This window comes from Sprattus sprattus (genome assembly GCF_963457725.1).
Source record: "Sprattus sprattus genome assembly, chromosome: 1".
NCBI lineage: Eukaryota > Metazoa > Chordata > Actinopteri > Clupeiformes > Clupeidae > Sprattus > Sprattus sprattus.
In genome coordinates, this window is record NC_137920.1 from 46,395,616 (window position 1) to 46,467,704 (window position 72,089).

Here is a 72,089-nt window from a genome sequence, read left to right on the forward strand (position 1 = left end):
CTTTATGACATTTAGTTTATAGTTTAGACAGCAACTTTGACATCTATATTCAACTGCATCCACTACATAATCTCAAACTTTATTTGTTGGTATATATCCAAAAAGGCTATACAACATTAAAACATTTCTTAATGAAAAGGAAACATGCATCACAATAATACTTCAGTGTAACCTGTACCTATGTGGAGTGCAAATATGTCTCGCTATTACACTACCCAACAGCTACTCCTACGTCTGCTAACACTACAGAATGCATAATTCCTACGGGCACTGCACTAGTAAATAAATAAAGGAAGAAAGAATAAATGACTGTTCCCTCTGTCTAACTTTGCTTACTGCTTACAGACTTTTAGTCAAAAAGATTGTCATATTGAATGCCAGAGCTTTTTAAACATAGTTATTCAATGTACCTGCTGGTCGGAAGAGCTGATTGTCTTTAGGTTATAAATGCAGACAAGATGACAAAAAATGTGGTAACCCTACCAGAAAAAAGATGCACTCACTATAAATGTGTGTGACCATTTATTGTCCTCTAAATATAATGTAAACTTTGCTCAGCCGTTACAGTTATTTGGTCTACAGAAGCTTTGTAAGCTGGTGTTGGGGCTTTCTGGGCCAGAGAATCAGAGTGTTGTGTCTACAACTTCATAATAGTCTAGCTTGCAGTACTTATGTTATCCTTAGATTTCCCTCCCAGTATAGGTCTTTAAGATGTGACATATGTAGGAGGAAGGAATGAGTTATCTGACACATAAATGGGCAAATCTCTGTTTCCAACAAAAAGAAACAAAACTTTGTCTACAGTCAGTCTATTTATTTTCTGACAAATAAATGTTACACATATTTACATGACACATCACACATATCTCTAACTTTTTACAAATAGTGTGTGCTTGTGCACATGAACAGTGTTTGTGTGTGTGTCTGTGTGCATACAAAAAACAAGTTTTGTGTGTGTATGTGCGCGTGAGTGTGTGTGTGTTCGTGTAGGCTTGTTGTTTGTATATGTGTGCATGGATGTGTGTACAAGAAATAAGTTGTTTTACAGAACAGTGTAACAACCACACAAAAAAACACACACACACTTTAACAATTAGATGGGGCAGTCGTAACAGCAACATGAACCCCCACCTCAAGTCATCAGAATAGTCTACCCATCTCTATTTAGTTTGAGAAAGGCACTTCTCTCTAAAATGAGCCTTGCTCTATTTCGCCGACCACGAGTTAGGTCTCCTGTTATGCTAAAAACCCGCTCTGCAAATGCTTGGGATGCTGGCATTGTCAGAAGGTCGAATGCAAATGGTTTTAGGGTCTGGTACATAGTAGAACCCTGTGCGGCCCAAAAGTCAATTGCGCTCTCTTCGTGTATTGGCTGAGAAAGTTGCTCCTTGAACTTTTGTATCTCTTGCCTGACAGAGGGCTTTTGTCTTAATGGCCGGCTTGTCCTTGCTTTTGAGAAGAACCGGAATCTTGGACGCTTTGAAGGTGGGGCTGACTCTGCTGCCTCCTTTATCTCTTCTTCCTCCTTATAAGCATCATCATCATCCTCCTCCTCCTGCTGCTGCTGCTGTATTATTGTTTGAGAAATGTAATCTTCGGCTCTTCTCAGAAGCTCTTGGATTTGCCTGTCCTCATTCTCAATGAGGGTTTCAGGTGAAACAGTTGGATCCAAGAAGCATGCAGCAGTGGCGAGGGGCGAGAACTTGGGATCCATTGGATCAAGGAAGCAGCTGAAGCGCTGCTCCATGTTCGCCTTCATGTTTTGAGCCAGGCCAGCTAGGTCCCTGTAGCCAGTGTCCTGGGGGAACTGGGACAGGTGAGCACTAAGGTCCAAGAGGGCAGGCACCACCAGGGATAGGGACATGGTGTCGCTCTGTAGCATCTTGGTGTGCTCTGCAAAGGGGAGGAGCAGGTCTTTGAGAGCTGCCAGCTTCTGCCACTCACTGGGCAGGAGACCGTCCCAGTCCATCCCGTCAGCAACCAGGACAATTGAATCCTTCACCTCAAGAAGACGGGAGACCATCTGGTAAGAGCTGGACCATCTAGTGACGCAGTCTTTCACCAGAGTCAGTCCACACAGCTGGAGCAGTCGCTCAGTTGCTACAGACGACTTGCGGAAGAGCCTGACAAGTCCTCTTACTTTGTCCAAGAGTCTTTTCACACCTTGTTCCTTCTGGGTCATGTTCACCACGAGTTGTAGGGTATGAACAACGCAGGGTGTCCTCTTTATGGCTCCGTACCTAGATAGATAAGACAGAGAGACATCGAGAGAAGAAAGGCAATTTATTAATCATCCAAGGGAAATTAAATTGCCACGAGCAACACTATAAAATCACTATATACTATGTATTAACACACATCATCATAACACCATAGAATTAATAACCAACCATAGCTCAATGACAGACATTTTCTAGCCTACTTCTAAAACAGCTACAAATATAATTTACCTTTGCTCTTCATCACCCTCCTCAGATTCTTCGTCACTGCTTTGGACTTCGTCATCCTCAGAGCTGGGCTCATCAGCATCTTCATTTTTGAACGCTGCAACCATGTTGCTCCCGTTATCAGTTATTACCGTCAGAATTTTTTCTTTTGGTATTCCCCAGTCCTCTGTGCATCTGTCAACACAAGTTTTTATACACTCTGCAGTGTGTGGGTGGGAGATCTGCTCCAGCCTCAGCAGTATGTGTCTTGACATGTTTTGCTGAGTGCAATAATAGCATGCACTAATGGCAAGGAATGATGCCGTGAGCCCCTTTTTTGTCCATATGTCCAGTCCAATTGTTAATTTGCGTGCTGTGGCGAGTCGATCTTGAAATTTCTGCCTTTCAGTATTGTAAAGTTTGTCAACTGAATTTGTTATTTTTGCTTTCTTGGGTAAGGTCAACCTCTTGTCAATTGTCAGCATCATTTTAACAAAATCTTCGTCCTCAACCGAACGGGCAGGTAGGCCAGTGCGGCCAATCCACTGGGCAATAGCCTCTTCTTTGCTTGTTTGTTCGGCTGAGTCGGCTTCGTACTTCAATGGTGAAGAGAAGAAGGATTGAATAGATGGCCCCATCTTCTCTGGATCAGGCTGCCGTTTTTCTGGTCTGGTTGTGTCTGGGATCTGGGTGAAAAATTGTGGACACAATTAGTCTCTAGGATGTATACAGATCTCCTAGTTGTTACAATATAGTTGTGGGACTCCAGGATGACAAAGGATGGCGACACCCCATTCAAAGTGAATGGGGATCCGTCGCCCTTAACGGCTCAACGCATTCCGATGCGACACACCGTTCACACGTTCGCGTTGGAATGCGTTGAGCCGTTAAGGGTGACGGATCCCCATTAACTTTGAATGGGGTGTCGTCATCCTTTGCAGAACTGAAGAGCGAGCACGAGGAGTTTGTATGTAAACTGTGTAAAACATGTCTCAAAGAGAAGCCTGCATTAAAGCTGCATCTGGCTCACTCAAGCTAGAGTTGTTGCATCTGATCATAAAACATTAGTATATGCCTACCGCTGAATTCCGATCAATTAAATGTAAATAATCAGTTTACGGCTATGCTTAATTAACAGTATTATCATTAAAATATAAGAGTCTAGATTTTGAAGATTTAAATTAGGTGTTAGCACAATACCACTTCTATGCGTTCCTGGCTTTACAGCTAAATCAAACACATATCCTCCATAAGAATTGCTGTGCAATCTGATAAACAACCAATTTAGCTAGACAGCTAGATTTGACATTGGGAAGTGGTGCTAATGATAATAACAATTGCCCAAATAGACAAGGATATGTAAACCAATGGCATATTATTGCATTTAAGCTTACTAGCTAGTTAATCGATAGCTAGTTTAAGTTAGCTAAGCTTCCTCATGGTTAGTTATGCTACCTCATTGTTGGCTCTCTATAAATATTTTGTCAATCATTTGCCAAAGGGAGGGGACAAATGATTGAGGGAGGCTTAAATCAATAATTATTAGAAGCTTGACCTTGTCCTTGAGCAATCATGCAATGTTGTCGTTAGGGCTTCACTTGCACGTCTGGGTATCTCAGTGTGTGTGCGTGGAGTATGGAGTGCGTGTATGGAGTATTTTTACAGGAACCGGAAACATTCAACCAATGATGTTAGGTGCATGCAAGTTTAGGAAAAAAAAAAGTATTGTGACTTCGTCAAACACCAACATTTTCGTTTAGTCTCGTCTCGTTAACAAAAGTTAAAATAGATTTAGTCTTAGTTTTTATTTTCAAAGATCCGTTTTCGTCACGTCTTAGTCTCGTTTTAGTCATGGGAAAAAGGTTGTTAACGAAAAAATTTCGCATAGTTTTCGTCGACGAAATTAACACTGCGACCAACCCAGCTACCAACTCACACGCAAAATCACTATATGTTCTTCAACAGTAGCCTCCTTGATCACAGAATAGTTAGATTGTCGAGTTCGCTTCATGATGCTAGCTAGCGTGTCAGAGTGTATCCAATGCTTGCAAGAACAAAATGGACACCAACAATGAGATATACACAAATAGTCCTTGACCGCAAGAATCAGTCGGCATTGAGGGTGGCCAACAGCAGCCTAGCACTCTGGTCGGTAACTCTGAGTTTACCCAGTCAATGTCTCACACCTGACCTTTAATTACAGATTAAACCAACCAACAGTTTGCCCAGTCAATGCCTCACACCTGACCTTTAATTACAGATTCAACCAACCAACAGTTTACTCAGTCAATGTCTCACACCTGACCTCTAATTACAGATTAAACCAACCAACAGCTTACCCAGTCAATGTCTCACACCTGACCTTTTACAGATTCAACCAACCAACAGCTTACTCAGTCAATGTCTTACACCTGACCTTTATTACAGATTCAACCAACCAACACTACAAGCCAAAGTACTTACCAAAGTATTTACAGATTACTATGTACTAAACCGCTACGTCAAATTACAGGCCAACAAAATGGCGCAAGCCGACTCCATGATGCTATCCCGTGTTCTACCTTAGGCAAGGCAGCTACTTCTGGAGGGGATCTGGTCCGGGTCGGCGTCGTGGATGGTGGAATGCGCGCAGTGCTGTGCATGCAGACAGTCGGTGTGGCGGGCAGGTGATCATCAGCAGTCGGGGTTGCAGTCAGCAGTGGTGGCATGTCTTGTTGGTCGTTTAGGAAGGATAAATCATCTGAGTCATCCGAGTCATCTGTCGGTGCTGTGGGCGGGTGTACCGGTTGATTGGTTCTGGGTGCGGGTACTGGTGGGCGTATGGGGACGGCTACTGTGGTGGACTCCTGGGTATGGAATGTTTGCGGGTCTTCGCCAACATGGCGAAGCATGGCGACAAGGATTGCCCTCATAGCCCCCAGCCAGTCTGTAAAATAAATTAGAAATTAATAAATGACTATCAGCACGGTCATAAGTCACGTGTTATTTAGCTGTCAACAGTATTTTTTTAAATACAAAAAATAAAGCATACGGCAGTACCTCCGTATCGCTTGGGCGGTTTGGACGGAGAGACCCACGGGATCCCCACTGGCCAGTAGACTGGCCTTGTCGCCTCGTCCCCGTACTTGGGCATTGCTGTGCCAGGGGTGAGGGCCCGGACCCAGGCCGCGACTGTGGTACGGGCTTCTGTCGAACTCATCTCCGCCACGGGGACTGACGGCTTACATAGTACGGCCTTCCTGACCACACACTCTTCATCTGTAATAGCAAAAACCAAAAATGAATGTTCCGAAATCAGCAAATTGTTACTTCAAAATGTGCAAAACCCTCACATGGAATGTTATAGAGGTCTTAATTATAAATACAAGTATCTTACCGAAGCCTCTTCCTGCATGCCGATCCTTTCCGGTTTTCGTCTGCCATGCGAGCATTACTGCCTCCAGCTGGTCCTTAACAGGTTCTAAAACTTCCAAGACCTCTTTGGGTCCATAAAACTCCCATTTTTTGTCCCAATCCATCTGCATCATGAATGCCGGCAGATCCTTCTTCAGGCTGCTTTTGATCGACGAACAGCAGTTAGCCCAGTGCGACCTGAACCACCTTCTGTCATTACCCATCATCGATTCGAATGTCAAAATGTACGCAAACTCACTGTGAAAATAATGCTCAATGGTACTTTGGCATCACCCTCCTTATATGTGCAAACGTAAGTTGTCTTAGCAAAATGTGTGAATAAACATTATCATATGACAAGACTATGTTGCGTCTTTAACTATTAGCTTATTGTTGTCTGGCCAAAGTGCGGCAAACTGTGTGAATAAACATTATCATATGACAAGAATATGAACAACTGTATCGCTGTAAAGTTATGGTTGCACCCCGACGTCTTTCAAAATGGCGCCAGCGTTCGCGCGATGCTTTGAGGTGCAGATATTCGAACGTATATAGTAGGCTCTAGTATAGATCTACCGTTACATCTCCATCGCCGTTCGTGCCCCTGCCTAAAAGTGATGAAATGCGTCTCGTTCGCATCTCCTCCCCTGGTGAACAGTTTCACCCATATACATGACTTTATACGTCTATGGTTTCACCCATTCGAATCTCTGCAATTCGCATACCGGATCTTAGCTCTCATGTCATGTGACATGAAGAAAATCACATGATCACCCTTTCTGAGCAGAAGCTCTTCCCTGAAGTCGATTCAAGATATCCAAACAATGAGTTTCAACCTTGATGTTAGACTTAAACGTGCGAACAAAGTTTATCATGAGGGGGTAAGACAGATTTTTCTTATTTAGAGTAGCATCTTTTTTTTTATTTTATTTTTTACGTTTTACTTCGTGCTTAGATATAGATCGATATTAACTAAAGGTAATATTAGAGGATGCTGGGTAACTTCCAAGGAAGCACATCTGTTAAGATTGGGGTTTTCAGTGTTAATCAAGTTGCGTTATGTTATGGGATTTGTTTTAAGATCACTGATAGTTATTCCATTATTCCTGATTTTAACAGACACCAACATCTAACTTACTTAGCTATTAAATATTAAGCAAACATGCAGCGTCTTGGTTTTGGACACTGTCATAAGATGCAAACGTGGCCGTTTAGGAACAAAAGACGTCTACAGGTCCCTTGGCAAAATGAATCAGAACCAAAGCTGATAACGCTGATAACTTGTCAAGCATCAACCCACAACATACAGTGGCATTAGCTGCTAGCTAGCTAAAAATGAAGCGTTCTGGAAATGCTGCATTGTAAAGACCAAATAACTAAACCACAATTCTTCAGTCAGAGATCACAGTAGGCTATGGATCACAAATCAAGGCGATGCATAACTACGAGAGTTTCTAAAACAAAGGGGTGCATTTAGACGATGTTTGCTAACTTGACAATATATAGGCCTAAGCAACAGTTTTACTCATTGATGGAGATGTTGAGCTCTAAATGTGAGCTTCTATTATCTTTCTTCTACCAGACAGCAGATGTTTCTGTCTTAAAGGCAAACAAAGTTAATAACATTAAATAACAATAAACATTTCTGTCAGTATAACACAAAGATGTTCTGCCCCTAAGGAAAGACAGACTTGGCAACAACAAAATAGTGTAACAAGCTGAAAAGCTCGAAACTGAACTCAACTGAACTTGAACCTCATCAATAGGTTATCAAGTATTGCCATCATGTTTTCCTGTTACTGTTGTGTAAACAGTTGTGAAACACACAATATCATTTATGTTTTACATGTATTATGATTTTGAAAAATGTTCACCTTTCTAAATTGTGCTGAAAGCATTGGTACTTGAACCGTATCATTAGTCATCACAACAACTGCTGTAATGATTTGACAGTGTCACGTTACCGTTATTGATCATTGTCATGGCAGCTTATGTCATATTGTAAAAAAGCAACAGAATGCTGTTGTCACTGATTATCTGACTATTTTAATACGACTATCATAACTACTTATGACATGACATATGCTATGGGTTAGAATTATGTGGTTATGTTACAACACAGGGTTTCAATGTTGCAAAAGCATGTAAGCTTTATTTATTTTGCTTTAACACAAACTGCAATTAAAAACCTCTTCTGTTCTCCAAACCAAACCCTGACTCAAACACTGTGGGAGGGAGAAACTAAACTGACCTGCCACCTCCCATATTTTGGATGTTTTGTAGGAGATACTGGCAGGAGTTGTGGTATTAGTCAGCAAGGAGGCCGTCCAGCATCAGGGCATATCTCTAACTATGGAGGGGGTTGTGAATCTGCAGCTCAGCTCAAAGAGTGTGGGTGTCTTTGAGGCATTCTACAATTCTGTAAAGGCAAGTATGAAAACCGTATTCTATGTATGGCACATATTATTACATTGAGTCTAAATCACAAGTCACAAATGCTTTCTCCATGTTTCTTTTTATAGCCTATTCAGCTTATCACCAGCAATATTGAGGTTGTCAAACCAGGAAAGGTTCCAAGTGGCAAAACCGAAATCCCCTTTGAGTTTCCTCTGCAGGCAAAAGGAAATAAATTGCTTTATGAAACCTATCATGGAGTGTTTGTCAACATCCAGGTAAAATTCATCACAACATAGAATATGTTTGTCCTTGCCAATAATACTTTGTCATTGATAATGCACTGACATCAGGAAGCATTACAATCCACATCCTCATACACTGTATTTCTACACATACACATATGATGTCCACTGTAGCCCTAATGATGATTCATCCTATCCTATTAATCTGCAACTGTAATTCTCCCTGGCCATGCCCCATGTACCAAACCTGTTATAACATAATGGCAGAAATATATATTTATATTTTGAATGTGTTGTCAGTTATGTTAACTGTAGTGAGTATGTGAAGTGCATAAGTCTACTGTAGCTAACTAACATGGGCTGCTGAGTTGCCCAGCATGCATTACACAGCTGACCACCTCAGAGCTGACAGACTATAAAACCACACGCACGCACGCATGCACGCACGCACAGCCTTTTTGAACATTTCAAACTCTTGGGTAGTATAGCCTATATGAGTACCAACCTAACCTTAGTCAAAGAATGAAGACAAGCTCATTATTTCAAGTGGGATGACGTTATGGTATATTGTTTGGTGTTGTTTTCAATAGTATACCATGTATTGTAATGGTCTATTTAGTACTTTTAATATTTTTTTTTGTGATGTACTACTTTTCCAGTATACGCTGCGCTGTGACATGAAGCGCTCCCTGTTGGCTAAAGACTTGAGCAAGACCTGTGAATTTATGATCCATGGTCAGGTCTGTACTTCATTTTTCACTAAGGTGGAACTATAATACAGGATTCTTTTTGATCATCCAATAATCATGTTTAATCTTATGTCCTCCAAGCCACAGAAAGCAAGAGTACAACCAACTCCACTAGATTTTACCATCGCCCCAGACACCCTGCAAAATGTTCGAGAGGTAATGGCTTTTAAAGACGTCTTTTAAAACGGGTCATATTTTCTTATTATGATGAGTTTAATAACTGAAGGTTGGTCTCAATGATTTCCATTTAAGCCAGCTGCTTTGATAGTCAACAAATACACCCCTTTACCTCGATTGTCTCAGTAAAACCGATCCCTCCTAGCATATGAACACCAGCTAGGAAACACAGTTGGCGTATGATATATGATATGATATGATATGATATGATATGATATGATATGATATGTGTATTTAATTGATTAGGAATAACACCCCTTCAAATACAGGCAAAGACAAAAGTCAGAGTTGTGTATCAGCGCTATTCTGCTATAGCTACCACATCCAACAAATCTGCACACTGAAACATTTTCTTCATTTTTCTTCTCTGGCAGAGAAGCTCACTCCCTAAGTTTTTAATACGAGGCCACCTGAACACCACCAACTGTGTGATCACCCAGCCTCTGGCAGGAGAGCTGGTGGTGGAGAGCTCCGCTGTGCCCATCAAGAGCATCGAGCTACAGCTAGTCCGAGTGGAGACATGTGGTCAGTCATTCCTACCTGTTTAAAAAAAAAAAAAGTCCAGCTCGTTTGGTAATATTTTGAGTTAAAATTGCCTTCTTACATGACCTATATTTACCATCGCAGACCATTGGAATGTACACATTAGAAAGCTTTCATTGGAAGCAGCAGATTGAAACAGATTAACCCCATATTAGTATTTCTCAGTATTACAACTAGCGAAAGCCATGTATAGTTTATAAAAACAATGCAGTCACGTTGGAGACATGTTCATATCCAAGATATAATAATTAAAATAATTTTATTTAGAAAATCTTACACTCATCTTGAATTCAAAATGTCTTCCCTGTGTTTACGGTAGGCTGCGCTGAGGGCTATGCAAGAGACGCTACTGAGATCCAGAACATTCAGATTGCAGAGGGCGATGTCTGCCATGGGCTCCCAATCCCCATCTACATGGTGTTCCCCAGGCTCTTTACATGCCCCACTCTTGAAACCACCAATTTTAAAGTCGGTAAGTTGGCCCTGTTCATTTGGAGTGGGATGGTCCAAGTTTCTATTACATTAGTAACCAACATGATCACAGTTCTTATGCACTGTCATCACAGGTAGAATCATTTCACTTGATTTGATATATACTCTGTTCAGCTGTTTCACTTGATTTGACATATACTCTGTTCAGCTGTTTCACTTGATTTATATATATTCTCTGTTAAGCTGTTAACATCATCATATACTCATAGAACTTCAGAAAGTCCAAAGCGTAACTGGAAATGACTGACGTTATCACTGACATTGTGAAAAGGTTCTATGGTTGGCTTTGAATATTTCGATCCACAAACTGTAAATGCATCTACAGTATGCTGGTAGGGTTAAATGGTATTAAATGTTTTATAATAATACCTTTTAAAAATAATCAACACTTAACCTTTTCTTTCCCACAGAATTTGAAGTGAATGTGGTGATCGTCCTCCATGATGATCATCTGATTACAGAGAACTTTCCTCTAAAACTGTGCCGAGTGTGACTGGACCAACAAGCCACCTGCTTTATCAAAAGGACTGTCAAGAACTAATATGTAACCAAGTGTCAAGACATGCATTACTACATAGCCCTCTTACAATAATATTACGGGTTTATGCATTATTCCATTCATGAGCCTGGCGTAGTCATGCGAAGAAAACTAAGTTCTGTTAATAGAATTGATGGAGAAGAACCTTTAGGGATAATTTGTCCTGTATGTTTTTCAAACATGTTTTGTAAAAAATCATTGTGAACTCTGCTCTTGTGTGTGGCGTCTGAAGATGCTCTACTAGCGCTATGATTTCACAAAGTGATTGACATGACAGGAGCGCAAAAGATTAAACTGGAAAATATCATTCTGCTTTCCTGTTGGAGCTGGTGCACTTCATCTGAGGTCCCACAAGGCACACATTGAGGAACATTCACAGTTATGCATAACTGTCAATGGTTTTAGGCTAGTGAGGCTGTTCCTACTCAACATTTACATTTCTTTTCAATTTGACCAAGGTGGTGGATTTTATTGGGAAACAATTACCATAGAAGTTGAATTGGCAAAAATATTCATGTGCACATCTAACCATTTTCTTCAATTCAACTTAACGTGTAAAAAAAAAAACATGCATCATGCTATCAAGGTGTTTTGATTGCCTAGTAATGCAATCACCCTACCTTCTCTGACAATGACTTAAAGGCACTGATTGTAAGGTAAGCCTTTGTTGGGTTATAAATGCATGATTCATGTAGGTCATTTGAAGCTGCAGTCATCAATTGTAATCTAGTACACTTTGTCAAATTCAGCAAATCTTGCATATTACCATCAAGCCCTTTGTCTGATTTGGTACCCTCACGAGTTGGGGCGTTGGTGCATAGAAAACTCCCTGACTAGTTAGTGGTTTACAGCTTTGGTGCTGCAAGCAACAATTTAAAGATCATTCAATATGGCAGGGCAGGTTGTGTACAGTATCTGTGTGAGTAGCTTAACTAAGCCATACATTAGACCATATACTTGCAGAGACATCAATGTTGAAATCTGATCTGAATATGGGTGTATAAAGACAAGCATGCTCAAGGCATTTCAATGTAACCGAATCCAAAATCTTGTGAGCGGTATCAGTATCAGTGTAGATTAAAACACACAACAGCAAAGTTGAGTGGTGGTTTTGAGTGGAAAGCTTGATCTTTGATAGCACTGGCTTTCCATACACTCAAGAGTCAATTCAATGAGAGTACACATCACATCCAGTGCTGTGAGGCTGATGTGTAGGGAACACGTTAAACCACCCAACCTTTCACTTCAAGGGAGGGTCTGAGACATGCATTCATCTCCCCTTTCTCTTCAAAAACAAGGGGAAACTGTCCCCTTCTCAGATCCTCCTCAAAGAATTAGTTGGTTAACTCTCTGGCTATCTTCATGATACCCAACGCACTTTACATACATCATAGGGGGGAGTCCTCTTACCACAATCAAATGTAGCCTACCGTCCTGATGATGCAGACATTCTGTACCAGTATTCTCACCACACAGACTGCCTGGTGAGCAGTCAAGGAACAAGCCAATTCATTGAGTTGTATTGGTGATTGAAAAAGAGGCCAACTGAGGCGCAGACATTTGTGAAAAGAAAAATATATTCACGGTCAAACTGATTTTTGTCTTCTGCAAAACCACTATTTGAATTAAGAAACACATAAACAGCTGAGCACAAAACAGTGCTGAACTTTCTTAAAGTGAATACCATTTGCATTAGTGTTAATATCTTGACCTTCCTGTTCTTAAGCTGATTTTGCTGTTTCATCCTCTTTTTTTCAGTAGCTGTTCAATGATTTGGTGTGAGATTTGGTCTGACAAGAGTCCACCACTTCTGTTGTAGGGTGGTAAACCAGGCCGCAGGTATGTTACATATGTGAATATTTCAGTAAATCAGTGCAACATACAATGTATATCTATAAACTACAAATAGGCATGATTGGAGTCAAAATAAAAAACAACAAATATAAGTCACTGTTAAAATATAATCTTTTCTGAGCTCCTTTTTTCATTTCTGGACTGAACTTTATTTTCAGAAATGTACCAATACAGGCTACCAATCCTGCTACACATGGGCTCCCCCTCAATGCCAGTTAACATTGATACACATCAAAGAACTAAAGCAAGTTACTATTAGCTGGGAATGAGTCATTTTACAGTCAAATCAGAAATGTGCCAGTGAAAAAAAGTAGAATTAATTAAAAACTTAATCTTGATACAATTAAAACATGATTGTAAGCAAATTAGTATGCAAAATGAACCACTGATTTGGAATGTGCATTGCATACAAGAAACAAAAAATAAAGAGAGAGCTTAAAAAAAAAAAAAAAAAAACATCCATCCCATACCAAAAAAAATAAAAACATAAAAATGTCAATGTAAAGCATATTTTAATGTCTGGCAACTATTTACTGTACGGGGAAGGGGAGTGGTCTGGCTAAGGATGCTCTGCTACACATTTGATTTGTCTGAACGGGCTGGCAGCACTGGAAAGTCCTCTGGCCGAAGAACGTGCTTTCTGCAGGTAGGACATGTGCTTTGTGTGTTCAGCCACGATTTGATGCACTAGAAGAGTGAAACACAGGTCATTTTGTACCAGTAACTTGTACCAATGTAGACATTTAAAGTGTGTCGCCTATATGCTGAATGTGTGTAGAACATATTTGAACTTGAACTGAGATTGCCATACCTCATGATGAAAGCCATGTCGACACTCCAGTACACACAGAGTCTCAGGAGCCACATCTTCATGGCAGATTATGCAAGGGTCCTCCATATTCAACTGTCAAATGATTTTGCATTGTACATTATACATTTAAAAAAGCACACAAAATGCTTGAGACTTCCCCTGACTTCAGCTTTAAGAGGAAACACAAAGGGATAAATACTTAGTTTTGTTAAAAAGCAAACGTACCATTCTTTGAGTGCCAATTGGTCTTTGCGCAGCTTCACTTTTCCAGACAGGAGGAGGTGTGTCAGCCGACTTGAGAGGTGAATATGTTCTTGATGCCATGTGACTCATCTCAGACTGGGCACTGAAGAGACCCGTCTGACTCTCAGTGGAATGCATTTGGTCCTGAACACAAACCATTTCTGAGTGACATTTCTGTAAATGTTCATGACATACACATCTAATAGAGACATCTGGACAAGTGTGTCTACGTTTATACTGGGGCTTGATGAATAGATCAGTCATTATCATATCATGGCAGATGCTAAATACTGTCATTTCGGATGATTAGGCATGGTCATGTCACCATTATTGTAAACAAAGCTATGCTCATGTTAGATACCATAGCCATAGAAGTTTCCATTACACATAAAATATGAGTATCATCATGTATCATCGTAATTGTGGTGATGGCAAGGACCTCATGAGTGCATTGCTTCTGCCGTGACATGTGTTTGAAATGGTAATGCTAGTGTTGTGGCAGAGGATTCAAGTGTTACCATGATGAGCCATTTAAAATGGAAGGTTATGTAAAGTGTGCTCTGTAATCATACTGTTGTAACATACCGTTCTGAAAGGGGTAGACCTGGAAACGGATAGACTGTTCCACACATGGGATGGAGTAGGCTGTCCTGTTGTCCTGAAGGGTGAATATGGCCTTGATGCTATCTGACCAATCTCAGACTGGACCTCCAGACCGCTGGCCTGATCTCTGGTGGAGCTCATTTGGCCCTGAACACAGTCAGTCACATGTCAGAGTGAGAACATGCAACAATAGACATATTCATTCAGACCCCAACACCCATCTCTGACTTCTTCTGTGTGTCCTCCTAGAATTGGCCTCAGAAGACACTGTAACACACATTACTAGACTCATCAAGCTCACCCTACTAGTGTTGCTCATCTTCTCTTACCTTGACATGTTCATCTTCTGATAAATCCAAAATGTGCTGGGATATTCTGTTTATTGTCTCCTCATAAGGCAGAGACAAAAGATGGCCTCCATTTGCAGAGACCAAATCATGAGTGAACTTGATGAGGGTTTCTCTGAAACAAGAGAAATTGACTATGAAAGAGATACTGAATTGGAGTGTGGGTCAGAAATGTTACAGACACTGTCCCTTTCTAAGAACTCACCTATCAAAACGAGGAAACATAGTGATCAAGTGGTCTATGATCTTCTCAAAAACACTTTTTGCCTTTGTTCCGTGGGCAGGCATGTCAGCAGACATGTCGAGCAGCTGGAGAAAGTTCTGATTTGGGAATGTAACTGGCATCTGGGCACTATGGTGGGAGTATATTGGTCTTGGCCCGTGATTTGTAGGAAGCTGTGGGTCCAAAACCTGTGAGCAGGACATACCAACAATAGTCATACAGAAACAAATGTGCTCAGAAGATTTTGGCACAGGTCAGCTTTTCTGTTCAATCCTACAGAATGCGTAAATATACACAGATTGGTGTGACTGAATGAACACATTTGAATGACAAGAAAAGGACCTAGTGTCAACGTTTACGTAAACATGTTAAAGGAAGGCAGTGTTTCCTGTAAGCTCGAAAGTAAAACTCTCCTCTCGTTTAGTTTTTTTCTCTCTCATTAAAACAAGCAATACAATGGACAATTGTAATAAAAATCACTACGAGTTCATCCCCCTTTGACTAACCGGCTGAGGAGGTGTTGGGGGACATGGAGGCACAGACACGTGTGGTAGTCTGCTCAGTGCAGTCCCATCCTTAACTAGGTCCATCTGCTGTCTGAACAGAGCCTGGAGCACATGGAGCAAAGAGTCAAACCGTTTATGAAAGAATGCCGTGGAGGCTGGAACCTTAACCTGAGGGAGATTTGGACTTTTTCCAGATGCCAGAAGTCATCGACATGGGTCCCTTTTCAGGCAGCATTAACAAATTCATCTCACACCAAAAAGTCTGATACGTCTTCAGATTTTAAGACCTTGAAAACCTAACCCGGCTTACTTATACAATTTTGTTGGCGTAAAGGCACATATTGTGCTTAATATACATTGGACAGTGCAATTCTTGCATGATGGGGCTTTAGGGGTATTCCAAAATATTTCTATTTAAGACCATAACCAGTTGAGAGGATATAAATTACAGTTGAATCAATATGACTAATGAAATGAGCAATGCTAGTATCGCCTGGAACACTTTCAGTTCAATCCATATGTAGTTGTTTCTACGTAAATAAAACATTAACTAATTGATATCTATCTATGGCCAAATTATCTATTCTAATTCTCAAACATCTACAATGAGTAAATTGAAATGTATAGAAACTGGCAGTGTATGGCCCATCTATGTGTAATTCAGTGGATGAGCCAAACTGAAATGAAATGTCACTTGCAAGCACACAAAGGGAGAAACCCACCTGGGTGTGGGAAATCTTTTGCTCTGCATCATGGACACAAGCCCGCCATGAATCAATAAGTCCTTCAAGACCTGAAGAAGGGTACCTTAGGACAAAACACAAGTGACATCAAATACAAATTCATGACATGTGATCAAAAAGTTCCGGGACTGTTTTTGTTGTGAATGCACCTCAAGGTGTAGCAGAGTGCAGAGTGCGAACATCACATTTTCTGTCAACCTCAGAAAATCGGCAACATAGACCTTTGAAATGCTTCAGAATGTCTAAACCAATGAAGCAATATAATACATTGAATGAGGCGTTCTGTCTGCCATTCGCATTCCAAGACTGAAGACGGCACATCAGGTCAGGAGCTCAACCAAGAGTATGCTTGTGGTTATGTTTGACATTTGTGTGTTGTGAGTTTTACTCGACAGTCTGAGGCGTCTGAGGGAGACGACCTGAACTGTGACTGCAGTGATGGCAGGTGTGAGCGCACAGCCGATCAGACGTTACCACACAGTTTCCGCTCACTTCCTGCAGCTTCCTCCTCCTCCCCAAAATTAACTTCAAACTGAAGGGTTGCCATTTAGACTCATTGGCGGAGATCCAGCATGAATTACTGATGCTTGACACTCTTACAGAATAGGACTTGAAAGGGGCATTCCAAGCTTGGCAGGAGTGCTTGGAATTGTGTATTACTGCAGAAGGCGACTCGTTTGAAGATGATGGCCGCCAAATTTCAATCAGGTAGGTTTTTGCTTTCTACAGGAGCAGTCCCAGTTTTTGATCGCACCTTGTACTTACATGGACGCTAACCTCCATGAACTTTCTGTAACCTTACCTGGAAGAGAGTTCAGTGATGCGCCTGAGAATGGCTTTACTACGGAATACACATCTTTTCAGTCCTCTGAGACCTTGGGCTTGGCGGCTCTCAAGTATCAAAATCCCAGCAAATTGAGACCTTTTGGTTTGTCTTGCAGACAAGTGCTTGTACCTGTCCATTTCACCCTTCAAATCTGCCTTCTCAGCAGCCAACTGGTTACTGTGAAAGGATTGCACAAGATTTAACTCTACTGAAATGGTAAGAATTAGTCTTCAATTTCTAAGCCATGTTTAATGTGCTTATAAAAATGTCCATATCAGGGAAAAGCACTTACCTTATTGTAGATAAACAAGTACACTTTGTCTCATAGTTCTTATTCTTCTCCATGATGTCCTTTGCAAAACTTAAACAGAAACAGTTATTACTTTACTAGGTGAAAATCTGTCAAGCACACTTCAAGGCACTTGCAGAACATTGAGCACAAGAAGTCGGTCACAGTCCTGTGATGTTCTCTTGTAGTTCCCACCATGAGTTCAACATTTTTAGTGATGTAGGTTACTGAGAGGATGGAAAAACTGACATGTGTTTCACAACTATATAGCTAGCTAAAGATCTGTTGCTAGATAGACCAATTAAGTGTATTTTACAATTTCAGATTTTCGGTTTTGCTCCAGACTCAGAATGTCATGTATTATATGTTAGATAGTTTGCATGTTATATATAGTTTTCTGTGTTGCAAAGATACAAGAGGACTTTTATCACAGAGCACAGGACAGGCAGAATACATTTCATATTACATTAAAAAGCCTAGTGACAAGATTAGCGTATAGATAAAGTAATAGTTATTAGAGTGGATATAAGCAAAAATGCAGATGAATGCAAAAGGAGTACTCATAAATGCCTCCACTGGGGACAATACTTTTTTAAAAATTATTTTTTACTCTGCACTACTACACGCAGTGTGCATGCTCTAAGCTGTTAGCATGCTCTAACCTGTTAACATGCTCTTAGCTGCTTACATGCTCTAAAATGAAAATCAACTGGTACTGCAGCCGCAAAGCACCTGCAACACCACCAGTGTGAAACAGGCTTCATTCTAAACACGTATGAGCTTGTTTCTCCACAATGACTTTTGCCTGCTTTGTAGTAATGGGAGAAGGCATGTGACAAACATAACATTTATAAAGGGCAAACCTGTCATTTGTTGCTAACGAACTGCAAATTTTTGCCTTTAGCATTTTCAGTGTTTCCTGGTTTTCCTTTTTCTCTGGCAGATACATTTTCATCTCTTTGTCAAACCTTTGCTGAAGTAAACTAAGTTCTTTATTGATGACCTAAAAGATAAAAACAGAGTTATGACAGGACAATAATGAGCACAAAGTGATAGGATCAAAATGATTATACAACTGATCAAGAATTACCTCAGTTTTCTCACTAATTTCATCATAAACATCTCCACGTTGAGCCAAATCAGCTTTTCTCTTCTGAACATCGGATTCAATGGCTTTTTTCAGTTCTGTCATTCTGTTTTTACCCTCCATATTGTTTTTTTCCTTTTTTGTCATTCCACCCTGACACAAATAAATAGTTCAAGATAAGAATTTCACATCATGGAGTTACACTCAAATGATAGGTAAAAGAAACAGTGTAAGTGTCTTTATACTCACTTTCTTATTTTCAAAGAGCTCATATTTCTCAGTATTAACTGCAACATCGTCTCCAATTGTAGAACATGCCTAAAAATCACAGGAGACTTTTAACAATTGCAATCATTTTGAGGAAACCTACAGCCATATTGAAAGTCCACCTACCTGTTCATTGCGAGCAGTAACTCCATGGCAGAAGCTCACAGTATTACTTCCATCACCCTTCTCATTAAAAGAAGCAAGCACTTCTGTTTTCCGGTCCTGTTCAGCATTTGGTGAAACACAAGCACCGGTCTGCTTATTAGAAGAGAAAGAAATAGCAGTAGCATATTTTTCAAAATGTCTTCCAGGGACAAAGGTTTCAACAGGTGGGTAAGAGGACTTGGATGTTTGAGAACATGGATCCTGAGGAAAAGGCACATGTGGGCATACGTGAATGGGTCTTTTGAGTGCACAGCTGGAATCTCTGTTGTGCTTCATGAGGTGGCTCGACACATTTTCAGAAGCTGCAATGTTGCTCATCCCAGAAATTGTTTTAGTATCCTCGATTCCTGAAGCTTCACAAGTTGGGTGAAATTCCTCCGCTAATGGGTTTAGACTGGTTTCAATGACATCAGAAAGAGCTGCAAAATGGCAGAGGCATGAGCGATCCGTTTGTTCTGGAGCCACATTCTGAAGCGCTCCAACATGCTTAATTAAGGCAATGACATCATCCTTCATGAGAAATCGTAAAGACTCCAAGAGGAAAGATTTTAGTCCTCCAGCCTCCTCAATTTTATCCTGTGCATCACGAGGGAAGTTTTCCAACTCTCCCACAAGTAACGGATGATCCGATTTCAAAGGTCCATGTTCCTCAAGAACCTGAGCGAAATAACTGAACAAATGGGAAAACAAACGGTTGAAACTCTTACTTCCCTTAGTCAACAAGATATTTAAACAACTAGTGTCGAAAAAAGTACATTCATACTACTTACTCATACAAATTGTCTCTTGTTGGGTCTAGAATATTGTTTACATTTCTCCTGATGATTAGCTTGATATGATTAGCGTCTACAGCACCAACACATTCCTCTTCAAATGCTGCAAGTTGGTCTCGTAGGTAATCAGGAATAGTGAATGAATCGATGGTGTCAAGAAGCATGCTGTAACAAGACAAAAGGTTAAAGCCTCTGCAATTAGACACGACTAAGGGGGCATTCCAATGAATATAAGGAAACTCACAATGAATCCTCTTCATAAAGAAAGTCGTCTTCCCTTTCTTCTCTTAAGTGTCCAGTGCTCATGCCAGACGAGACAAGAACAGACTGCAAAGCCAGGGGGAAATGTAGTTTAATATAATGCCAAGGGAAATGTAGTTCAATATAATGCCAAAAGAAACATACATGTTGGGCAGAATGGCACTGAAGGCACTGACCTTTGGCTCTTTGAGTTTCTTTCTTTTGCTCTTCTTAGGATGCTGATTCTAAAAGAAACGGTAGTTTGTACAATTTGTGATCTTGCTTTGTCACAGGTTTAGAATACAATAATGCACTGACATCTGGTCATTGAAGGTCAATGAAGGCAATACATACAGCTGGGTTTTCATGCTCTGTCTTCTTGATCACCAAATAACTACAATCTGACAAATGAAGAGAGATGAATGTGCATCACTAGTCATGACCACTTTTTTCTTTCAATTATCAAGTAGTTTAAGGTCTGTTTGTCTGTTATGGGCAACACCAAAAAGAGTATACCTGTGAGAAGAAGTTTAACATCTGTTAATGTAAAGTAAGGTTTTCAGATATTAGTAAGAAATGTTTGAGTACTACTATAACGAACAGCGGCACTAAATGTTGGGCTTCGATGGTCCAGAGCATGGCAGCACATCTGGCCTTTGATACGCCAGAGTGCACGACACTCCACGGATTACCACCCTTCAATAGCTTCCTGTGGCTGCTCAAATTCAATTTAGGATTTAATTCTGGCCTACACACCAGCCAGCAAATCAGCACCTATCTATCCCTTTATCTATGGGCCAGCCTCAAGCAGATGGGTCCCCCTCTGAGCTGGGTCTGGCTCCAGGTTTCTTCCTGTTGAATGGGGAGGTTTTCCTTGCCACCGTTACCTGTTCTAGGCAGCTCAGGCCTTAGCCTCTGTAAAGCGCTTTGAGACAATGTCCACTGTTAATGGCACTACATACATTAATACAATTGAACCTATCAACTACGAAAGAACTATGAACTATTCAGGTCTATCCTACTTTAAACCAATATAGAATTTTAAGACTGATACTTATTCTAATTTTCAAGGATTTAAAAAAAATCTGTTAATGATATTCACACAAAACAAATATTGTTTCCCCAAGATTTAGCAAAGTGATAGATTTCTGAGTTCTTTATAGGCAATAAATGATATAGCAAGGACATGTATTGTTTTTTGTCGTAGTTATGACCTCACACACCTAGTTGTTGTGATCAGTTTCTCCCAATCAATTCTGTAAAAGCTACAAGAAAACATTTGTTCAACCCCCATTTGTTGCTGGTTAAAAACATGCAATCTTAAACTTTACAGAGTATCGGGTAATCACTGCTGTTGATGCACGCGTAAAAATGTGGAGGGGGTGCCGAGGGGGTCTCAGCTTTCACTGTTTCCATGAGCCATCTATTTCACAGGTGCTATCTGAGGGATAATAACTTGCACGTCACTGTAACAACTGATATATTAACCATAAGGTTGTTTACTTTCTAGGACTGTCTTGCTGTTTCATAAATAAACCAACAATCAAGCTAGCGGAAGCGGACATCACTGCTGACTGGCTATACTAGCTTTAATGTCACTGCAGGGCAAACCAAGCATGGCTGTCATGAATGTTGTCAGGCTTGTTTAGACAGAAGACAAATGATGAAATACATTTCTTACATCATAATACATATCTTCCAAGTGAAAGTTACCCCACCCTGAAGACACAAATCAGACTGAAGCTCCAAAGGCAGCTATTGTCTTTGTCATCTTGTTATTATAAAACTTCATCTTCTGGCTGGGAATCTATGGCAAACCCCAGAAACCTACAGTAAAAAGCTTTGCACGCTAGAACCCTACAGTAAAAAGCTTTGAACCCTAGAACCATACAGTAAAAAGCTTTGAACCCTAGAACCCTACAGTAAGAAACGTTGACATTTGGCATGTTGATCAGGGATCTTAATTACTTTAAATGTATATCTATTGAATTGCTTGTATTTCTGCTTTGATGTACTTCATTGACATCAAAGTATGATGTACGTTTTACGTCTGTTGTTCATTGTTCCGTATAATTATAATTGATTGTTTTAAATTAAATTAGTATTTTAAATTGATTATGTTTTATATTTATTTTGTGTGATGTTTTTCTAAGTTGTGAAACTCACCTGTTGCAAAATACTCATCCAAGACTGTATGGCAGGAGGGGTATTCATCTCGGTGCTCCTCCAGCGTCCAGATGAACAAACGCATCTCCTGCGATGAGGCTTGTCTGAGGTACTGTGTAATAGTTACTCCAGCGCTGCTGAACAGATCTGGCATGGTCCCAACCCTTTCAATAAGAGCATGCTGCAATGGTGGGAATGTAAGGAGAATTCCAAGGTCCAATTGCTCTAAGGGTTCTGCATAACGTCCAATGAATGCCTCAGCTGCTTTGAGACCTGTGAAAAACAATAGAGCAATCAGCTAAGTTTAGGCATCAGCATTTTCAGAAAAAAACACCCTTGTTTTATAAATGGACAACAGAAGAGCACATGAATTGTAGGACATATCTCACCTTGCCCATTGAGATCCTGGGCCCACGCAAAGAGTCTTTGCTGCAGGCCATCACAGTCACTGAGCACATGGATGAAGATTCTGGACCACACTCTGCTTTTCCTCTGCAGCAGCAGATCTACCACATTCTGAAGAACTCTTGGCTCCTCCCCATTGAGTAGAAGATAATCAAGGCCTTTGGCCGAGTCCCTCTCAATCCATGACTTCAGCGAAGTCATAAAAGCAGACACACCAAGGGTTTCATCTCCAAAACAATCTCTCATTTCACCAATTTGACGCAAAACATGGTCCTCATCAAGCCAAGCCTGGACTGTTCCTGGAAAAATAAAAACAAGCATATAAAGGTAACTCAAGAGAAGAATGAATGGTAATCTTTTATTTCATCTGGGTACATCAGTACTTTTCTTGCCACTTTCTCCAATGCTGGTATTCTCTTCCAAACTTAAGTGATCCTGGCCTGAAACATCGGTCATCTGTCTGCTGTGCTTCAGTTTGGGTTCTTCTTTGATTTTCATGGCCTTAGGACTAGGGAAAAAAACAAAATAATACTGACCATGACACTTTCTGATGATTTTCACTGACAAAGGGAACTTGTTCAAGACAAATCTCATATGAGTGAGGCAAAAGTCAAACAGTGTGACTAAAAATAACTCACCGTGTGGCTTGCTGCTTTATTCTTGGTCTCTGTGTAGTCTGTTTTGGGATGGATGATTCAAACTGCAGGAAATAAATATTACAAAGTAAGAGATATTACAAAATAAAACATATAATGCATTATCTTTACTAAACCACTTGCCAATTGAAGAACCTTACCTGACATAAGATATGTCCAGTAGACCCAACAATTACCATGTAGAACCTTACCTCACATTTAATATGTCCAGTACCCCCAACAATTAAAATGTAGAACCTTACCTCACATTAAATATGTCCAGTAGACCCAACAATTACCATGTAGAACCTTACCTCACATTTAATATGTCCAGTACCCCCAATAATTACAATGTGACAGATCGTGCCAGCGCAGTCAGGGGTGAAGCAAGTGTTTTGTAGGAAATCCTATAAAATACTTTAGGTTAATTTAATGTTGCCAGAACAGAACAAAAATCACAAACATAGTTGTTTAGAAAAATCTATTGCCTTATCTCTTTTGTACGGGAATGAGACAGTCTTGAACTTCTTCCAACAGCTGGTGTGGAACTCCACAACACATTTCTGGCTGCATACCATACGATGAAATCCCTGTGAAAAAAAGAAATGCTTAAAACCACAAATGACAAGATGGTAGCTTGTTTATATAAATCCTCAGAGTTACACAATGATCCACAGTGCTTTTTTTTTTTTTTTTAAACATCACTTGATTTTCGTCTTACCTCAAAAGGTAAGGTAACCGCTTTAGACAATTGTTGGGTAAAAGAACTCACCCATGTATGCTTACTTTTGGCAATTCAAAAACAAGTGACCAATGAAAATGCAGGATATTAACTCAATATGCGGGGAAAAACTCAAAACGCAAAGCAGGACACCTGGTCACCCTAGTGACAATCCATTTAGATCGGAGCCTCATTTCGTATGCCTGAAATAGCTATCCAGAGATTTAACCAAAACGGCTGCCAAGTCGTGACACTTGACTATAAGGTTTGGATATGGAAGCAAAATCCTGGAAAAAAAGTTGTAAAATGTCCTAAATGCTAACTGTGCCTTGTGCAATCTGGTTTTCGTTCCAATTATATTACAGCAACGGCACTGGTTGTCAAGGTTGTAAATTACCTCTGGATTAATGCAGACTCTAAAAAAAACTATCTGTCCTGGCCCTTCTAGATCTGAGCGCAGCCTTTGACAATGTCAATCATAATATCCTTATTGATAGACTTGAAAATTGGGTTGGCCTCACTGGTCCAGTCCTAAACTTTTTAAAGGAACCACCTAACTGGCCGGGAATACTTTGTCGCCCTTGAAGACCACAGCTCCAAAAACATTTGAATGACCTGTTGGTTCCTTAAGGATGTATTTTAGGGCCCTATACATGTTATCCCTGGGTAGTGTCATTAGGAGGCACAACATCAATTATCATAGCTATGCAGATGACAACCAGCTCGATATTTCTATATTTCTGTAACACCCAACAACTAACAGCTCTATTGATTGCTTGGTAAATTGCATTGCTTTCTGATATAAATGCACTGCTGTCACAAAACTTTCTCCAGCTCAACCCAGATAAAACAGAGGTATTAGTCGTTGGTGCAAAAGCCAAAAGAGAGAAACTATTTGCACATTTAAAAACACTAGCACTTAACATCAAGCACCAGGCCAGAAACCTAGGTGTCATATTTGACTCAGATCTCAATTTTGAAACCCATTTCAAAAATATAATTAAAACATCTTTTTATCACTTAAGAAACATTGCTAAGGTGCAACCGTTTTTCTCTCAGGCAGACACTGAAAGACTGATGAACGCTTTTATCGCAAGCAAGCTAGACTACTGTTAACTCTCTTTTGTCTGGTCTACCAAAAAAAGCCATCAGTCAATTACAAACAATACGGATGCAGCAGCATAAGTCCACACTAAAACAAGACGGAGGGCGCACATCACACCAGTCTTAAAATCACTGCACTGATTACCTGTTAGTTTCAGAATAGTTTTTCAATATTCTCTTACTAGTCTATAAATCACTCCATAGTCGTGCACCTGAATATATAACATGCTCTCAAGGTACCCACCCAGTAGATCCCTGAGGTCCTCTGGCAATGAACTCCTAACAGTTCCAAAAGCCAGAACAAAGAGACATGGGAGAGCAGCTTTTAGTTTATATGCCCCCAGCCTTTGAAAAACTCTACCAGAATACCTAAGAATGGCTGAAACGGTGGAAACATTTAAACATGCACTTAAGATATACCTCTTTAAAAGTGTTTGGACCATGCCATCAATATGAAAAACAGCTTTCTTCTTGGGGCTTGTATGACTGAAAAACTTGCCCCTAGTAACTGCCCTGGCCTAGGCCATAATGGCTGCTGGGTGGAGAGACTGGGCTATTGTGGCATATATTGGAATATGTAAAAAATAAAGTACCTTAAAACCTGGGTCTGTGTAGTAAATGTCTCTTTTTAAGTGGTCCTGAAAATTCTTGTGTCTGCATACTGCATCTGGTAGAGGTGGGAATCTGCAAATTTCAATGCCCTCCGCAAGAAAGTCCTGGAAAAAGGAGAGTTGAAATTGGTTCAGAACAATATGCTGTTTACCACTGCATAGAGCAGGTTCATACTACTCTTAAGTAATAAAACAGAAGCCTCAATTTCACATTGAATAAGTACCATTAAATTGTCTAACTGGGATTCCTTAATGGGAACATTTGTGGTTGGCCAGGTCAGTTCTGCAGGGGTTCTTTTTCCAACCACCAGCAATGCTTCACAAAATCGCTTGAGAGCATCTGAAAACCTGTGAAGTAAATCATAGCCGAGTGATATTTTGTGTGATACAGTAAAACTATTTTTTTCAATATGTCTGTTATGTTAGCACGTTAAATCAAAACATAAAAAAATACGTTTTCTAATACCTGTTCTCTTTCAGGAATACTCTTCCCATTCCAAAGTACACCAAGCACTCTAACCTTTCATCACCACTGGACTGTATTTGGAAAAACTGCTTCATAGCTTCTGCTAGCGCCTAAAAAATAAAAGGTTTCAAGTCGTTCACTCAGAAATGAAAAGCAACACCACAACCTATTGTAAAGAATAAAAGAAAACATTTGAGAACAAGGGTAAGAAAAACTCCAAGTTCATAACATCCACAAGCAATCCCATCTAATGGCTCACACATCATTTGAGCATGGTGTACAGGTTGTAAGGAAACCTTTAATGATCATGTTTTGATTGAAAGATCCAGGCACTTTCCAGTATCACTGTATACAAACATCTGGACATGCTGCTGACAACATTCTTTCCTTTCTCTTCCAGTAGGAAACGTCAAAAAGGATTCTACAGACATTAACCACAGTGCTGACATAGATGAGAGGACTATTCTAAGGCAATCCATGCTTTTAATGTGTGGAGGAAGATCACAAATCCCACCTGTTGATGTCCCATTTCTGTGAGAGCTGTGGCATATCCATACATCAGAAGGAGTTTGTCAAGTTCAGATATGCCCAGTTCCTACAAGAAAAACAATACTGCCTCTGAAAAACAGCAATGGGGAAGGACCCCCCCCCCCCATCAAACCCTCCAAAGAAAACAAAAAGCATCCATTATGCCCAATTTCTGCAAAAATGTTTAACAGCTGGTAAGATAGCTACTAAGATAGCATATGCCATATTCTCAATACATTAATACAGGCAGGGGGTCATTTATGCTCCATGTGCAGTACTACTATACAGCCCTTGGGGACATGGTTGGACTACCTGTGGAGAAGTGGATTCAATTATCTCCAGAGCATTGAAGAAGGCTTGCTTTGCATCGGGCCAGTTCTGACCCTTCCAGGCCACGCGAGACACCTGAACAGCACAGGCTAGTTCTGCCTTCAGCTCTGCAGCACTTTTGGGTCTCGGAGTCTGACCAAAACAATCAAGAATACAAAATGAGCCGTATAGTATTTCATCAAGCACATCATGCCCTCTATACAACTTCCAGTTTCCAAAGTCACCCTCTGGGCTACAATAAGTAATTCAGTATACTTTACTCAGTATCCTATATTTAACAAACAGTAATTTGTATTGAGCCTAACATCACTGCTGGTCCATGTTCATTATGTGCAGATACTCTACCTCTTCAAGTGAATTCTGGCTTTTCATTTTCACTTTTTCCCGAGTGGATGATGCTGCTCCATGAGATTTAATTTCTTTCGTTTCACTGAAAAAATAAATCTCAGAGTAAGTATGAAACAATAGTATGTAACTTCAAAGTAGCCAGCACATTCTTTGACCAAAATCTCAATGGAAAATATAAGAACAAGAACAAGATCTGTCAACTTGAGTCAACCCCCAAATGGTAGGGTTAGATAGGAGACTCTTCAGGTTTGAGTTGAATTATTGAGAAATGTGTTTGCAACTTTATCCCTCTTGAAAATACAGAGACGAGATCATATAGTTATTCCAGATTATATCATATTTCAATACAACTGTATAGGGATAAGAATGAGCTGAATAAAGGAACACAATTGAATAATGGACTGTAAAAATGTATGTACTCTCGTGAGGCTGAAACTGCTAAAAGGGAATTAATTTCCCAAATGCTTTGTGGTACTGAGACCAAAGTAAAACAGAACACTCATTTCAGCCAAGGCTCAATATCAATGTTTGCCCTCTGGAACCAAACTGAGACAGCTGGCAGCCATTGGCATTGCCCCTGGTTGAGCCCCGAGGCAGGCCAAAAGAAAAGTCAAAAAATGATAAATGTGCTACAGATCGTTTTGTGATCTTAAAACTGTAGGCAATTACCTTTTCATTTGTTTGTTGTCCTTGTTATCTTTAGTGTGTATCCCAATGTCAGATTCCCCTATTAAATCATCATAACAAAACAAGACACACCTTTAAATACCCATAACACACCTTTAAGCAAGTTAAGCACATTGTCTATCCAGTCATGCACATTAACAGTCCAACAGGTTTTTGTATGCAAGTCAAACCTGACATGCAACAATAAAGTAAGAGCCTCCCACGTAAACCCATTTCCTTTGGAAAGTGACATTACCTAAGGTGGGGCAGGGACTAACAATACAAATATCTCCACCCTAGATTACAAATAAATGGGATACATCACACTACCTGAATATCCTTCACTGCCCATAAGGTCCTCTCCTTCCTATTTAGGTACAAAAACATAGACATGAGTTCAAACATGTTCAGAACAAGTGTTTGGGCTCTAATAAGTGATGGATCATGTTGGAAGAAGAATGGTTTTGTCCTAAATATACATTTGACTTTCTCCATTACAGACAAATCGAATCAAATATTTGTATATGCCTGTGAGGCTGTTCAGAAAGATTCATAGATTTCCTTAACATACATTTCAATTATAGAAAAAGAATTCACACAATCACATGATCATCCATAGCCAACTGTTGGACGCACATAATATAAGTAGAGCAATATGCCTGTACATTCACTTAAGACAACTCAGGTTTACAAATTTGGTACATTAAGACGACATTAATGAATACAAAATATAGTTTTGCTAAATGGTTTCCTCAATCAGAGCCTCTCCCCTTTGCATTACTTAGCCTTAATAAACCCTGTTGTTGGCATATCTAATATCAGGCATAAAAGATTGGACATATTGAACTAGACGTACTGTATAGTATATTTGTGCATTGCCATTATTCACTAGGTGCAGCTATTTCACAAGAGACGTAGAGGGGAACTTGCAATACAAATATTCAACATTTGGCTAAATGGTTGTCAAGCTATTGCCTATTAAAGTTGAGCCTCCCACACTGCAGAGGGCGCTAGCACGAAGGGACAAGCCCACCTATGGCAAGCCTCTATTCGGTGAAAGCCATGTGGGGCTACAATCATGCCAAGTTTAATGTGGATCGGTGAAATACAAGTATGTGATATCGTCGACCAAATATACATTAAATTTGTGTAAACAATGAAATCAGAACTGATCGTCTTCCCAGCCAAACAGTTCATCCACCACAACATCAACACTGACTCTCTATCTCTTGCTCCATCCAAAACAGCAAGAAACCTCAGGGTCATTATTGATGACCAACTAACCTTCACAGCCCACATCGCCTCTGTCGCCAGGTCATGCCGCTTTGCGCTATACAACATCCGCAAAAACAGGCCGTACCTAACGCAGTATGCCACCCAGCTGCTGGTGCAAACCTTGGTGAGTTCCCGTCTCGACTACTGCAACGCCCTCCTAACGGGCCTGCCGGCTTGCATGGCAAAACCACTACAGATGATCCAGAACGCGGCGGCGCGTTGGGTGTTCAACCAACCAAAGAGGGCACATGTCACCCCGCTACTCACTGAGCTCCACTGGCTGCCGGTAGCTGCTCGCATCAAGTTCAAGTCACTTATGCTTGCCTACAAAGTGCTTACTGGTTCTGCTCCCACCTACCTAAATGCTCTTGTAAGGGCAAATGTTACACCCAGGACGCTGCGCTCATCCAGTCAGCGTTGTCTGGCACTGCCCCCGGTGCAAGCACGGCAATCCAGACTATTCTCAGTTGTAGTTCCACGTTGGTGGAACGACCTGCCTAGCACTACTAGAGCAGGGGCGTCTCTAGAGCAGACCCAACTCTTCAGAGAGCACCTCCCTTCCTAACTGGCACCCTGGCTTAACTTGCACTTATGCAGTGACAGTCCCGCACTTCCTTTTCTTTCTATGTCGTTTTTTTTTTTTTTAAATAAGCAGTATTTATTGTTACACCAGGTTTTTATTGCTCTTAGCTTGATTGTTCTCTCCCTTGTACGTCGCTTTGGACAAAAGCGTCTGCTAAATGACTAAATGTAAATGTAAATGTAAAACTTTGATAAACAGCGCAGCGGCAGTCCTAGTTGAAATGAAGTTGAACAACTTCACAATGAAGTCCACATATTACAAACCTCTTTCTCCGTGCTCAATTCATCATTTGCTTGGTCCAGTTCACCTTCTGGGTCTGGGTCTGGCTCTGGATCTGCAACTCTCTGAAACTCTGTGCATGTTGCCAAGGCACTTAGAGATCTGGATTATGAAATATATGAAGATCAAATTAGAACAAGGCAAAATGTCTGCTTAGTCACACTTCAGGCTTTGTGGAGAAGTTACCTTTTATTAGAGCTTTTCATCATTCCAGGCCTCTTTGGTCTCTCTGGTTTATCTTCACCTACACACACACACACACACACAAACACACACACACACACACACACACACACACACACAAACACATCAAAAAGATTGTTAGATATAGTTATTGAATGCTGAACTATTACTTACTTCTGTCAGCGCAAGCAAAGTCATCACAAATCAAGCTCATTGTTTGCAGTATATTTGAACCAAAGTCTTTTCAGGTTGAGTCTTTTTTTCAATAAGATATTAGGCCTTATACATTTAAGCATACATACAAATATGTGTGTGTGCATGTGCGTTGAAAGAATTATGTTGAGAGACCTTTGCTGTCCAATAGGAACTTTTCTCTCTGTCGCATAAGTTCTTTAATGCCTTCTGAATCAGAAAGGCAAAGACCATGTGCCCTCTCATTCTCTTCCAGAGCTTTCTTGGGCTGGTCCAAAAGGAACAATGCTTCGCAGAACCGATAGTGACCCTGCCAAAACATAACAGAAATAGATTAGTTTGCAAAAAGGAATTCTTGATAAATGTAATGCTATGCGATATACTAACCAACCAACACAAACAACATAATGTGGGGGAAATATGTATATATATATATATATTTTATATTACAAAAGATTTTATCAATTAAAAGCAAAGAATATTGAGTGCCAGTTCATGTCCCCTAATCTTTTTTTGCAGACCAAAAGTAAACTAGAAAATGCATTTCCTGAAGGAAATACCAGTGCATGAAATGCAAAAGTTAGGAAAGGAAGAAGAAAAGAAAGAAGAGTGAAAGAAGGAAATAAGAAAGGAAAGAAGAGTGGGAGAAGGAAAGAAGAAAGGAAAGAAGAGTGAAGAAAGGAGAGAAGAGAGGATGAAGGAAAGAAGAAGGAAAGAAGAAAAGAAAGAAGAGTGAAGAAAGGAAAGAAGAGTGGAAGAAGAAAAGAAACAAGAGTGAAGAAAGGAAAGAAGAGTGAAAGAAGGAAATAATAGTTGAAGAAGGAAAGAAGCAAGGAAAGAAGAGTGAAAGAAGGAAAGAAGAAAGGAGAGTGAAGAAAGGAAAGAAAAGTGGAAGAAGGAAAGAAGAGTGGAAGAAGGAAATAAGAGTGAACAAGAGTGGCTCTGGATAAAGAGATAAAGAGAGAGTGAAAATATTGAAAAAAGGAGATAAAAATGGAGTGAAGAGAGATTGAGTGTGAGAGAAAGTAGACTGAGAGGGACAGAGAGAAAGATGGAGAGAAAAAAAAAGTAGAGAATGGAAGGTGTCTTAATGTTCCTAGTTACAGTTAAATTGAGAGGGACAGAGAAGAGGTTCCTTTGATTTGGCGCAGCTGTCAGTGAAGCACAGGTGCAAGCCAGTTTAAAGACCCTATTATGATGTCATAATGGCCCAATGTAAGTCAATGGGAAAATTTAGATTCGTTTTTATTTAATATCTTAAGGCGAGACACTACAGGTGAATAGGGTATTTTTTTTAAATAATAGATATCATCATGAAACTTCCTCAGGTGATTACTTACACATGCATGAACAAAAAATGTATTACAAGTTTCTGAAATTATTATGTTTGATTATGCAAATTCGGCCTTATCTAATTAAATATGCACAAATTTGCATATATTTCCGGTAGATATATCTGGACATACGATAAAGCCAGGTGATTTTTTTTATTTTCATTTTGTTTACATACAAGATGCAAACAAATTTACAGAGGGATTTCAGGATATCTGCTTTCATTACCTAGAAAATCAAAATATACTGTCTATAGCCTTAGAAAACCGATTTTCGCCACCTTTTTTTGATCAAAATGTCACATAAATCAGGCCATGAATGATTAATTAACAAATCCTTCTGTAAATATCTTCAGAATACTGCTAAGTGTATAACTGGAAAGTTTGGTGTACATAGGTGCTACATAGGCTGAGAAGTATCTACCGGAGAATGACAAAAAAATAATTTTGAGAAAATCGCATTTAAAGATTCAGGAAGTGTCAAGCCATACCACGTGATGCGTCTGAACGAATCACGTTATCAGAAACCACCGCAAACCAATGAAATTGCGTCTTTAGTTTTAAAGCCCCGTTTTTGCTAACATCATTGGTTACTGCTGGAAAGGAAATGACCTTATTTGGAGTACATAGCGTTATGTGGAAGAAACATAGCTTTTCAACCATACCAAACATGTCGGGTATCAGAAAGCCGATATACTGCACGTTACGTTAGAATGCTAACTTTCCAGGAAACCATAGGAGAATGCTGACGCCGCGAACAGACAAAATGTGAATAAATATACACATTAATGTATAATAAGGATATTTTCTTTATGCTAGTATGAAAGATTACATGTTTAGGGAGTGAACTAGCTCAAAATCTCAAAATTGACCACTGCTGAAAAAAACGATGTTTTTTGCCTACCGTGTCTCGCCTTAAAAAGTATAAAGTTTAGAAAAGTGAAAAATACATAGCATAAGTGTCCTTTACAAGACCTACGCGACAAAGTTTGAATGAAGTTTCTACGTTAAGCGGTTCGGGCTTAATTAGAAGAAGAAGAAGAAGAAGAAGAAGAAGAAGAAGAAGAAGAAGAAGAAGAAGAAGAAGAAGAAGAAGAAGAAGAAGAAGAAGAAAGAAGAAGAAGAAGAAGAAGAAGAAGAAGAAGAAAAGAAGAAGAAGAAGAAGAAGAAGAAGAAGAAGAAGAAGAAGAAGAAGAAGAAGAAGAAGAAGAAGAAGAAGAAGAAGAAGAAGAAGAAGAAGAAGAAGAAGAAGAAGAAGAAGAAGAAGAAGAAGAAGAAGAAGAAGAAGAAGAAGAAGAAGAAGAAGAAGAAGAAGAAGAAGAAGAAGAAGAAGAAGAAGAAGAAGAAGAAGAAGAAGAAGAAGAAGAAGAAGAAGAAGAAGAAGAAGAAGAAGAAGAAGAAGAAGAAGAAGAAGAAGAAGAAGAAGAAGAAGAAGAAGAAGAAGAAGAAGAAGAAGAAGAAGAAGAAGAAGAAGAAGAAGAAGAAGAAGAAGAAGAAGAAGAAGAAGAAGAAGAAGAAGAAGAAGAAAAGAAGAAGAAGAAGAAGAAGAAGAAGAAGAAGAAGAAGAAGAAGAAGAAGAAGAAGAAGAAGAAGAAGAAGAAGAAGAAGAAGAAGAAGCCTAGGAATAACAATACAGGGCATTTCATGCACTGTAATTAGAAAAGTTTTTTTTGTGATATGACATTTTTTTGTGTCAACTGTTTACTTTGAGTTGCTCAAATAATTAGCCACAAAGCTGGCTAATGCCATGGTTTTCTCAGTAGAACACAACTGACGTTAACGAGGGGTTAGCATACAGCAGTGAACTCATTCTGATTAAATGGTCTAAGGGTAAAGGAGACGTTTTGTTGCCAGATACCAACATCAGAGGACCATGCCTCAGCAAGCTCTTTCAGCTGCACATTGATGACCAACATCAGAGGCCCATGCTCATTCAGCTGCACATTGATGACCAACATCAGAGGCCCATGCTCTTTCAGCTGCACATTGATGACCAACTTTTCCATCAAGTGCTTTTCAATTCAACCAAATTCATTTCAAATAGGGGTAGTGCCATCCTTCCATACATTCTGAACACAACCTTTATGAGAATGCTTACCTTTGCCCAGTCTGGTTTAAGCACTGTTGCACGTTTCCCGTCCCCCAGAGCTTTTCTGAAAGTGTTTAAAGGCCACAGTGCTTAAGTGAAATCCATCACAATGCATTAAATACATATTTAAAAGAAGGAAACTCCAAGAAACACTTACGTATATTTTCCAATGCGAATAAAGCAAATGGCTCTATTTCCATAAAGCACATGATTAGCTGGACTGTGGAAATAAAATTAATTCATAAATGGACAGTGTCATGAATACATTTCACCAAAGAAATTATACAAATTCTATTATATCAACATATAGAATTTTACAATAATCTTTAAAAACCAAGATTACCCTACCAGATTTCTATGTGAAAAATGTGCAGTATCATATTAAAATTACAGTTAAATTCAAGACCTTAGCACGATATCAGACAGGTAATTGATATTCAATTGATATTTTGCCAGTCACCATTACTCCATAAGAGTACAACTTACTGATGTTTGATGGCTTTGGTGTACCACTTTAGAGCCAGTTGAAATTTGCTTTTTCGATACTGCTCATTGCCCCTGGTTTTCAGGTCTTCGCTTTTCTGTAGAGTTTAAGACCAATGTTAGGACTACTTTAGATGAATCATTACAACATACAAATATAATTGCTGGTACTTACCAGGGATAAAATAAATACATTACATTAAGGTAACTTATAAAGTAAATTATGCATTTTTAAAAATGTTTACATAGATGAAATGTATTATTTTATGCGGTATATGTAAATTAAAATACTTGTTCTTTGCCATTTCTAAACTAGCATAAGGTACATATTACAACAATGGTCCATCATATCTTGTTTATTAAACCAAAGCCTGATATGAAATGGAACATTTGAATGGTGAACTGGATGTATCTCTATGTCTATGCTTCATCTACCCATCCTATGATGGCCAACATTAAAGAAGCAGTGAGGAGTTTTGGTGAAACACTAGCAATGCAAAGACCTTACAAGCACCAACAACGGCACATCGGACACTGATATAATAGGCGTGCTAGCATGCTAACCTGTGTCTTTCCCCTACATAGTTGGCAAAATGGTCCGACCCAGACCACAGAACTGCATAGCCTAGGTGGCTAGTTGGAATGATTGGCATGTTTATCTGACCTTCTGACCATTTTTATTTTACAGGAAAAGGCGTTCAACTCCTTGTATTATTGGATGGGGACTTTCCATAGGGGCCAATTATCTCCCCATCACATGCAAGTACTCACAGCCAGCAACCTAAGCACACCAATATGTCAACTGCCCAACCATAGACCCTGCGCAGTAGGATACAACAACAACATGCAGCAGTCTGTAGCTCACATCACAACAACATGACTGCCCAACCACAGAAGCTGAGCAGCAGGATACAACAACAACAAAACTGGATAGCACTAAGGTTACCTATCGGGGGTAACCTTTTCGTCTGAAAACTCTCAACAGGGATACTTATATTGAATCCAATCCAATATAAGTTTCCCTGTTGAGAGTTTTCAGACGAACATTTGAGGATATAATAGAGAGGTATATTCCTGTCTCCTTATGGTAGTTTGCAACGAACGGAAATGAATAAATAAATAATGTGGAAAAAGGCATCTAAATTTGAAGACCTACATCAGTTAGAAGGGGATGTGAAACTAATGGCAATAAAACACAGACACGACTGATATCTATTTATAAGACTGTGAACCAGTAGGGGACTGATCACCCCAGGGAAATTCCCTGGCCTCAACCTCCCAACACAATGAGTGTGACAGGGGAGCTCTGGTCGTGCTTGGGTTGAGCACTGTGAGAGTCTGAGAGTAAAAACATGGAGACCAGAAAAAGGTCTACTCTTAACCTCTGCCTGCAGTAGATCAATACCTCCTCTCTGTTAATCATCTGCTCCTCTGCCTGCAGTACACCAACACCTCTTCTCTGTTAATCATCTACTCATTTCCATTGCTTCTTCAGCTGCCTCTTTTCCCAAAGTCAGCCTCTCTATTTCAACCTGTCGTCTTGACTTGGCTTGAATATGAAGACCATTTGGCAGAATATATAATAAAATAATATAATGCTACTACATCTACTAGTTAATGCTGGTCTTTAAGAGCAGAGGTGTCAAGCCATTTTGCTGCCTTACAGCACAAGTTGGTGTTGGGATCTATCTACATGTATGTGAGCAAGGACATATTAAAGCAAAAGTATACTAGTTTTTACTGTATGACTATTACTGGTTCTGTAGGTAGCTATATTATTATAACAAGTCATTTTGGTGGTATATGGTCATGTTGAGATAAACCCACCTGCCATTCCCACAAGCGATTACTCACTACATCATTCCCATGGGCAAATATATCGCCAAAATACAACAGTAATTATTATATTTATATCGCCCACATACAACAGTAATTATTATATTTCAGTAGTCATTCCAACGCTGGTATTGACCAGATCTAGTAATTACATTTCTGCAGAGAAGTTGGATGTCATTATACATAGTTATCAATCTAAATACACATTACCTCTCTTGACCAAATGTCTGGCTCCAGAGAAAGTTCTTCCTTTAACTTCATCAGAATACCTTCACCCGATACTGATTCAGTTGTAAGAGGGGAACCTATCGAAGATATGATCAATTAAAACACAAGATAGAGAGGAAACAACCATAAAGTTAGTATCCTGCAGTTTGAGGTATTACTCAGCTAATAAGTTCAGCGAGCTTTCTCTCACATTTTCCAAAGATGAACCTAAGGATTTCGTGGCAAATATATCGGGGTCCCAGCTTTTGAACCTTTGAAACAATATTGGGCTCTCCTGTCCTTTCCAGCCATTCCATGGCCTCGTCCGTGAGGTCTCCATCCTGTTCACATACAAACAGTCACAATGTTAAAAGGGCATTTGCACATTTTTACACCATTTCAAGCTAGTTTATTGTTATAAAACAATTGGGTTCTATCGCGTAATTTAGCTGTTTCTGATTGGACGAGAGACGTTCCATGCTATAGGTTATTCGTCAACATACCAACAGTTACGGGATTTTTCACAGCTAATAATAAATCACTGCGCGATGAAAAATTCGCGTTGATGATAACCGTTAATTCATAATTCTTAAAATTCCAAACCAAGACGTTGACAATGGAACTATTTTTTGTTGCGGAGAAACAATGGCGAAATAAACCATTTTTAGACTTAACTTTGTGTTGAAATGTTAATTTGTTGACGGTAGAATTGTTTTATAAAAGCGATATAGCACTCGTGGGAGTGGGGTAGGTAAGGGATAATCCTAGGGATGCACCGATCCGCTTTTTTCACCTCCGATACCGATACCGATATCTGAGGTTTAGTATCGGCCGATACCAATCCGATACCGATATTAAAAAAACAGCGTGAAAGTATGGTAACTGTGTGTATGTGTGTGACCACACGTGCGAGAGGGAGAAAAGAGGAGTGCATGACATGAGATCTTGGTGCATTTTTTGCTCATTTGCTACTAAACATCATGTCTAGTCATCACTATCAATTCATAACATAGGATAAAAATAATCAAAAATAATGTACGTTCTAACTAGGGCTAGTCTTCATATTAGTTAGCAATCATATATCCGCTAGTGTCAACTTTAACGTTACATTGTAGAGGCTCAGCATGGTGACCTGTTAATGCATTTGCTGGTTCTACTCTGTTAAAAGACCCACAATTACCAAAACTGTATTCTTTATCTCTCTTTAATGTGCATTCATCAATTTCCATTACATGACGATGCATGTGATTGTACACATGTGTGCCTGCAATGAGAATGGGGACTGCACTGAATTACTTTAGCATGAGTTATTGCTACACGATAACAATTACACAACTAACATTACTCGATACATATAATTGTGGACATTACACTAGGCAACATGAATCTCATTCATAGCTCATCCAGTCGAAATCTTAACAGGATGAACCCATCTTTATTACAGCGAATCAACATCAGAACATAACTAAATCTCCGCTTAGCATGCTAATCGCTACTAATAGCAACCTGCACTCATAATACTCTACCTATCACAGCCGTAACTTCATGAAACCCCTTACATTCATTATGTACGCACACAATGCCTCACATACATGTCGAACAATGATTATTTAAGCATTGGAAATGTATAAGGCACAACTACTTTGCCACTGATGGGCGACGAACTGAACTTGTCACTATTCACCGAACTTAACTGAGCAGACAGCGTTGCCAGGCAACGTCACTATCAACAGATAGTTTTTCATACAGTTAACGTGCGGGAAGGCTTTTGATGGCTGTTCTCTGGATTGTCTGCTATCGCGCCACCCTAAATCTTTGAATATGCGTGTTTCAATATAATAACAGTCCGTTTAAAACAATGATACCGGAGCATGATATGAATTAAACAAAGCCTCCATGTAAATACATAAATAAACATAAAAAAAAAAAAAAAAAAAAAATTTTTTAAATATGGATCGGCCCATTGTCACCGATACCCGATCTAGAAATGTCTTCAATATCGGTACCGATACCGATACAAATATCGGATCGGTGCATCCCTAGATAATCCCACGGGTGTTGTTGCCAACGCCACTCGGCCTGCGGCCTCGGTGGCTACAGCCGAACACCACCCGTGTGATTATCCCTTACCTACCCCACTCCCATTTTTTCCCCTGCATTTTGACAAGCCTATGCCAACATGTGATGCTGTTATGCCTGTGAATGGAATGTTGTTATTCATTTAATAATACAAATATTAACAATACAATAAAAAAAAGGATGCTATAGTATTTTTCCAAATCCAAACACACACATAGGTCAGATAACAAGCCTGCAGGGTTATCCCCTACAGCAGAAGAGAGAGAGCTGAGCGCTTATCTTACATGGGCACGCCAAAGGTTAAAGTTCAGTTTATGGCTGTCCTCGCTGTAACATGTTTCGTGCACCTCCCAGTGTTTGCTTGGTTTACTAATGTTACTGTCTTGCCTGATAAAGACCCAGGTTCCAAACTTGCATTTAAGCTGTGCTCACACGTAACATGTTTTCTTTGGGAAAACTGCTAGATGCATAAAAAGGCTGCTTTTGTTACCATAGCAGCTTATGTTAACCTAGAGTTAACGTTAGGTAACAGGATTGTTTATTGCTAGTCATCAGCAAAACGAACACTAACCGGAACATTTAGTACATTTCCAGTTTAATCCACCACTGACACTGGTGATCCAGTTCACTGGTCATCTCAGGTATTTCAATGTGCTCTAATCATAGTTTGCATTTGTCCAAAGCGACTTACAAAAAAGATTAAAAACAAAAAAAAAACTACAATGAGAACTTTAAGAAATAAGAAAAATTAAATTAAATTCATAAAAAAAATCAATATTTTTACAATTCATAACTTTAAAGTAAATCATCTATTAGTACTTTGTTATTATTAGGGCCCGAGCTGCTGAAAGCAGCGAAGCCCTATTGTTATTCTACTGTTTCTTCTTCTTCTTCTTTTTATTTTTAAATTGCTTGAAAACCCACCAAATTTGGTATGGACGTTATGCCGGGAATTCTAAAATCTTTTGCGTTTAAAATTGTATGGGGCGGGGCAAAATGGCTCTGTAGCGCCCCCTAGAACATTGCAAATACCCCTATGCATTGGGGTTAGTTTGGCATAGCAAAAAAAAAAAATGCCCAGACGCACCAAAAAGTGTATCGACGAAATGGTGGCAGGTCAACAGGAAGTCGGCAATTTTGAGTGGAATGTGCGTTTTGATTGCGTTTTTGCCCGTTTCCACACCTCGCATCTGATCAAACTCCTCCTACAGATTTAATTGAAATGCCTTCAAACTTGGTCAGGATACTCTTCAGCAATGGGGGATCAAATTGTATTGAGAGATTGTCCAAAATCTCAAAAGGTGGGCGTGGCTGACTCTCAAACTATTACGACTCGCCGGTGCTCGCCACAAAACTCAACGTCACTTATAATTCCAGCCTGCATTTTCCGATCCTGACCAAACGTCATAGGGTGGAAGCTGGACCGGCCTGAACGCGGACATATGCCTATAATGTCACATGCCTATAGCGCCACCTGTTGGTGGTTGGAAACATTGCACATTGTCCGATCCTTACCAAACTTCATAGGGTGGACGCTGGACCCGGCCTGAACACGGACATATGCCCATAATGCCACTCGCCTATAGTGCCACCTGTTGGTGGTTGGAAACGTCGCTTTCTTTATTCTTTGCGCTGTATTGTTGTGATGTTTTGATTTACGTGGCATTCTCATGGCTTGCTCTACGCTTGACGGACGGCTGTGCGGTGCGCGTCGGCCGTCGACCAGCGCCTTCTCAGACGTGTGCGCGTGCTCGGGCCTGTTCAACGCTGCTTGAAGCTTTAATTGTTGTTGTTATTATTAGCAGTATTATTATTATTATTATTATTATTATTATATATAATATACAACAACAACAACAACAAAACTAAGATTATATTTATAAAGTATACCTCAAAATGTTTTACTAATTAGACAAAAGCTTTTTTTAAAGCACTTTTTTTTTATGTAGCAAGGTTGTTGCTGTAACAGACCGCACTAGGTAGATCTTTCCATCACCATGGAACCATGAACAAAAAGAATCTTTCAGAGACTGCAATCTTTTGCTTTTGTTTATCGGAGGAGTGGTGTGGTGGGGAGGGGAAAAGAGCAGAATTACAGCATTGAAATATTTGCCGATCCAGTGGCTGTGGCTTTCCTATAGGTGAGTGAGAGATTTAATTGTGATTCTAGCAGCTACAGGTAGCTATTGAAGGGTGACTTGCAGAAGAGTTACATGCGTCCTCTTTGGCTGATCAAAGACCAAACGTGCCACAGCACATCTGCGACGGTCTCACTACATGTGCAGGAGCACATCTGCAACGGTCTCACTACCTGTGCAGGAGCACATCTGCAACAGTCTCACTACATGTGCACATCTGCAACGGTCTCACTTCATGTGCAGGAGCACATCTGCAACAGTCTCACTTCATGTGCACATCTGCAACGGTCTCACTTCAAGTGCAGGCGGGCTATTTCAAATCGCGTTGCAATAGTCTAGGTTACAAAAAGCCAGGGCCTGCAAAAGGAGTTGTGTAGCATATCGTTGTAAGATAGGGTCTGATCCGAATATTATAGTATGTGAACAGACAAGTCCTTGAGACAATTTCTCTGAGCATGGAGCTTCTAAGATCATAACACTTGTTTGCAGTTTAGACTGGGAGCAATAAAGATGAACCAAGTTGGATGTTAATATTTTGTGGATAGCCGGATTGGCTGGGATCACCTGGAGCTCAGTTTTCAAAAGACTGAGCTGAGGGTGGCCCATCATCCAAACCAAATATCACTGAGACATGAAGGAATATGAGCAGATATTGTGGAGCCCTCCGGGGAGAAAGACAAGTACATATGACCATCATCTGCATAATAGCGAGAGGAGCACCCATTTTCTAGGTCACCTAAGGAAGTGGTATAAATAGAGAATAGTAGGGCTCCAAGTGCCAATCACTGAGGTCCCCTTAGGGTCTAGCCCATTATTGTGAGACAAGAAATCTGAAACTACCTTTAAAGAAAACCTTTTCAATAACCTTTCACAAAAAAGGGAAGACAGGAGACCGGCCTATACATCTGCTATAATCAGCTGGGTTAGGTGACACTTTCACAAGCAAAAGAGTGACCATGAGGCTGTTTGAATGATGTAGGAAAGTTTCCCAAACTGAGTGAAGCACTGACCATATGCGTGTGAGCAGGTGAAATTGTAAGCAAGACTACAAGACTACGATGAGGAAGCATAGAGTCCTCTTCCTTATTGACAGGAGACAAGACTTAACCTGTTCATGGGGGATTGGACAGTTACCCTGGTTGCGCTGTATTGACGACACACTCGCAACGACCAATGCGACAAACATAATGGTACCTTAAAGGGTCTGGGGTGTGGAGTGGGAGAATCCCCTCTTGGGATACTAACCCAGAATAGGGTCAAGGGACCCGGTGAAGACATGTTCACTTTGTAGATATTCAACTGGAATAACACAATCTAGGTTCCACTGCACTGGTGGCAAGAAACGCATTATTTTTTTTTAAAGTACCAATAACCGAAAACACCTCTGCGAGACTCATGACAAGCTAGACCTAAAACCATAGTGAAATTATCTATAATGATATTTACTTAAGCAATAAGCCCCAAGAGGCCGTGCTTTGCGCTGATTTTAGAACAGGTAAGGGGAGTTGTTAGGCACGACGCAAAGCGGAGTGCCGTTAAACCCCCTTACCTGTTCTAAAATCAGCGCAAAGCACGGACTCACAGGGCTTATTGCTTTTCTAAAACTGTTACTACACATATTTGATATGGTTTCATAAATAATGACAATTCAATTTAAGAAACAATAGTTTAATACTAAACCGTCATTCTTCCGCCACTAAAAATTATAGTTCCTAAATAAATCGTTGCCACGCAACCCTTGAAGCAACGCAACAGCCAGATGGAACACTGGGTATGAAATGCGCTATATGAATGCCTTGCCATTCGCTTCGCAGTAATATGGAACGTAATCAGGTCAAATTGTAAGGTAATGCTGGATTTTACAACAGCTTTTAGCCAATCACAATCAAGGATGTGAACAATCAGGTTTAGAATTCTGTATAGCTTTAGATATTTCTCAACTATTGTCCCTTAACTGCTGAAGAACATTTGGCAGCAAAATAACAAGATGAAATGAATACAAATTGTGTACAAAATGACAGTAAAAACATCCACTTACCGACAACTGAAAACAGGCACTCATTGGTATTAATTGCTTTGTTAGTTTGTCAGATAACTGTAGGGGAAACCAAAAGTAAAGACATTAGCAACAACACAACAGTCAATAACATGAGTGCCTCACTAAAACACAGCAGGAACATACCCATCCTCTCTCCATGGCACTGAGAATGCTCTCCAAGGTTTCAATGCGTTCCAGCTTCTGCAGGCTTAAATCAGTACACGCACTGACACGGAAAAGGAATCATTTAATTGGTTTATTGGTTTGACAGACGAAATGTGTATATGTCACAACATAATGAACCATTCTGTCACCTACTTAGCCTCGATGAATCCTGTTCTGATGGCCCATCGGGTGGTGGCGTGGTTCTCATCTTGTCGGAGTAAAATGTGCCACCAAAAGGAAGAAATCCTCAGCGTATAGCTGACTTTCTTCTTGACAGCAGTGTTTAACAGGTACCATGCTGCCAGGACTTCCTCTGCAGAACAACAGGAAGTGTTTCAAGAGGCAGTTCATATCAGTGGTTCATCATTCTTCTGTTGCAAACAGAATTAATCAGGTAATTTGTACTATGATTTATGTATTTATTCCATTGTGATACATTGGAGGTCTTAATTCTTAAGGTCTTCTTTAATCAGCTTAATCTCTTTATGTCTGTTCTCTCAATTTGTAACTAGAAGGTGTACAGGGTTTCAGGGAGACTTATATAGACTTAGAAACACAGACACACACACACACACACACACACACACACACACACACATATATACAGCCGCGGAAAAAAATAAGAGACCACTTCAGAATTATCAGTTTCTCTGGTTTTACTATTTATTGGTATGAGTTAAAGTAAAATTAACATTTTAGTTTTATTCTATAAACTACTGACAACATTTCTACCAAATTTCAAATAAAAATATTGTCATTTAGAACATTTATTTGCAGAAATATGACAATTGGTCAAAATAGCAAAAAAGATGCCGTGTTTCCAGATCTTGAATAATGCAAAGAAAACCAGTTCGTATTCATTTTAAAACTACACAATACTAATGCTTGAACTTAGGAAGAGTTAAGAAATCAATATTTTGTGGAAAAACCTTGATTTACAATCACAGCTTTCATGTGTTTTAGCATGCTCTCCACCAGTCTTTCACATTGCCGTTGGGTTACTTTATGCTACTCCTGGTGCAAAACTTCAAGCAGCTCGGCTTCTTTTCATGGCTTGTGACCATCCATCTTCCTCTTGATTACATTTCAGAGGTTTTTAATGGGATTCAGGTCTGGGAGTTGGACTGGCCATGACAGGGTCCTGATCTGGTGGTCCTTCATCCACACCTTTACTGGCCTGGCAGTGTGGAATGGAGCATTGCCCTGCTGGAAAAAACACTCCTCAGAGTTGGGGAACATTGTCAGAGCAAAAGGAAGCAAGTTTTTCTTCCAGGACATTGTTGTACTTTGCCTGGCTGAGGTTTGTAAAAGACCATAAGGATTGAACCAAAGCGGACTGGAGGTCATCTTCTAAGTTCATCTTCTCTGATGAGTCCAATTTTCAACTTTGCCCAACACATGGTCATCTGATGGCTAGACGGAGACCTGGAGAGGCCTACAAGCCACAGAGTCTGGCACCTACTGTGAAATTTGGTGGAGGATCGGTGATGATCTGGGGGTGCTTCAGCAAGGCTGTAATCGGGCAGATTTGTCTTTGTGAAGGACGCATGAATCAAGCGAGGTACAAAGTTTTCCTGGAAGAAACCTTACTTCCTTTTGCTGTGACAATGTTCCCCAACTCTGAGGAGTCTTTTTTCCAGCAGACAATGATCCATGGCACACAGCCAGGTCAGTGAAAGTGTGGATGAAGGACCACCACATCAGGACCCTGTCATGGCTAGCCCAATCTCCAGACCTGAATCCCATTTAAAAGCAGTGGAATGTGATGAAGAGGAAGATGGAAGGTCTTAAGCCATCAAACAAAGCCGAGCTGCTTACATTTTTGCACCAGGAGTAGTATAAAGTCACCCAACGGCAATGTGAAAGACTGGTGGAGAGCATGCCAAGACACATTAAAGCTGTGATTGTAAATCAAGGTTATTCCACCAAATATTGATTTCTGAACTCTTCCTAAGTTAAAACATTAGTATGATGATATTTTTTTTGCATTAGTCGAGATCTGAAAACACTGCATATTTTTTGTTGTTTTGACCAATTGTCATTTTTCTGCAAATAAATGCTCTAAATTACAATATTTTTGTTTGAAATTTAGTAGAAATTTTGTCAGTAGTTAATAGAATGAAGCGAAAATGTAAATTTTACTCAAACACATACCAATAAATAGTCAAACCAGAAAAACTGATAATTTCGAAGTGGTCTCTTTTTTCTGTGGCTGCATATTAGTGCTGTCAAACAATTAAAATATTTAATCGCGATTAATCGCATTTTTGTCATAGTTAACTCAGAATTAATCGCGACTAATCACAAATGTATTAATCGCAAATTTTGATCTAGTCTAAATGTCCCTTCAATCTTTTTTTTTTTTTTTTTTTTAATGCTCTTATCAACATGGAAAAGTGGATTGGCTTGCTTTATGCAATGTTTTATTTTATTGATAAACAACATTGCCAAACAGGGCGGTACAAAATAAAATTATAAAATGCACATTTCAGATAAACAAGGACTCAGCCTATAGTGCAGTTAAACCATGGCTTAATATTTTCTTTTTTTCAAGTTTGCTGTGAACATAGAAGTCAGGGGCCGTATTCACAAAGCTTTTTATCTTACCACCAAGAGTGCTCCTTACTCGCGCTAAAACATTTTACGTAGGAGTAATTTCTTAAAAGTGATTCACAACGCCTCTGAGACCTACTCATACTAAGGATAATACAAACTCCTAAGCTTAAGATAAAAGCACCGTTGCTATGGATGACGTCGATTCTCATGCACGAGTTTAGAAGGGGTGAGGACGGTGATTGGTTGTTGACAGGCTCTCTCATTAAAAACTAATTCGTGACGTCCCTCTAACAATCCCACTATATCAACTGAAAATAAGAGAATAACCTAGGCTTCAAATTAAGTCATATTAAATGGTTATGGACAGTGCAGTTAGCAGAATGCACACGCACGATGACAAGTTTGTGCATCCAACGGGAATGACACTTTGCACGTTAAGAGAAAAAGAAAGCGATCAATATAAAATTTGGCAATTGCATGTAATCAAGGCAGTAATAATTAAAGCACCCAGCAAACTGTTGGCTATTATATTTCCAGCCCTTGACCACTTCAAATATCAGCACATACGGCCCTTCAAGCGAAACGAACGTGAAACGTAGCCTAAGCGAAAGCCTACTGGTCCCAGGACCAATAGCCACTGTCACCCCAGCGGCATCCAGCTGGTAAATTCTCAAAAACCTGCTGCAGACCGCTCTCCGTTGAAATGCACGAGTCATCGGTAGGCTACATCCAGGCCACGGTGGACGAAAACGTCCTCATCTTTTGATGGGGCAATTATTGTAATGTGTGTCCCGTCACTGGACATTCCTGCGATCGCCATGGAATTTACTTTGATCTTGTGTAATTGGCGATTGTCCAAAGGCAACTGGATAAACTGTTGGATGATGTGGGGTCTACGTTGATAGTTTGATGAATTAAACGGCTGACTGATGATTCCCAGTGTCGTCATTTGCGTTTTCCGCGAAGCCAAATAGGCTATCTTTATGTTTCCAAACATTTCACTTCGGGACACATCGTTGTTTAAAGGCGTCATTGCATCCCGCGCTAATTCTACGACAATATTAATACCTTCATGGTTTAAGCAATGTCTTTTATCAATTCCAAGTCGGCTGCAGCCATCTTACGATTTTTTGTGAATAAGTCTTAGTGACTTAGGAGTCCTCATGAGGAGTTTTAAGCTGTCTTAGACTTAGGTGCTACTTTTAGGGATAAAATACTTTGTGAATTGCTCTTAGTATAAAAAAATAGGATTCCTAAATTTAAGACTGACACGCCCATTATTTTTAGGAGTTTCTCCTAAATTCACCACTTATGAGCTACTTTAAGCCCTAAGATTCTTTGTGAATACGGCCCCTGGCCTCTTATTTCAAAAACAATGAACCGTAACAGTTAGGTTACCAATAAAAGGTATGCCTACTACTTTTGTGCTTTCAGCCAGCTGCCTGTTGACATTTTCCGACAACAGTGAAGCTCGCTTTTGCACAACACAACTTTTAAAGGTAAACTTTCTATTCAGAAACTTTTTATCATCCATTTCGCCGTATCGCGCTCACCATTCACTCAAACGTAACGTTAGCCTACTCCACAAATTGGGAGAGCAAAAAGAGCGTTAATCTAAAAAATTACGGCGTTAAAATGGGCTTGCGTTAACGCCGTTAATAACGCGTTAAACTGATAGCAGTCATGTATATATATATATATATATATATATATATATACATATAAAAAGAAAAATCCATGTAAATCTATCCAACATTGATATGCTGACATGTTTCCTGATTGAAGCCTAGCAAGTTATAATTTAAACTAGAGCACAGAGCTAACCAAATGTTGGTTAATTGTAGTGTGGTTACAAAAAATCTGAACCAAGATTGAAGAGGCAGAAAGTTTTGAGAAATTACACATTTCCCCCTGCATAGCATTTCTAAGCATACAAGAAAATCTACAAACTTCAATTTTAACTAAACACAGAATATTGTATCTCTTGTATATCTTCTGTATTTGAAATAAATATGCCCTCACTCCATACTGGTCATTCAGGCTGACCTAATCATACCCTTTCTGAGACACTCTTGCTCTTCATACAGATTACTTCAACATGTAACATTGGAAAAGATTCTTACCATAGGAAAAAATATTGGACAATGGACCATCTTCCGAGTCAGAGTCCTGAGGGTATAAGCATACATATCAAACTTCAAAAAATGAAGATGAACTGACATACATATGGTTTATAATCAGTACTCACTGAACTGAAATATGGTTTATAATCAGTACTCACTGAACTGACATACCTACATATAGTTTAATCAGTACTCACTGAACTGACATATGGTTTATAATCAGTATTCACTGAACTGACATACATACAGTGCCCTCCGCAAATATTGGCACCTCTAGTGAATATGAGCTAAATAGGCTATAAAAAAATATGTCTTTGCTGTTAATCCTCTTGGTTTTTCATTCAAAATACTCACAAAAATCTTGCCTTTTCATTGAAGTAAAATTATTGAAAGAAAAAAAAACTGTTGACATTAAATAAATATTTTCCCCCAAAACATGTGTGCCACAATTATTGGCACCCCTAGAAAAACCTTGAATTAAAATCTAGCTGAAGTATATTTCCATCCGTCATATTTTACCATTTTACGTTCACCTGTTTGATAAGGAACTCTTATGAGGTCAACCATGACTTCCAGTTCCACTGGCGTACAAATATGAGGTGACACAGGCCAAATTCCATGAGTCATTCATCACTATGGGAAAGACCCAAATAACACAGTGACGATGTGCAACGAAAAGTTGTTGAGCTGCACAAATCAAGAAATGGACACAAGAAAATCTCTAAACAGTTGAAAATACCCATTTCATCTATCATGGAAATAATTAAGAAGTTTAAAGCGACAGGAGATGTTAAGAATCAGCCTGGAAGAGGACGTGTCTGTACGCACCGTGAGGGGGATGGTTCTACTGGCAAAATAATCTCCAAGGATCACAGATGGAGAACTGTAGAGGTTAGTTGAGACTTGGGGTCAGAAAGTCTCCAAAACTACCATCAGACGCCACCTACATCACCACAAGTTGTTTTGGAGGGTTGCCAGAAAAAAGCCTCTGCTGTCAATCAACAACAAACTAAAGCGCCTACAGTTTGCCAAATGTAAGTCAGACTTTCAATGGGACCGAGTTATATGGTCAGATGAGACCAAAATAAAGACCACAAAATCAACACAAAAATGGTTCACCGACCACAGAATAAAGGTTTTGCCATGGCCATCACAGTCCCCTGACCTAAACCCCATAGAAAATATGTGGGATGAGCTGTAGCCAAGCCTACAAACGTTGACCTCAGATTCTGAAGGATCTGAAGAGATACTGCATATAGTAATTAGAGATGCACCGATGTGGAATTTTAGGGCCGATACCGATAACCGATAATTATTGATTTATTGTGGCCGATACCGATACGATACCCGATATTTTTTTGTATTTAAAAATAAAGGGTACAAAAGGTTTTAGATGTGCCTTTTTATTTTCTCAAATGTTAGGGCACTAGAAATTTCATCAAAAGCAACACACTTGATGGCTAGAGCCCTCAACAGGATGCACTACAACGCTTAACATGTAGTACTTTATATTCACTATAATATCACGTTTAGTGTAGCCAGGCAACGGACCTATGAGTATAACAGGCTACCCGGGAAAACATATTTGGAGGGAAATTAGACGTTAAAAATATCGGCTTAAATTATCGGCCAAAGTTATGATATCGGTATAATAATAATATTTTTTTTTTCCACTTATCGGCCACTAATATATCGGCCGCCGATATATCGTGCATCTCTAATAGTAATGGTCTCAGATCCCGTGCCATGTGTCCACTAACCTAATCACGCATTATAGGAGAAGACTCAGAGCTATTATCTTGACAAATGGAGGCTGCACAAAAAAATTACATTAAGGGGTGCCAATAATTGTGGCACACATGTTTTGGGAAAAAATATTTATTTAATGTCAATGTTTTTTTTCTTTTAATGATTTTACTTCAATGAAAAGGTAAGATTTTTGTGTATATTTCGAGTGAAAGACTGAGAGGATAAACAGCAGACATATTTTTTTATAGCCTGTTTAGCTCATATTCACTAGGGATGCCAATATTTGTGGAGGGCACTGTACATTTAGTTTAATCAGTCCTCACTGAACTGACATATGGTTTCTAATCAGTACTCACTGAACTGACATACATACAGTTGAATCAGTACTCACTGAACTGTCATACAGTACAGTTAAATCAGTTCTCACTGAACTGACATACATACATATAGTTGAATCAGTACTCACTGAACTGTCATACAGTACAGTTAAATCAGTTCTCACTGAACTGACATACATACATATAGTTGAATCAGTACTCACTTTACTGTCATACAGTACATATAGTTTAATCAGTACTCACTGAACTGGCATATGGTTTATAATCAGTACTCACTGAACTGACAACGGCAAGCTGTCCATCTGTCTCTTCATCATCACCACCACCACCAGCAGCCAATTCGCACATCATCCGATACCTGAAAACATGATTGTGAAATGTTTTATTCAAATGAACAGTGTCATTTAACATTTAAAGATAGCCTAAATCATACCTGCTAATTGAACTAGCCATAGGCCCCTGGGGCCGTATTCACAAAGAATCTTAGGGCTAAAAGTAGCTCATAAGTGGCGAATTTAGGAGAAACTCCTAAAAATAATGGGCGTGTCAGTCTTAAATTTAGGACTCCTATTTTTTTTTTACTAAGAGCAATTCACAAAATATTTTATCCCTAAAAGTAGCACCTAAGTCTAGGACAGCTTAAAACTCCTCATGAGGACTCCTAAGTCACTAAGACCTATTCACAAAAAGTCTTAAAATGGCTGAAGCCAGACGTAACGTGTTGGAGACAATGAACGACTCTGAATTTTTGAGAAGATATCGTTTAAACCGTGAAGGCATCAACATTTTACTAGAATTAGTGCGGGATGCAATCACGTCTCCAACTATCCGAAACAACCCAATCAGTCCGGAAGTTAAATGTTTGATAACATTACGATTTTTGGCTACGGGGAAAATGCAACTTTGCAACGCAGACGACTTCAGAATATCGCAATCATCAGTAAGCCGATTCATTCATCAAACTATCACCGCACTCTGTAGACCACACATTGTACAACAGTTCATCCGGTTCCCTTTGGACAATCACCTACTTCAAAGGATCAAGGTCAATTTCATGGCGTTTGCAGGAATGCCCGGTGTCGTGGGTGCCATCGATGGAACACACATTAAAATAATTGCTCCATCCAGAGATGAGGACGTCTTTGTAAACCGCAAAAAGGTACATTCAATTAATACACAGATAGTGTTTGATCCAAATTTCACAATCATGGATATTGTTGCGAAGTGGCCTGGATCTACTCACGATTCGCGCATTTTAATGGAGAGCGCGGTCTGCGCCAGCTTTTTGAGCGGCACCATGTACCTGCTTGATGCCACTTGTTGGGTGACAGTGGCCATCCATGCAAGACATGGCTTTTGACACCCTTCCTCAATCCAAAACCGGGAGCACAGTTGAACTACAACATGCAAGTATACGCATGAGGCCTATTTTGGTGACACAATACCTGTAGCCGCGACGGCTCTTTTAAAGTCCACTCCGCAATCTCCATCCTACATTGTGACTGGAGCGCATACCACCGCTTCTCGCAGTCATCGACAGAGCGACACACGGCAGGGAATGAAGCATTTATGTTAAGACATATGTCCTCCCATGCGTCACGCATAGTTTGCAGGGTGCTTTAATTATTACTTCTTTGATTTCATGCAATTTCCGTGTTTTTTTCGGCAATTTCTCTTTCTCTTAACGTGCAAAGCGTCATTCTCGTTGGATGCACAAACTTGTCATCATGCGTGTGCATTCTGCTAAGTGCACTGTCCATAACTATTTAATATGACTTCATTTGAAGCCTAGGTTATTCTCTTATTTTCTGTTTATTTAGTGGGATCGTTAGGGGGATGTTAGGACTGAGTTTTTAATGAGAGAGCCTGTCAACAACCAATCACCGTCCTCACCCCTTCTAAACTCGTGCATGAGAAGCGACGTCATCCATAGCAACGGAGTTTTTATCTTAAGCTTAGGAGTTGGTATTATCCTTAGTATGAGTAGGTCTCAGAGGCGTTGTGAATCACTTTTAAGAAATTACTCCTACGTAAAAGGTTTTAGCGCGAGTTAGGAGCACTCCTAGTGGTAAGATAAAAGGCTTTGTGAATACGGCCCCTGGTTCTTAGTTCCATGGCAACGCCACATAAGTCAGGGCGGAATTCAATGGAAGTGATTCCCAAAACATTAGTCTCGGAGTGGAAATCAATGGAAAAACGGGCTGTATGGAGTGCGTACAAATCGTAGCGCCTCCTAGACATACGGGTAATATAAAGTTCTAATAAAGTCTGGTGCTTCGTCTATTGCTAATTCGGTGGGTGGTTAGTATATGTGCATCACACTGGGTTATGATCACATAGTTTTCTCCCTGCATACTACATCACTGGGCTATGATTAGGGGTGGGAATCTCTTGGCACCTCACGATTCGATTCTGATTCAGAGGTCAACGATTCCATTCTAAACCGATAATCGAGTCTAAACCGATTATCGATTCTAAATTGATTATCGATTAGCAATTCTATACCGATGAAACGATTGTCGATGCATCTCGATTTTTAAAACATTTGAGTTTGCCAGTCCTACTTCGTGTTTCATGTTAAAGAAAATCCATAGATGAATTTCCTTCTCTATTTTTGTACTAGAGAAAAGGTTGTAAAAATTATGACTTTATGAACAATGCAAGAATCGATGCATCTTGCATTTCAACACAAAATGAAAAGAGTGAAAAAAAAAAATAATGTAAATATATATATTTTTTTATTATAAAATCGATTATGAACTTTTATGAATCGAGACAGAATCGAGAGAAATCGAATAATCAATTTTTTTACTTACCCCTAGTTATGAGTTTTCTCCCTAAATCTATTTGTTTCCATCATAATGGTAATGGCATCATGGAAACAACCAGCCAAAATGTTTCATAGATGTCTCATGTATGTACTATGCACATGCGCTTATCACACACATGGAAGTTTAATGGAATGGAACCATAGATGTTGTAAGAGTGGTAAGACCATTAGAGCACACTATTCAACACAAGCATCCTTACATTAGAGCACAGCTATTCCACACATGCGATGACCAAGTGTTTGAAACTACAGGATATCACTTGAGTTCTTCAGATTGATTAATCAGCTACATTTATTTATGATGTCATTGGTTGCTTTAAGGCTACTTTACTCCACTTTATTAGGCTACAAATATTGCACAAGCCGATTTATTTGTTCAGTTTAGTCCATTTTGCTTCTAGCCTATCTCTTTCATGAAAGTAACAAGGCCCACAAGAAGTTTACTGCAATGACACTAAAAAACATATTTTTCTATAAAAGTGTAGCGGAAGCGTGTGTGCACGTTTGGATTTTGTATGTATGGTATAATAAAACGTGTCCTACAATCCTGTTGTTGTAAATGGTGACTCAGACCCATCATGGAATAGGGTCCCAATATTGGGTATATGCTCATATTGGTTTATTCAGTAAGGTCATGATCAGGGATGGATTACCGAACGGGCCTACTGGGCCCAGGGGCCCATGAGCTCAGGGGGGGCCCTAAGCCAGCCAGAGCCTCTGCGTGACTTTGCTGTTATGTAAGGTGACCAGATGTCCTCTTTAACCCGGGAAAGAAATTGTAGCAGAGGAGGGGGCGGAGTCTTTTGCATGTGAAAAATACAGCAAAACTTTGTTGCGGGGTAGGGGGCGTGGCCGGCACGCTATACACTGCCCCGCCACCTTTTACATGTCCAGGCCCAGGGTTTCATAATCTGTCCATGGTCATAATTATTAAAAATTAAATTATGTAGCACCTTACAAGCACTGTCTTTGAAGTGCTTTACAAGCAACAGGACATAAAAGACTTATTTATAAAGTGGCCCAGAGATACATTGAGATTATTGACTGAATAAGACTATCAAGTGAATCCAACAGGATAGATATGGATATACCCAAAAGTAGAAGTTTGTAAGAAAACAGCTTTGTCCCCCCAAAGGTGCATACCATGAGACTGGGACCTGGGCAAAATGCAATGTACCTTAGGGTCAATCAATATGTTGAGATTGTAGACAGACTACAAAACACGCACAATATTAGGCTACGTATGTTGTTTGCACACATTTAAGCCTCTTCGAAAAACATTGCAACTGGTCTAAGGGTGTAATCTTCGGATAATAAAAGTTCTGTATACCTTGACAAATAATATACCTACCATAACTATGTCAAACATCAATTAACACACAAAGAGTGATGGGAATACATTTCTTGGGTAGGGCCTTGAGCAAACCTTTCCTAACGTCGTAGGAAGAACAAAAAAACAATACTACGTAATACCGGAACTGTCGCACATTCATGTTGCTCAAATTCCCAAAAAGAATGTATTTCACCAATAGTGAACTACTGTGCCTTGGCCAACTACACAGCCTTAGCTTAATACCTAAACTAACATTACCAAAGTTTCAGCTTTAACCATCCACATCTGATCCTACCGATGTTCACGTACCTGTATAACAACCTGGGCGTTTGAAGTTAAAAGTTGGTTGGCAAGATAGCTAGCTAGCGAGATAAGGAATTGGTCGGATACTAATTTAGAAAACTAACATTACGACGTTTAGTTGATAATAAAGAAGCCTTACTTTTAAGTTATAGTCAGATATGCTTGACGTTCAAAAAACAATTGCTTAACCACGTGTGAATGTGATCGACCACGTATCGGTTATGGGTATGCTATGTAAACGATAGTTTTTTACGGATATGATGAAATGTTAGTTAACTTACATTTGTTACACCAACGCAATCATCTGTTTAACAAGTAAAAAAAACTTTGTCAAACTGGATTGGCAGTATGGAGACCGTAATCTCACACGCGTCTTTCTTGACAGCCACCTCAATTTCGAAGTGTCGACGTCTTTCTTCACAAAATAGATAAACATACAAACTACGAGTAGCAGCGTGTAGTCAACGACAATAATGAAATTTCAATATGGCTGCCATTCGTAATTATTTTCAAAATAAAAGTCCACACTTTGACGCCCATTAGTATTTTTTTAATTAAGAAAGCTTGAAATGCATTTTTAAATAAAAATAACAAAGATTGTCAAAATAAGAGGTTCATTTTGATTAATTAATTATAGAAAGAAAAGCTAATTAATCACACTCTGTGATTCATCTTCACCGTGCACCGCTCAGCGGTGAGCATTGGAAAGACTGTTGTGGCCATAGACATGTATAGGGTTGTGGCCATCCTGAGTTGCAGTAATAGTATTTCTCATACTGTGTGCTCTTGATGTGGAGATCGCATCAGTGTTTGGGCTATATGTTAAATCCGCTGCTGGTAGACTATGGTATGGAAGATATCTGTAGTCCATGGGTGGAAGGGCAGATGATCGGTATATCCAGACGTGTGTTTGTGTGAATGTGTGTTTGTGATGTGTAATATCAGTCCTCTACGTTATTTCCTGCTAGGGATGACATACACTGACATTGCTCCACCACAAGTGTCATTTGGTACTATTAATGTTGAACAGCAACGTTAAACGTGACACATATCGACTACCCTTCCACCCATCGTCTACCGACAAAAGGGTACACGATCGGTATACCCAGAAGTAATATTAATTAATGATTGGTTAATACAAGGATCTTTACTTTTTCGTTGCGCAACGATGTCGATTGCCTGATTTTTAAACAATCTTGTTTTGTTTGGTATGTTTTGTATGCATTGCCTATAATTATTGCCTACTGCTGAACTTCACATTTTGTTGCTGAAAAAATGACTAATTGTGTTAAATCCTTGACATGAGGTGAAACGAAATCCTTTTAGAAAAAGGCTCTGTAGGATGAACTTTCCGGGGCTACTGAAGAAGGCCATCATGGTGCCCTCCATCCTAAACTGCTCCGTCACAAGCTGGTGCACTCCATCCTTAACTGCTACGTCGCCAACTGGTACACTGCCAATGACAAGAGCAGACTGCTGCCTATCATTGGTTCTGCTGAGAGGGTGACTGGCTGCCATTTCTCCAGGACCTGCATGACCTCAGGCCCCTGCCCACCCTGGTCAGGTCTTTGATAAGAGACTGTGGTTCATCAGGACCAAAACCTCACGCCATAAGAACTGTTTCTTTCCGCTGCAGACAGTCACACAAACTCACAAACTGGGTTTCAGCCCAACAGCTGTTCAGTGAGTCATATTAAGGAAACCTGCACTGTGGCACAGTTTCTCCTCTCACAACCGCCAAACACAACATGACAGCCCAAAACATAGAACCTGAGCAGCAGGAGAAAACATCAACAGCCCAGACCCACCCCCCTCCATACTCATAATGGGTTTTAATTCAGGTTCATTCCTGACCTCAAGTAATCTGAGAGCAATAATTGTCATGACATGTGTTGGCACATTGTGTTGGCTTCTCTTTCTCTTTTCTTGTGGAACTCTATCCCCAAAGGAATGTTAAAATATCATAATGGGTTCACCAGTGTGTGTGTTAACAATATGTATTATATGGCAAAGACAGTACGAGCATTCTGATTGGCTAATGGATAGTCATGCCAGCCGCGCATTGACGTTCTAGCCGGTCTGCGGTCTGATAAGTATTCTTATTGCACACCCCATCAATCTTAAAAATGAGTGATACCATGTACCAAGTACTAAACATTACATCCTTAAAAATTAGCGATATATCAACAGCCCTGAGCATGTATTGATAGAATCAGGACTCCTATTATGAAATTATCTGAGAACAGGAAACCAGTTGAATGTCGTGGTAACATGACTGTAGCTGCCAAATGTGAGGACCCTGCCTGATGTGAGTCCGCCGCTGCCTGATGCGAGTCCGCATGCGCAAACACAAACGGTTTACGGCAGAACGCTCAGGAGCAAACTATCCAAGACGTGCATTCTCATACATGTTTTAATATCAACGTATCTGGCTTCTCTTAACGCATAATGTAGGTTTATTTAACGTAGTGTTTTATAATTTTGTCAACGGTTTACAGCATAAGGCTCAAGTTGTATTACTGTTACTAGTAGGCTAATGAATGCACTGCTTAACTAATAATTCAATAAACATGAAGCTTAACATCATAAACCTTGGTGTATTTCAAACGTAAACAAATGCGCTTGTCATTCCACTTCATGCTGTAGCCTACACCACCAGCATTACCTGAACCTGGCTCGTTGTACTACAATAGTGTCGCAAAGTTTGCGCATGCGGACTCACATCAGGCAGGTCCTCACATTTGGCAGCTACAATGACAGTTGACAGAATTTGCGAACATTTTGATATCGGGTAATACTTTATAGGACTTCAGAAGCAGCGAAAATGTGTTATTGAAAGTGATGATGAAGACTTGACTACTAAAGTTTGAAAACCTTGCGTTTAACTGTAAATTAAAGCCATTTAAGCGGAGCCCTGTTGTCCGTTTTCTATTGATCATTGTAACTTGAAGTTAGCAAGTCATTGTTTGCTAGGCAACACCTGAAACACTGTGTTGTGAGAAGACTTGAGAGCTGAACAAAACAACATGCAGCTGGCATGACTATCCATTAGCCAATCAGAATGCTCGTACTGTCTTTGCCATATAATACTAACAACTTACTAACCTCGACCGTTCGATCATGCAGGTATATCAGACTTCGGCCCCTCGCTGTCGCTCGGTCGATACCTTACGGCCTCTGTCTGATATTTACCTGCATGACCTCACTCTCGGCCAGTAAGTAGTTAGTATTATATGGCAAAGACAGTACGAGCATTCTGATTGGCTAATGGATAGTCATGCCAGCTGCATGTTGCCCTCCTCACCGGTCAATACGGATCCATATTGCCCTCCAGTGACGTCATCTTAAAAATGAGCATTGCATATCCATGCAGGTCACATAGGGGAAGCACCATTCACAACTTCTGTCCTACTTATTCGTATTAAACATGATTTATGCTCAATTTCTTAAGGCGAGACACGGCAGGTGAAATATCGATTTTTTTCATGCCCTGGTCAAATTTGAGATTTTGGGCTAGTTTGCCTCTTTAACTTGTTATCTTTCATACAACCATAAAGAAAACGTCAAAATTACACATTTATGTGTCTGTTTCACTGCATTTAGTTCAGCCGCAGCATCCATTTTCTCCTAAATTTACCAAGAATTCTTCCTTCGAACCGCGTTCGTTTCGTCTTTTTACACAACATCTGTCATGTCTGGTATGATTTTAAAGCTCTGAGTCTCAATCAGAAGGCTGTGTAATCCAAATATGGGCATTTCCTTTCTTTTCAGCAACCAATCCTGACTTTCTGAAGCACTAAAGTCGATTAATTGGCTGACGGCGCTTTTCTGCTAACGTGTCGCTCAGTGCCTCTTTTTTTTTGCGTTTTCTCAAAATTAGTGTTTTTTCATTTTTAGGTGCACATTTCTCAGCCTATGTAGAACCTAGGTTCACCACACTTCCCAGTTTCACACATAGCATTGTTATGAAGACATCTAAACATGGATTTATTTATAAATTGTTCCTGGCCAGATTTATGGGTCATTTTACCTGGAAATCATGGCGAAAATAGGGTTTTTAAGGCCATGGATAGTATATTTTAATTTCCCAGGTCATAAAAGCAGATTTCCTAAAATCCATGTGAGGATTTTTTGTCATTTGATATACAAACAAAATAAAAAAAGAATTTTGGTCCTGGCTTTATCACAGTTTAAGATTCATGCACCGGAAATATATGCAAAAACGTGCATATTTAATGAGATCCAGCCTAATTAAATATGCAAAATTCAAAAACTTGTAATACATTCTTTTCTCATAATGATGTATGTAATCAACTGGTACAGTTTCATGGTGATCCCTTGTATTTAAAAATGTTACCCTATTCACCTGCCATGTCTCGCCTTAAGTAATGTATAGGGTGACTATCAAGCAATAGACTATAAACTAAAATGGTTTTTAATCTGCTATGTGATCCTTGGTGTGAAATGCAACTTTCCAGATGTGGTGATCTATAAAGATTAAATGGAGAAATTAACCATAATAAACAATGAAAACCTAAATATTCAGTAGTTAAGGCTACCTTCTCATTCCATGGTTATTTTGCAAGATGAGCCTGCTAAAATGACAAAATTCGCAAATGCATTGTAATTATCTAGGCAAGTTAGCAGCACAACAGGCATGTATCTTGCAGAATGTTGAAACATTTGTCAACCCAGATTTCTAAACAAGAATTTGAAGTGGACTATTATTTTGACCCTTTTCGCGGCCATATCGCATATTGTCGCAAGAACCACGGAACTACGAGTCTTCCGTTCGTTCTTCCTGTACTTTATCAGTTGGTGAGTAGGTCTAGAAAACCACATTTCTTTTGTTTTACTTCCGACCCCTGAAACCTTTGGTATGTTTGGCGGAATTCCAGCAAGGGGGGCGCGGGCTGAGGGCGAATAAACATAACGAGAATCATAAACATCCCTGGTCAAATGAAGTAGACTAGCTAGCATATGGTGTAGTCAGAGAGGATAGAGGCGGTTAGTTGGCGATGTTCAAATCTTTGGTGTAGTGCAGTGTCGTCGTGCCGACCCAGCAAGCATATATCGGGTGGGTCAGCGGTAGATTTGGGTCGGCACCCCACTGGGCTGGGATATAAAGAAATAACATAACATAGGAATTCCTGGTATTTTTTAAATCATGTCCTTGGCATTGTCCTTTTACAATACCAACCGCTTAACAGAATACATTCATGGTAGTTTTAGGCTTTCAAGGTAACAAAAAATACTTTTAAAACGTTTATGTTAAAAGCAGCAATATTATTTTGTCCGGCAAGCTAACTACCTAAAAGGCATGCAAACACCAGTTGGCACTGATATTAGCTTGCCAACACACTAACTGGTGTCTTGGCAGTGTAGCTGGCAAGATCATGCTTTCAAAGCTTTTCTTCAATTTTTTTCAGGGTGTTCTAGCCTGGAACAGGCATAGTTCATACTGGATGGCTAGTAGTCTGTTACATGACCATATGCTATCAAAATGAATTTGAGGATGGTACCAAATGGCCCTGGTCGACAGCTTTCCATGGACCTTCTGCTATCAGGGCATTACTCAGGGTGGCCACATGCGCACCCAACATAACATCACCCCATAATTGCTAATGGACATGATAGCTGAAAGTTTTATTGAAGTCTTGTCAGATAATTTGTATACATGAGTTTGTATACACAAGACACAACTGGGTTTTGTAATTCAAGGATACACAACAGTTTAACACGGCATACGGGCAAGTTTTAATTTGTTTTCTACAGGTTGTTAGTTTCTTTAATATAGATAATGAATTTGAAGTTGTTGCTATAGTTATGGATCGGCAAAATAAATATATCAAGGTTTTTGTAGATAACTACAGAGATTCTTGAAAATATATAGGGCAGAAAATGGTAAAATGATTATACCCGGGGGATTTTAAACACACACAGTACTGTTTTGGGGAAGCACAAAGACACACATAAAAGGGCACACCATTCAGAAGTTTATAGATGATAACTAGTTTGTTTAAATGATGAGAGGTACAATCATTTATAAAGTGCTTGGAATTTAATCTTCTATTGACCTCACTATAGTTTCTGAGCTGCTAGCAAAGAAAAGTGAATGGGACCTTTTGTACATTTGGAAGTGACCATTCTCCCCTATCTGGTGGGCGTCAAACAATGTAATTGAAAGAGAAAAAACTTCCTAGATGGAAAATGAGAAGCAAATTGGGATACATTGTATAAAACAATAGCAGTAAAAAGTTGATTGGTTCAGAATTGAATTTGGTAGGTGACATTGAGGAGTTAAACAGATGCACTGCATGATCAGCAGATGAGGTCTTTGGGAGGAGTTCTGGATCAGGGTTAAAGGAAACGGTGCCATGGTGGTCAGATGAGTTCAAAGAAGCAATCAAAGCTCGAAATAAAGCTTTAAGTGATCAAATCTTTTCTTGAATAATTTAGTATAATAAGCACAGGCTAATTTTAAAAGAATTGCCTGGGAGGCTAAACAGAATTATTGGAGGGAAGTTTGTAGTCATAATGGAACTTGAATCGAGATTAGTGTAGATATGGGGCATTCTTCGTAACATGAGAATAAGACAGGATTTTTCTGTAACAAGAAGTGATGGTGAGGATGCTGTGAAGTGGAGATGCTTAAAGGCATTTGTTATAAGTTCTAAGCATTTCATAAATGATCCGCTTTTAAGATTGCAGATGATTCTAAAGAATAATAAGATATTAAAAATAAGTCAGAAGTGGAAATCCACTTGATGTAAAGTTCACATTATTTGAGCGCTATTGTTGGAGCTAAGTATACCTCACCTCTTCCAGTCATGGATTCTCTGTCTCAATCTTACAAGCGTCTCATTCTCGCTGCTCCTTCCTGCCATCTGGCTCTCTATCCCTCTGATCCTCTGCGCTTTCTCCAGGTGCCTCTATGCAATGGGAACCATAGCACAGGTTAAGTCCTTTTCCAATTAGTGTCTTAAGCACCTACACCTGAGTGACTCCCAAGGCATTCTGGGAGATGTAATGTGTAGACTGGTGGCCATTTTGTGACGTGGGAACCAATCCTTTTGGGGAACGCCACACCCCTCTACAACCTAGCCCCTCGGGATTCCACAAGACATCCTACTTACTTGATAAAATGATGTAGCCTTGGCTACATGTGGATACCACCTCTCATAGCGGCCCAGCTGTAAAAACAGCTTAAACTGGTTAAGGTGGTTGATCAGCTATATAGTCTAACAGTGGTGTATGTAGCTGTCCGAAAGTTATTTTATTTGTGGGTAAAGGTACAGAATCATAGTCATGCATCTATCTGTATTTGGGATGTGCAGGATTTGAATGTCTCAATGTGCTTATTTTCAGAATATGGTGGAGAACTCACCAAGCCCTCTGCCAGAAAGGGCCATCTATGGATTTGTGCTTTTCTTGAGCTCTCAATTTGGATTGTGTAAGATCCCATTCAGATTGTAATTGAGTTGGAGATAAAAACGATGCACTGCATGAATTGTATTGTTAAATGTCTTAACATTTGCATTCTGTTGTTCCATTTACATAATTAGTAATCCAGTGGTTGTCTCTGTTATTAATTATATTTTGTCTTTATTAGTTTTGTATTTAGTATGGGCATTTGTTCCAGAGGCCTGGCTTCACTCAGTTGGATTAACATACTGGCCCCAGAAGTAAGTAGCCTTACATGGATGTGATATGCTATAGTGTAATGACAAAAAATTACTCAAAGTCATCTTGTGGTTTATTGTATTTGCTCATTGCCCCTACGTTAGCTTGAGGGACATTTTAATTTGAAGGATGTACTGTAAATGGTGGAAACCAGATGGTAGAAGAGCCAGCTAAGAGGTATACCCCTATGTGTGCCAGCCCCTTATGATAACACTTCTATTAGGCCTGGTATACACCATGTGATTTAAGGCTGTCCCAGGCAAAAGATGACGTGAAAGAAATGTGGCGATATCTTTGGGTGTTAAATGTGTGTAGGAGACCGTAAGCCCCTTTCAACAACCACTTAAATGTGACCAAATATAATATATTGCCATTTGTTATCACCTCCTTCGTGGTGGGGCGCCAGCCAAGTTGAAGTCAATGGGAGCCCTAAAACTGGGCAGAAATATTTGAGCAAGGACAGCTTCTCATAGGCGGATGACAGTTCGATCCTGGGGTGCAAAAATGTGCGGCCCCCAGCGTTTCTTGTTTCAACGCGACTGGACTATTCGTCGAATCAGAGACCTTTATCATTCCCTCACATCCCATATAATCCCACATATCTATGAGAGTAACAAAGCTAGAAGAGACTTTAATTCTGTGAGTATGGCGACTGAAAACTCTGTTGTATCTCGTTGTGAAACACAATTTTCAATCGACGATCAGATGTCGATAAGAAGAGACTGAAAGACATGGGACCCGAACGTCCGGATTAAAAAATTCAGCAGACGAGCACTGACCGCGGGAGGACGTACACCCGGAGCTTCTCCTCCAGCCTGTATGCTAACTGGAGCTGGTTGCTGGCTGTTCAGTTAGTGATGCGTTTTTTTGTTTTCCCTGCCTGTTGTTCCAAAGTCCTGGGACTGAAACACTCTGCAACGGGGGTGAGGGAATTAGCTAAAGCACTTCACCCAGAAATGTAAGAAGCAAGAATCTTGCCGCAGCCATCTTAACCTCTTTCATGTGAATGTGTGGGCACCTATTTTATTCTGTAAACCTCTGAAACCCAACCCAATGTTTCCCAACCATTCTGCTCTGAACCTCTTATGCCCAAAGTTACAGTTTGTGGTTATTGGATAGTGTTGAGCACTGTGTGTTCTTGAAATAAAGCTTTGTTTTTTTTAATATTCAACTCAAAACCTCTGTTTTCTTCTCATTGTGGAGTGCTATTTAAACCCATGTTGTAAGGGACACAATCTTGAGCCGATGTCATGGCCCACTGGCTTCATCTCCACTGGTTTCATCTCCACTTGCTTCATCTCCACTGGCCTGTGTCGTGTCCCTTTGGCCCACTGGCTTCATCTCCACTGGCCTGTGTCGTGTCCCTTTAGCCCACTGGCTTCATCTCCACTGGCCTGTGTCGTGTCCCTTTAGCCCACTGGCTTCATCTCCACTGGCCTGTGTCGTGTCCCTTTAGCCCACTGGCTTCATCTCCACTGGCCTGTGTCGTGTCCCTTTGGCCCACTGGCTTCATCTCCACTGGCCTGTGTCGTGTCCCATTGGCCCACTGGCTTCATCTCCACTGGCCTGTGTCGTGTCCCATTAGCCCACTGGCGTCATCTCCACTGGCCTCTGTCGTGTCCCATTGGTTGTTCATTGTTGCCTGTTTTAATGCTCTTTAGTACCACAAGGTCATCCAGAGTATTCTGTTATGAACTAGATCTGAGTTATCTAATTCCTATCTTATTTTTGTCTTCGTCCATATTTGTCCAAAGCCATGTGTGAACAGTGCCGTATGTCTTTTATCCGACTGTGGAAAGATCATCTCTGCAGGGGTTGACACTGCCCTCTGTGGGGCAAGAAGGCATTATGGCATTGGCATTTGGGGACAGTGATGGTGGGAGGTATAGGGCACCATATATTGCAACAAATCTCTTCTGTGTTTCTTGTGTTATTTAGGTACTGGGCACTTGCTTTGCCAGTGTATCTCCTGGTCGCTTTGACATTCTGTGTAATCCTTCTGTTTGGGATCAACATGATCAACACAGCTCCACTCTGTTCAGTTGATAACATCACAGGTACCAATTTCAACATTCACATATTTTTTAATTTTCGAATCTGTGTGTGTAGAATGTGTATCAGTTTTTATAACTTAGACACAGTGGCCCTACATTGAATCTGTGTGTGTAGAATGTGAATCAGTTTTTATAACTTAGACACAGTGGCCCTACATTGAATCTGTGTGTGTAGAATGTGAATCAGTTTTTATAACTTAGACACAGTGGCCCTTCCTTGAATCTGTGTGTGTAGATTGTGTATCAGTTTTGATAACTAAGACACAGTGGCCCTTCCTTGAATCTGTGTGTGTAGCATGTGTATCAGTTTTGATAACTAAGACACAGTGGCCTTACTTTGAATCTGTTTGTGTAGAATGTGTATAATTTTTATAACTAAGACACAGTGGCCCTACCTTGAAGGCGTGAACGGCTGGCAGTAACAGCAGTGCATGGGCACTGGTGCACACATATGGGCACGCTGCAGAGCGAGAGCTAGAGGTGTGGTCTAAGGCATGAAGTGGTCACTGGTGCACACATATGGGCACGCTGCAGAGGGCAAGGCCAGGCCGAGGTTAACTAGTGAAAGGTTTGATTAAAGTGTTTCTGCACCGATGATACAAAAGCATGATCAAGCAGCAGTATATTAGGTGCGTCTCAGGTAATTGGTATTCAATGTTAAATAGATTGAAATGTTATCCTTTACATGGCTTTTCTTACTTAAAATTATTCTGGGAACAAGCCTTGGTGGAAAGTTAAGTTTATTGTCAGAGTTTAAAACAACCCACCTGGGTGGAACAGTCTGTGTCCGCCAGCTGTTTTTGCAATTAAAAAAGGCCCCAATGTGTTTTACCTAATCACCATTATGTTAATGAGTGCAAGAAATGAAAAGCATGGGTTAAGTTTGAGCCTGAGAAGGTTCAAGAATGTTCATTACTGTTTTTACTGTTTTTACCCTTCACATGAAAATAATCACACATATAAATGATTGCATAGGTGTGTGAAGCTTCTTTGGAAGCTGAGTTTAGTTCTGGGATCATTGGGCCTCATTCTCGATCTTTTTCTGTAATTCTTCAGAAATGTTTCTTACACGACTTCGCAAAAACAACGTAAGAGAAACGCTTCCGCTGCATTCCCGCACCCTTGAAAATGTGTTCATAAGCAGCCGAAGTCTTCTCAGCTGTGTTCCTTCCGATTAGTTTCTTAGATTGATGCGCATTCTCGCGAAAGTGGATTTGCATACATACACGCCACGCCAGCTCCTTATTAGGGCACGCAGCCAAAGCCAAGTGGCTGTCGGAATTTCCCAAATCCACACGAAAGCAACTCGTAACAGGTGTTTATAAATAAGGTGGAGATATTTTTCTTACGTTGAACTTCCGAAGTCCGTAAAACACATTTAAGAAGTCACTTTTTTTTTTTTTTTTATCGAAAAATGGCTACCATAAGTGTGAAGACTGGTCACGAGTAGGCGTATAAAATGCAGTAAGTGCTTGTGTCAGTTCTTAGAGATTGGGCTTAGTATTTATTTATTTATTCACTTACATTTGCAGTGTTCGTGTACATTAACATTCAGTCATTTAGCGGACGCCTTTGTACAAAGTGATGTACAAGGGAGAGAACAGTCAAGCTACGAGCAATAGACACCAATAAATAGGCTACTACCTCGTAGAATCATGACTATAAATGTGAAACGTAATTGTTAATGATACAAATATTCTCGTATTTATTATTATTATAATTATTTTAATCCGAGGATGTCTATAGAGTTGATGTGAACGCAATCACCAACGATTTCTCACAAATTCAGCCGTTAAGCCTTTTAACACGGACAGATTTTTTAAATGTGATTCCTCAAATAACCACAAGATGGCCCGTGGAAACGCATTTGAGAAGATTCCGGCAGAGTTACGACTGCTATTTCGCGTTCTGAAAGTCGTCTGAAGTTCAGAAGAAAGCACAGAAGAAAAAACTATGGAGAATGGCAAATGTTTTCCTAAATCCACCGAAGTGGAGTTCCTTCTGAAATCCTTCTGAAAGTCTTCCCAACTGCTGTCGAGAATGAGGCCCATTGTGTTTTAAAACCTCTTCCATGAGATGATGTTGAATTTCAGGAAATGTACGGTGGTTGGAGCATGTATCCCATTTGATATTGTTTGCATTGGTATTCAACAAACATTGTGGAGGTTTCAAGGGCCTGTGCCCTAAATTCAACCTATTAAGTCCTTGTCTTTTCGTCTTTTAGATTCCTATGCCAAAGGTCAACGAATGGACTGCGGTCAGAATGGATCTCCACCCAGACTGAAAGATGTATCCATTAGTGAAATCAACCATATGTTTTATTTATCACTAGAAGACCTTTAATAAAAAAATAGTTTTGCATAAAAATATGTTTTTTTAAATAAACGATTATGTAATAAAAGGATTTTCTCAAATTTGAAAAACATATTATTTATTTATTCACTTACACTGTTTTTCTACAAGATCATTCCACACAAGTCAGAAAGCTGTCTTCTTGAAGCTAAACTGCAAAAGGAACAGATCATAAGTATACTACCTATTGGGTTTTACACCTGAGCTCCTATCTGAGATGGAAGACAGCTACCTGTTAAATCAGACAACTCAATAACGCACATACATTTGAGACATCATCTCAACCTTCAGTCTCTATGAACAATGTGCACTCGGGCGACTGACGAGAGTCCTCTGTTATTTGTTTCCCATTCTGCTCTCAGGACATGAAATCTTTTGGCAGACATCAGAGACCTACAATGCAAATTAAACAGGTTTTAGAACTTACTTGTGTCTGCATCGTTCAGAAGTTGTTAATGAGCTGAAAGATTCTGTACATGTTGCAATTTAACATAAACCACTATACAGACCGCCTAATAGCTCTTGGTTTTGTTGGCTATGTATTTTTATTATGTGAAGCAACAACAGAAATGTACCCATGGGGACAATAGGATTTGAGAGATAAATATGCAAAGCCTTCGAATTACCTCCAAACCTTCGAAAAATAATTTTAATCAAATAATACTTTTATTCAAAGAAGAGATCATTACTTACTTAAAAAGGTGCACATTTCTATGCACCCCTTCACCTATGCTTAAATGCAAAGTGTTTCAAATATGTGGATCAGCAACGCCTGATGGTGGGATGGCCTTATGGTTTATTGGCCAAGTACATTTTGAAATACAAGGATTATTTTTGGGTTTAGTGGCTCTCAATGTACTTACACTGAAAATATACAGTATGACACAACAGCTTAGGATAAAATAAATATAATATATAATAATAAAATTAGTGCTGTCAAACGATTAAAATATTTAATCGCGATTAATCGCATTTTTGTCATAGTTAACTTAAAATTACAGTTTTTTCCTATCGTTTTAGGTCATGTACCCATACCATGGTCACTTTTCCCTATCACTTAACACAGTGGGCTTTACAGACACACATCTGCATATCAGTTAACCTTTGGTGCAAAATGCACTACAACCACACCACAACCAATTCTGCCTAACTTTAACACATGTTCCCTCTCAGTGTACAATTACCTTAAAAACACTAACAACTTGAAGCATTTGCCAATTGCATATATAAAATGTTGCTGTGTCCTACAGTTTGGCAAAGATTCCTGTAGTGTTGCATTGAAAAACAGGAACATAACCCCAAACATACAGCCAATGTCATTAACAACTATCTTCAGCTTAAAGAAGAACAGAAAGTCCTGCAAGTGATGGTATGACCCCCACAGAGCCCTGATCATCGAGTCTGTCTGGGTTTACATGAAGAGACAGAATAATTTTAGGAAGCCTACATCCACAGAAGATCTGTGGTTATTTCTCCAAGATGTTTGGAACAATTTACCAGCCGAGTTCCTTCAAAAACTGTGCGCAAGTGTATCTGGAAGAATTGATGCTATTTTGAAGGCAAAGGGTGGTCACACCAAATATTGATTTAATTTAGAATTTTCTTCTGTTCCTTCACTGCATTTTGTTAATTTATGAAGAATTGATGAAAATAAACTGTTAACACTTCCATTTTTGAAAGCATTCTTAGTTTACAGCATTTTTTCACACCTGCCTAAAACTTTTGCACAGTACTGTACATAGACACAATGTGCTTTGTGCAGAGAAAACATTCAATTATCTAAAATAAACACACAAACAAACACACTAAGCAAAATATATATATATATGTATATACATGAAATAAAAAAACCAATCAGATAAAAACAATAAAAGAAGTGTTAAAAACAAAAAAAAGACCTATAGTCATGAATAGGCTGTAGAAAATAAAGACGTTTTAATTCCCTTTTTGAAAGAGAGCACTAGCCCCTTATACATGCGTCAATGTAAAGCGGTTACATTGCGCCTACCACGGTAGAAACTCGCGAGCGTGTTACAATTGCCTCATGTATAAGGGGTCTAGATGTAAACCGTTAGTTTTTCCGCCGATCGTCTGAGCCTTTCGAGAGAGGTGGTTTACCACGTTAATTCGTCTTACAAAAGGGCGTGTCAAATCAGGCCGATGTGTCATGGGGGAGGCCGTGCGTGACTGGGGGGAGACGGTGACAGGAGGCTAGAAAGTTCACTCCATCATCTCTTTGAAATTCCTTATTCCATGAGTGGTAGGCTACAATGACTGGCTGTTTTAAAATATAACTAATAGCCTAACGAAACAAAATAACCCAGGAAGTTTCATCTTCGACGTTAAGGCTTCTTCCAATACTGACAGCTGACTCATAGCTTGCAGGTTTGCGGGAGACGCGACATTTGAGGGATGTCACTTAATTTAAACCTTTTTTGCTTCCGTTAGTGTGTGTGTGTGTGTGTGTGTGATAGAGACAGAGAGGACTCAGTAAAACATCAGAAAACACCGTGTCTCGTAAGCCTTAAACTATCAATCACCCCCACAATGAAATATGCCATTACAGTCGCGACAAACTTCTTGGCATTGTGGTGCGCCCAAAACGCAAGCTATAAACGTAGCCATCCTAATGTAACCAAAATATACCTCTGCTGATATGCCTAACCTTCGTTCTATTTAGAATTTGTCTTAGCACTATGCAGGAATAAAATAGCATCTACAGTGTCAGGATTCAGGCGCTTTCGCCTGGCTTCTATAACGCGCCCTGCTGCACTGAAGGAGCGCTCACTCGCAGCACCTGTTGCTGGAACGCATATAATTCGTTTTGCAAGGTGCTGTAGTCGTGGGAACGACTGGCCTGGTTTCTCCCAAAAGGAAAGTAGATTTTCCTCTGCTGATCCCGCGTCTGTATGGAAGTTTGTAGAGAGATTGCCGGGGAGTAAAATGCTCCCTTTCCGTTACGTCTGCTGCTGGCTAGTAATACAGACAGCCGGAAAGGTTAATAAACGGAATGAAATAGCTACACATTACACACGCTATGTTTTAATAAAAGCCACGTTACTCACATACTGGTTAACACTGTTTGTTACAGCACATAAATGTTTGTCGCTACATCCAAACTGCGTCACCGTTGTCCCTCCCTGTGCTCCAGCCGCACCATTTTGCTTGCAATGTGAATCATTTAATTGAAATATGCTTATTGGCATTTGTTGCACCTTAATCATTTTCTACAAACATGATATGCTATGTATGGTGTAGTAGACTGAGACTCTATTCACAGTGGAGGCTTCTCCATTGAGGAGAGGGAGGAAGATCCTCCTTAACATTTTGAGAATAAAAAGTGTACTTTGCCCAGACTACTGTGATTAATTAAAACCCTTAAATAGGACTACTTTAATACCTTTGTATATGTAATGTTAGTTTCCCTGGGTAAAGATGACATTAGCACCCCCTATCGCTATCGAAAATTACTGCCGGAGGACCTTCCTCCCTCTACCCTCCATTGACTCCCATTCATTTCTCTGCCTGCGCTGGCGGCTCGTGGAATGCGTTGACTTCAATGGCAGAGAGGAGGACGATCCTCCTCTGAGAGGGTGTGACTAGTTTAGGGGTCTGGATAGCGCTAAAATCTATTAACGAATAGGCTGGAGTCACGTCTGCGCTATAAACCAATAAGCAGAGGCCCTGGATATGGTGGGTGGGGTTATCCCCTCAAATCTAGGCTACGAAAGATAATCTGCTCAGTCTAAGAGACACAGTTAAGCAAGAATATCTGATCATTTTAATAATGAGAACACATTAGCAAATTAGCAAATAAAGTAAACTATGGAAACCGAGGACATTGTTCATGTTTTATTACAGAAACCATTCCATGGGGTGAGTTACAATGACAAGTTGGCCATTAAAGCAACAGGTAGACCAATTCCAAAGATTGAAATCACCAAAAGCAACGGCAGAGTCAGTGTCGTGAGTGCTACATGGTTTGCTAGGTAGGCTACTCGTGGGTGACTGGTAGCATTACCAACAATCGGTTATATTGCTGGCCCTGTTTACTAATGAATGTCAACTCTCCAACGTGGTCTTTTCATGGATTTACTGATATAAAAAATATTGACAGGGCAACCAAGCGCCACGACAAATGTCAAGACCACGTTGGTGCTGCTATCCGCCTTTCATTGCTAGGCGGCACCATGCCTATAGAGCGGTTAGTGGATGAGGGTGTGCGGCTGCAAATTCAACAGCACAACGCTAAAGTGCGTGGCAATAGGGAGGTGGTAAAACGTCTGTTAGATGCAACGGCTTACCTAGGCATGCTAGAGTTGTCTTTCAGGGGGCATAACGAAGGGGAAAATTCTGACAACAAGGGCAATTACAGGGAACTTGCGGAGGTGATAGCGAAGTATGACCGTGTTCTGGCAGAACATCTGGAAAGCTCCACCGTCTTCTCACAGGCATGTCAAAAACAATCCAGAACGATCTAATTGCAGCCATTCACCATTCGATTGAAACAGAGCTAGAAAAGGAACTTAACAGGGCACACTTCTTTTCCTGGCAAATTGACGAGACCACAGACATTAGCTGTCATTCTCAGCTGTCTGTCATCTTGCGCTATGTTGATGACCACGGTACAATTCAGGAACGCCGTTTTTCTAGCCAATAATACTTGAGAAAAAGGATGTAAGTGAATGATTCAGAGCATGATGCATTTGAAATGGCATCAATTATGGTCTTGTGTCTTCATTCTTCTTAAAACAATTGTAGCTGAAAATAATCAGACATATTACAACCAATAGCTTCAGTCATTGAGTGGAAAAAATAGGCCCAATGATTGGCCCAGAATCTTTTATTTAGTTTTACAAATCAAGAGTAGTCCTGATTTGACTAATTGCCTTTGCATCCTTTCCTTCTGGCCTGGACTAGTCCATCAAAGACATGCTGCCCACCAGCTTTCAAAGTACAATGCTGCCACTGGTGAATTTATCAATTTTATTCACAAAATTATCCCTCCCGGCTATTTTGTGCTGTAGTTCACCAAAACACCCTGAAACAACTTGAGTCTCACATACTTATGCCACCAACAGTACAAATGGGCCAATGGCAACCAAGCGCGCAGTCCTTCCTCCCTCACTTTAAAAACCACCAGCCGCCACTGTTCACTACTGCACAAAAACTAGACACGTTTGAAAAACTAGACGTTTGCAATGAAGTAGGTTAACTTTCGCCAATATCTCCGTAAGGGAGATGGGTTATGTGCTCAAATTTCCTGGGATCAAAGAAGACGTTAGTATTCATGTGCAAACTAAAAATCACGTCTCAGGATTGCTGCGCATGCAAGTTATTTCGGGTGTCTCAACTGTAACTAATACCACTGTCATATAATTATGAGTCCAGTAAAAGACGGAGCAAACACAGTTTTCTACCGTTGTTGAAACACATCCACGCGTAGACTCGTTTTCTTTCCATCCGAGAGTGGTTATTCAAAGAAAATATTAAGCACTATATGCTGATAGAAAGAAGGGAACTTTAAGCCACTACACTGCCTGTGCCCGATGCGGATCCACGTTGATGTTGTTAGTAAACAAACCAGGTGGGAGCACATCTCCGTGGTCTTTGCGCATGCCCGAGGCAATGTAACCGCTTTACATTTTGCACATGTATACAGGTAACGACAAGAGCCGTTTCCCTTGAAAATCTTCACACCTACACGCGAATACGATACGATAAACTGATCTGATCTCAGTGGCACATGTATAAGGCCCTACTGAGTGAGATGACCTTAACTCCAAAGGTAGGCTATTCCAGAGGGTTGGGGCACAGTAGCTAAAGGCACCGTGTGCAGCATTGGTGTTCATTCTTGGGGTCGAGAGAAGACATTTATTGGAGGATCTTAGGCAACGCGATGGATCATAAAAAGAAATCAGATCGGAAATATAGGGTGGGGCAAGACCGTTTAGTGATTTATACACAAGAAGGAGT

At 40.0% G+C, this 72,089-nt stretch overlaps 5 protein-coding genes across 6 annotated transcripts; 2 read left to right on the forward strand and 3 right to left on the reverse strand.

Moving 5' to 3' along the window:
- Window positions 1–1,003: 1,003 nt before the first annotated feature.
- On the reverse strand, window positions 1,004–3,089 carry LOC308371981 (E3 SUMO-protein ligase ZBED1-like). Its single transcript, XM_080847064.1, has 2 exons — window positions 2,451–3,089; window positions 1,004–2,240 (listed from the first exon to the last, which is right to left on the reverse strand). The coding sequence occupies exons 1-2, from the start codon at window positions 3,062–3,064 to the stop codon at window positions 1,151–1,153; spliced, it is 1,704 nt and encodes a 567-aa protein (XP_080703190.1). The 5' UTR covers window positions 3,065–3,089; the 3' UTR covers window positions 1,004–1,150.
- A 265-nt stretch (window positions 3,090–3,354) lies between these two features.
- LOC308370036 (uncharacterized protein) lies at window positions 3,355–6,439 on the reverse strand (the record flags this gene model as incomplete). Its single annotated transcript, XM_080844595.1, has 4 exons — window positions 5,803–6,439; window positions 5,466–5,684; window positions 4,988–5,352; window positions 3,355–3,369 (listed from the first exon to the last, which is right to left on the reverse strand). Exons 1-4 carry the CDS (start codon window positions 6,044–6,046, stop codon window positions 3,355–3,357), a joined length of 843 nt encoding a protein of 280 aa, XP_080700721.1. The 5' UTR covers window positions 6,047–6,439.
- A 136-nt stretch (window positions 6,440–6,575) lies between these two features.
- On the forward strand, window positions 6,576–11,234 carry vps26c (VPS26 endosomal protein sorting factor C). 2 transcript variants are annotated; one of them, XM_080847042.1, is made up of 8 exons: window positions 6,576–6,700; window positions 8,103–8,246; window positions 8,342–8,491; window positions 9,118–9,198; window positions 9,289–9,363; window positions 9,759–9,909; window positions 10,247–10,399; window positions 10,830–11,234. In XM_080847042.1, exons 1-8 carry the CDS (start codon window positions 6,644–6,646, stop codon window positions 10,910–10,912), a joined length of 894 nt encoding a protein of 297 aa, XP_080703168.1. In that variant the 5' UTR covers window positions 6,576–6,643; the 3' UTR covers window positions 10,913–11,234. The 2 variants fall into 2 exon arrangements, with proteins under 2 accessions (XP_080703168.1, XP_080703169.1); XM_080847043.1 differs by having other exon boundaries at window positions 9,295–9,363.
- Window positions 11,235–12,994: 1,760 nt separating this feature from the next.
- ttc3 (tetratricopeptide repeat domain 3) lies at window positions 12,995–54,444 on the reverse strand. The gene is made up of 46 exons (XM_080852011.1): window positions 54,306–54,444; window positions 49,835–49,916; window positions 47,472–47,517; window positions 42,946–43,105; window positions 42,772–42,853; window positions 42,628–42,684; window positions 36,584–36,713; window positions 36,376–36,470; window positions 34,333–34,427; window positions 34,004–34,066; window positions 33,856–33,910; window positions 30,583–30,736; window positions 30,238–30,295; window positions 30,036–30,153; window positions 28,245–28,281; window positions 27,918–27,975; window positions 27,246–27,330; window positions 26,883–27,032; window positions 26,557–26,637; window positions 26,043–26,152; window positions 25,801–25,924; window positions 25,559–25,681; window positions 23,629–23,730; window positions 23,455–23,547; window positions 23,144–23,205; window positions 22,889–23,013; window positions 22,490–22,804; window positions 22,101–22,373; window positions 20,289–20,335; window positions 20,132–20,179; window positions 19,939–20,021; window positions 19,692–19,859; window positions 18,883–19,591; window positions 18,739–18,807; window positions 18,493–18,642; window positions 18,266–18,405; window positions 17,406–17,474; window positions 17,090–17,290; window positions 16,267–16,351; window positions 15,545–15,646; window positions 15,021–15,226; window positions 14,798–14,930; window positions 14,451–14,615; window positions 13,848–14,009; window positions 13,623–13,715; window positions 12,995–13,498 (listed from the first exon to the last, which is right to left on the reverse strand). Coding segments are annotated over exons 1-46 (5,679 nt in total). The 5' UTR covers window positions 54,308–54,444; the 3' UTR covers window positions 12,995–13,384.
- Window positions 54,445–61,373: 6,929 nt separating this feature from the next.
- On the forward strand, window positions 61,374–66,104 carry pigp (phosphatidylinositol glycan anchor biosynthesis, class P; the record flags this gene model as incomplete). Its single annotated transcript, XM_080844606.1, has 4 exons — window positions 61,374–61,477; window positions 61,637–61,709; window positions 63,646–63,764; window positions 65,986–66,104. Exons 1-4 carry the CDS (start codon window positions 61,396–61,398, stop codon window positions 66,102–66,104), a joined length of 393 nt encoding a protein of 130 aa, XP_080700732.1. The 5' UTR covers window positions 61,374–61,395.
- Between the last annotated feature and the right edge of the window lie 5,985 nt (window positions 66,105–72,089).

Bases quoted from the DNA above. Each gene is read 5' to 3' on its own strand.
- ttc3 (XM_080852011.1), bottom strand. The intron at 42,854-42,945 runs GTAGGTGACAGA...TTTCCGTGTCAG, and splicing joins ACAGGATTCATCGAGGCTAA to TGCGTGTACTGATTTAAGCC. The intron at 25,925-26,042 runs GTATTAGAAAAC...TTTACTTCACAG, and splicing joins GTATTCCTGAAAGAGAACAG to GTTTTCAGATGCTCTCAAGC.
- vps26c (XM_080847042.1), top strand. From the start codon at position 6,644: ATGAGTTTCAACCTTGATGTTAGACTTAAACGTGCGAACAAAGTTTAT. The intron at 9,199-9,288 runs GTCTGTACTTCA...ATGTCCTCCAAG, and splicing joins AATTTATGATCCATGGTCAG to CCACAGAAAGCAAGAGTACA. The intron at 10,400-10,829 runs GTAAGTTGGCCC...TCTTTCCCACAG, and splicing joins AACCACCAATTTTAAAGTCG to AATTTGAAGTGAATGTGGTG.
- LOC308371981 (XM_080847064.1), bottom strand. From the start codon at position 3,064: ATGGGGCCATCTATTCAATCCTTCTTCTCTTCACCATTGAAGTACGAA. The intron at 2,241-2,450 runs GTAAATTATATT...TTATCTATCTAG, and splicing joins GAGGGTGATGAAGAGCAAAG to GTACGGAGCCATAAAGAGGA.